This window comes from Protopterus annectens, chromosome 1.part2 (assembly GCF_019279795.1).
Source record: "Protopterus annectens isolate FY-2018-M chromosome 1.part2, PAN1.0, whole genome shotgun sequence".
NCBI lineage: Eukaryota > Metazoa > Chordata > Ceratodontiformes > Protopteridae > Protopterus > Protopterus annectens.
Genome location: NC_056727.1, coordinates 239,631,875 through 239,703,963, shown reverse-complemented (window position 1 = coordinate 239,703,963; position 72,089 = coordinate 239,631,875).

Genomic DNA, 72,089 nt, shown 5'->3' with positions numbered 1-72,089 from the left:
AAATGTGATCCACAGAAGCCATACAATGCCGTACACATGTGCCCTGTATGGACCAATGCAACTGACACCAGGGAATACCTGTATCATGCTATCAATGCAGGTGCAGGGTCGACCTGCTGACTATAAGCAGGTTTTGCCACACCAGGCCAGTAATGGCATATCGGGGGATAACAGTCTGTGTACACAACATGTGCCTGCCAAACCGGGTACACCTGTACATTTCACTGTACAGTATTGTGGGACATGCACATCTCATGCAATGTCCATGTGAAGGACTATCAAACACAGACATGGCATGCATTGCAAAGCTATGGCCATACACATTGGTAACCAGGATGTCAGGGCAGATCATGCAGTACCCATCTATGTGGGACATTGCAGACACTACACCCCTGTACCGCACTGTACACCATTGTCAGGTGATGCAATGCCAAGGATTACCCCTCACCCAGCTTTGTGCAGCCATTTTGCACAGCCAACCACAACATACCCATGAAGAAATGCATACATGCATGTCAGTAGTGGCACCTTGTGTCTGCATTTGGGTTATGATGTTCCCAGCCACAGTCACTCCCAGTATAACCCTCACTGGCATACTAACAGATGTCAAACACTTTCACATGCCTTAGCCCATAGAACCTCCAGATATCCCCTGTGGTGCATGTAGTCCTGTGCATTACTTGCAGTGTGGCAAAATAAGTAGTTAGGGTGTGTATTTGTGGCCCTGGCAAAGAGTGTCAATGCGAGTCCATTAGAGAGTGTGGTTGTGGTGACAATGGCATCCATTCACGTGGACAGCCATGTGTGCTACACCTAATGTATGTCTACTATATCTTTGCTGCACATGACTCTCACCTACACACATATATGTTCTTACAGCACAGCAACATGTCAGCTTTGTGGCACATGTATTAACTTCATGCACATGTAATAGTAATGACTAGTCAGTCAGGGGTATGACCCCTGTACTGTTAGACGTGTGGCAGATGATGGTTAGGGTTTGGTCTCCAAGCCCTTCTCTGGTGTACTTTGTCTGTCCCTCCCACACACTCTCTGGTGGATGTGGAGGTGTTCACCTGCTCCGTAGCAGCATGTGTATTGTAAGTGATGGACATGATCAGGTGATGGCCTCTGCACCTATTGCAGTCCTCCTCTAGTTGATTGCATGTGGAACAGCTGTGATGATGTTCCCATAGCCATTTGCATGATAAACACAGTATACTATCTAGGAAAATAATGTTAGTATTTGGCCATGACAGTCGCTGTGAGTGGTACCTGGATGTGATGTTCTGAAACGGAATCACAGATGATATCTGGATGTACCTCAAACATCATACACAGTGGGAAATAGCCTAAAGACAGGAGGGTGATGTGCCACACATGACTACAGCATGTAAGTGTAGCTATGCTGCATTGAGACTACTGCCTGTTTAACATGTTGTGTGTGGTAATGGCTATTCTGCATGTTTTAATACAGACATGACAGTACTCTGTTCATGAGGGACCCCCATCTGTAGGGCCATCTGTGAATTGGTCAGTGTGTTGAATCATTTGTTTCCTGTGTTACACACTGAACACACATCTGTGCACAGCAGGAGCATAGTGTGAGGATTGCAGACATTACATGATGATAGGGATGTGTTACTGCTATCGCATCCCTGACTGGACATATGTCACATGAAACAGTGGCATGGCAGACACTGTCTAGGGTTCCCAGTGACAATTCAATGATGAGCAACTGTTCATAGCTGCGATCACACGTCTACTACACATTGTACAGATGTCATGCAGTATATATGCATGTGTTGTGCTCCCTCTGCAAATGTATACCATCTGTTGTGTTGGGTTGATGGTGATATCTATGCATACTGTTGTAGGTAATCCTGAATGCTGTTGTCTATCACTAAGCCATATGTGGGTTTAAACTGCAACACCATAAGCTGTATGGGTTGGGAGGTCCCCACAGAACCTCCTGTCCCACTTCAGCTGACGATGGCACTGGGCAGCAGCACATCTGGGGCCCAGCCTTGGATCTCAACCTCTGTTGGCTCTGCACCACCTACTGGTGGTACCACCACTGAGGATGGGGCATATCCCCCCTGGGAGCAGGACCAGACAGGAACATGTCTGCTGTCATGCGGTCTTGGATGTGTTGCGTTGGGGGCTCACTAAGGCATTTCGAAGAAAGATACGCAAGCTCAAGGGCAGAGTGTCAGATTTACAGGGTGATGCTGCCCCTCCTGGACAGCCCCCTGCACTGCCTCCTTTGCAGCTGTTTAGGTGCAGTGGTGGCTGCCCATGGCTGGAGACCTCCGTCCCACTGTTCCCATGGGCTTGTGAATGCCGAACACCCATTCCCGTCCGAGGTGTATCCCCCCACATGTGTCATATGCCGACCCTGTATGCTGTCTTGTCTGTGATCCTACACTACCTACCCTCCACAGCCATACCTACTCTCCTTCCCCCACATTCGACCCTCACCCTACAGAAACATAAGGCCAATCGGCTCCTAGGACAACATTTGCCCTATACATAGCTGTCCATTTCACACATGTGCATACTGGACACCTGTAACCCTTGTAATATGCATCACAGCATACTCCTGTTACCTCACCCCTGTCCCTCAGGCACACGATCCTGATATGCACATCACTCCTAAATGGTCCAGGTACACGTGATGAGGATTACCCCATTGTACACACAACACTACTGGTCCCTCTATGGTTTCCCCATTTACCTTTATCATGATGATGATGTTGCACACAGCACCTTGCATGAGTACTGTTCACACATAATGACTGGACAGTTACTGTTGTGTTAATGTACATTATATGCACAGAGTGATGTATACGACCAATGTACAACTCTTTGCGTGTATGAATGACTCATGTCTGTCTGAGGGAGTCTTGAGATTACATAGGAAAACACCACTATATAATACAGGCATTGCTGGTGTTTCCCATTTCATTCGTTTGTAATGCTTTGTTGCCACATGGTATGTTCCTGATATATCACTATATATGTATGTACCTATATGCTGGGCATAAACACTCACATATACATCTACATAATGGGGTACATTCCTATACTGTTGAATGACTTCGCTGTGTGATATGTTTGTGGTACTGTCCGTTGTCTGTATATCTGCCATGGCGTATTGGTAAATCACATTAGCTGCGTGTGCAGGGTCCTGGTTCCGAGCCTTGCAGAGGCCTTTTATTTTGTTGCAGGGCAGAACAAGGCCATTGGATACGGATGGAGTAAGGCACATTAAAGCAGTTGTGAGTGGGTGTGCATGGGTTTGCGTGATGTTAAGCAATGCTAACCTCTGGTTACAGCTTCTTACACTCGGTTAGCCTCTACATTGCTTTACCAGTGCAATACTCGCATACTGGTAGCCAAACAGGCTTACACCCACTCGTACCCGCACTTGCAAATGCACTGACATTGGTGCTTGCATCTGACACTCACACCCCTGGGTGGGAGCAAGGACCACAGTATTAACTTGTGATGTCTATTACATCGGATTACATGCCTACAGTATTGGGAATGGCTGCCCATTAGGCGACGGCATGCCATTCGACTGTACAAAATCAGCGGCCTGTCGACTGATTTATTCATATTATTTGTGTGTTCCTCTTACAATCTGCATCCATCTGGCTGATACATGAGAACCGAGACTCTTCAATACAGACAAGTAATTGGGTTTTGGGACCCACATCCGTCGGCCGAGTCATGATACTGCATACCTGTTATAGGGTTGCCACCTTTTCAATTGCCCACGGTGGGACCTTTATGTCGAAACGTCAGATTTTGCAGGGCAAAACATACCCACAGCCAGTACAAAAGAAATAACTTCACTGTTTTCCCTAAATAAAAGCTTATTCTTGTAGCATTATAGTTGCTTATAATGTTTCTTATAAAATGTAGGTGTTTCATATACAAAATAATTGTTTTATGCAACTACTACAGACAATATAGGAAAATCGTTGTCCTAAAATCTCAGGACATTTGCCATATTTTCAATTATTTTGCAGGACACAACTGCCCAAAGGGGAGTGTCCCTCGCAAAGATGGACAGGTGGTAACCCTAACCTATTATTCTATCATCTTTCTAAGGTAGTCAGTGGAATATGCGCTTTCTGTCACTATCAGACATCTCATACGGATGGAGAAAAATGAACACTGAATCAGGGACACTGCATAACAACATCAGGGACACATTTAGAAATTTGGTGCTATTAACCTGACACACTGACAGACCCAGAGAATATGTATTCATATACATTGTCTGAAGTACATGCTGTTTATGACTCATAAATGTTGTCGTTATTTGTTATCCACTATCTTTCCTCCTAATATCACTAGCTCTAGGAGGGTTTAGGTGGGACAGAGTTAGATTCTGAGTCGTAATCAGGGACGTCCCTGGTAATTGGGTCAGTTCAATGGTATGGTCCCTATGTATTCCCCCAATGGTTTACGGGCTATCCAGTGGATCTGCTCTTAGGGGTTGGGAGGTATGGGCGTCTGCTATGCCCACATCGGAATATTTCTTACATCCACGGGGCGGTCCTAATATGGATCTGCCAGCCAACACCTGCATGCCTAGGCCCATAATCGCATACCCATAGTTTCCCTACCTGCCGCTCCTCTACAGCACTCATCCTTACTGTGGGCGCAGGTGGGGTATAAACACACCACTACACACTCTCCACTCTCCCCATGTTGTGTCGACCCATGTGTTATCAGGCTTGCACAACCTACTGGTCCGTGTACATGTACAGCCTGATTGGAGAAATCATTCCCGGGACCGGCTCCGATCATTAATTTTTGGTGTCCCACAAGGGACATCAATGCCTATGTTTCAAGTGTAGACCGTGCAGATCTCTCCCACTGGTAGTATCCTGCCGGTGGTCTGGGAAGCAGTGGTGTGTTTACCTTTATTGTGTGTCTGTATGCCTCACCGACCTAGCTGGGGGGTGGGGGGGTGATGCTATGTGTTACCCGTTTGTTTATTGGACCTCCCACCAACATATGCCCGGCCTGTGAACATATGTTACTCGCAACTGCTGTATCATATCCTAGCTATATACATGTGTATATTTACTGTAACTTATATATATCTATTTACATTAATATATATATATCTGCACATGTATGCATACATGTATATTTATATCTTGCTGTCTATATGTATATATATATATATATATATATATATATATATATATATATATATATCTATATATACATATATATGTGTGCATATATAATCAAACGACATATGGGTCTATGGTTGTCTGCATATGTATTTATTCATATGTGGGTATGTATCTCTATTCTTTCTCTGTATGTATACATTCGTACTACGGCGAGGGAGAAGCATATCTCTATCTTGCTATGAGTAGATATACACACACATAGCTCTACATATATACGTCTACATCTGGTTATTCCATTCCTTGCCATATAGATTACACTTTGCTTTAGTGGGTCTCGCAGTGGGTGCAGCTGCTCATTGGGCGATGCCTCTGCCCAATGAACACATTCGCTTTCATCCCTAGGGCTGTCCATATTGGCCAACATCAGCCAATACCTGCACACCTAGACCCATAAGTAGCTACCCATAGTTCCCCCACCCTCTCTTCCTCAACAGCACCCATCCTTACTCTAGGACCTGGTTAGTTCTGGACACACAACTACACGCTGACCACTCTCCACTTTACGGGACCCATTTCATAAAATTGTCTCAGCCCATGGGTCATCAGGGTTACCCACCCTTGTATTCCGAGACTGTATATACCGCGGACAAAATGGACGATTTATCACATTCATATGGTTTGGCCAATTTTTGGGGTGTCCCACAATGGATGCTGCAGTATGTGTTCCATGATTAGAATACATGGGTGCACTGTGTACCCCCCGGTTGTATCCTGCCTGTTGTCTGGGGAGCAGTGGACACATTACATTGATTGCGTGTATATTTCCCATGTCCAGCTGGGGGGGGGGGCATTCTACATGTGTCATGTTTCTTGCCTGGGCTCCTCACTTCCATTGCCACAGCCTATGAACATATGTCATTCCTGTGTGCTGTTTCCTATCATAGCTGTATATCTCTGTATATCTACGCACACACATATTTAGATAGATATATGTATTTATGTATGTATATATGTACGTATATGTGTGTATATACGTACATATATACATGTACGTATATGTGTGTATAAATATATATATATATATATATATATATATATATATATATATATTTTAGTATGTTTGCAACCATATATATATATATGTGTGTGTATACATATATATGTATATATATATATACATATATATATATATATATATATATATATATATATATATATATATATATATATATATATATATATATATATATATATATATATATAAAATATGTCTATACATATATATATATATATGTGTGTGTGTGTGTGTGTGTGTGTGTGTGTCTGTAAACCAATACATTACCCACGCATACGCACTTACACATGCGTAATGGTGTTTATATATGCTTCACCTGCAGACTAGTGCCATATTCATTATGACACTGACATTCACACCAGTTATCTTGTAATCGGTATTTAGCACGTTATACAGCAGACAGATGTCTCAATATGTTCATGTACAGATTACCAACGGTAATTGGAATGTGATACAGTGTGATTCGGTACGAGAATGTCTGTTCGGAAGGGGGTTGCTCTAACGATTGCACTATTGCTGTGCTGCTCCATATGCATATACACCCATATACCCATGGCTCCTGGTTCCCCAAACACAGCCCAACGCCTCCCTAACACTGCTGTCATCCATTCTCCTGGCGGATTCACGGTGTATCGACACCACTACACACTGGCCACACCCTACTCCTATAGAGCCATCCCATCGGTTTACTCACTCCACGTATGCTCAGACCTCCCATATGTTTAGTCCATAAACATTGCTGACGTGAGCGACCAAAGAATACTGTTTGCAATTATTCGGTTGCCCCACATGGAGCACGCATGTGTTTATGGCAAGATTAGACACTATACTTTGTTATATCCTTACTCCTGTTAACATGACACTACAATTCATTAATATGTATGACTATGTGGTATCGCACACGTTACACATGGGAGCTTAGTTATGTACGTGTTCAGCGTATTTCTTTTACAGTTAGACTGGTTAAGTACTTGGCGTTGCCATACCGGGCAGATCACAAGAAGGAATCCATATGTGTGGAAGCCCTCACATTTGATTATCGTCAGCACAGCACTGACTTTGGACACTGTACACACCTCTGCGTTCTAGCAGTTTCGTCCCATCCCTCTTCTGCACAGCCTATTATTCCATCTACTGTCGATGTTTGCATGTACACATTCCTATTATTTATGTCTACAAATGGAATGCATGTGTTACGGAGAATATACTTCGACATATTGTTGTCTGCATGTGTGTATGCATATATACCTATTACTAACTCGCTGACCTCCACAGGGTGGTCCAATTAGAACCAGGCCATCCAACCCTGGCATGCCTGGATCCATAATTTCATACCCATAGTTCCTCCACCCCACCTGTGTTCAACTTATACACGTAACTTCCATTATACACTTGTTATCGCAGCCATGACACACCTCTAAACATTGCCCTCTCCAGAGCATTAGGGGCCCTACACATACGTTGTCCCACCTCGTGTATTCACAGGCTCTCCCGCCATTTAATCTTTGAACATACCTGCCTTTGCTAGGGTTATAGATTACAGCCTTTTGAACTTTACAATTTTTAGTAGTCCCAGCAGGGACTACTGTCTGTCTGTGTGTAAAGTAGACTTAGCAATTCAGCGATGTTACTCCCACTGGTAAAACTCTGCCTGTGGTGAGAGTAGCAGTGTTCGGCTCAATCCTGGGCAGCTTTTTATTACATATGCTGACAGCACTATATAATACCATAGTTGCTCTTGATTCCTTTCACATCCCTTGTCTATGCTTTATTGTTACGACATTTATTCTTCATATAAATATATATATATATATATATATATATATATATATACATACACACACACACACACACACACACACACACACACACACACACACACACACACACACACACACACACACACACACACACACACACACACACACACAAATATATGTGTGTGTGTGTGTGTGTGTATATATATATATATATATATATATATATATATATATATATATATATATATATATATATATATATATATATATATATATATATATATATATGCTGGTGGTGCTGCGGTAGCATTGTCGGCTCACAGTTAGACGTTGCCCGTTCGATTCTCATTTAGAGCGTCTTCTGTGTGGCGACATGTGTGAATGGGCATTCCTTCATTGAAGGTTGTGCGTTAGGCCTGGCAAGCCAGCATGTAAAACTCTACTGCCAATCGTTAGCGGACCAGAGTTCCACTGTGGTGACTCCTAACCGGAAAAAGCCGAAAGACACAAACAATATATATATATATATATATATATATATATATATATATATATAAATATATATATATATATATATATATATATATATATATATGTATGTATATTACATCTGTACATATGTATATACATTTCCTATGCTGGCCACTGCTTACATCCGCACAAGAGCACTCGCATATGCTTACTGTGTATTACATAGGTTTACTGCCACTTATTTGTGCTTACTTGTGCCTTATTCATTATGACAGTACAACTTTGATTGAAGGGATCTGGCTAATAGTCCCATGCGATACTCACATTCACTTTTACATGTTATAATGTCATTTTTACAGCAGAACGACATTCATTCCGCAAGGAAAATGATATTTGCTATAGTCAAACTTGAACTGTGAATGCCTGTTCATTAGGCGAATACTCTAACTACTACACTATTGGTGTTGTGCTTCATTTATATGTATACCCATGGTTCATAGTTACCCGAACACATGCCTCAACACTTCACTAACACAGCAGGCATACATTTTCCTGTTGGGAAAACCACACTACTACACTTGCACCATTCCCTACTGCTCTGGACCCGTGCCGCATGTTGACTTGCTCAAAGTATACTCAGACCGCCCAATCATATAGTCCTGGTACATACATTTGTATGATTGTCCGGGTGTTCATTTGGTCATCCGGGTTTAGGTTTGCCTGACTGGGGACCGAGACTACCTGTACCCGTTAGAAAGTCATATTTAGCACATGGACAAGGTTACTCCCACTGTTACCATCCTACCTGTAGTTAGAGATGCAGTGATTTTGCCTACCTCAGGCCAGCTTGATATTTCAGCACTAGATAATACGGGTGTTCCGCTGCTGTTTTCCTTCGCATTCATTATGAATGCTTTCTTGTGCCAATGTCCGTTCTGTAGATATATATATATATATATATATATATATATATATATATATATATATATATACACACATACACATAAATACACACATACATACACACACACACACACACACACACACACACACACACACACACACACACACACACATATATATATGTGTGTGTGTGTGTGTGTGTGTGTGTGTGTATATATATATATATATATATATATATATATGTAAGTACGCATGCATATACAGCTATATGATTTAATTACTTTGATCATACTGTTGAATGACTGTGCTGTCTCTATGTTTGCGATAACATCAGAGTTAGGTATAACTCCCGTGGCTTAGTGGTAAATCACATTGATTGTGATGTGTAAGGTCTTGACAATGGGCCTGGTCGATGTGGTTTATAGTGTTGCAGGGCAAAACAAGGGCTGTTGGACAAAGGGTGAGTACAACACTTTTCAGCTTTGGTTTTCCATTTAACAGCTGATTCACATCACACAAAAACCTTCTGCATTCTTACTGTGATACATCACCCCAGTTCACATTTCAATGGTATTATATCATTATACAGCATAAAATTAGCAAGATATGCTCGTATACGGATTACGGGTCATAAATGGTGTTTGCTGCAGACGAACCGGCAACGTCTGCTCGATAGGCGGATGCTCTAACCACTACACTATTGGTGTTCTGCTGCATTTATATGTATACCCATGGTTCATAGTTACCTGAACACATGCCTCAACACTTCACTAACACAGCAGGCATCCATTTTCCTGTTGGGAAAACCGCACTACTACACATGTGCCATTCCCTACTGCTCTAGACACTTCCAGTATGTTGGCTCACTCCAAGTATATTCAGACGTCCCAAGCTTATATCCCTGGGACATACATTCATATAATGGTCAGGGTGTTCAATTAGTCTTCTGGTTTTCGGCTTATCTGACTGGTGACTGGAACTGCCCTCTACCTGTTTGAAAGTCACACTTAGCACGTGGACATAGTTAGTTCCACTGTTAGCATATTACCTGTTGTTGGAAATGCAGGAAGTTTGCTCACCTCTGGGCAGCTTGATATGACAGCACTAAATATTACGGGGGGTTCCGCTGCTGTTTCTCTTCACATTCGTTATGACTGCTTTACTGTGACCATGTTCATTCTTCATGGATATATATATATATATATATATATATATATATATATATATATATATATATATACATATACATATACATATATGGAGTGGTGTGCTGTGGAGGGGTTGATGGTTATTCAATTATGTATCCAGGTGTGTTGGGGTTGGATGGCTCAGTTCAGGCCGGACCATTATGTGGGTGTGAGCCGGTAACGTTTCTATACATGTGTATCGCACATTTTAATGTTCACATATATATATATATATATATATATATATATATATATATATATATATATATATATGTATATATATATATGTGTATATATATATATATATATATATATATATATATATGTATATGTATATATATATATATATATATATATATGTATATACTTGTCTGTACATAAACATGCATATACACCTACATACTTATTTACATTTCCCATACTGTTGAATGACCGCCACTTACCGTCGCGCATACCCACTTATGTCTGCTTTAAAGTGCCTTAATCACCCTATGTCCGACTGCCATTATTGTGGCCATGATGTAAAATTAGCCCTTGCATGGCTTGGACCCGGAAACAGGAACACCATAGTCCCTTGTTTTACCACTAAACCATCCGTGATACATTCTGTATGGATGATAATTAGGATATATGACTTTACTACAGCCATTCCACAGTACTGGCAACAAATGTGACAGTCGGGTGGTGTACATATGTATAGTACATGTTACTATTCATGTTTCTGAGAGGCATATGTATACATTTGCAAGTATACATATTTATGAAATGGATACATACTTGACATCTACTTATATGCATGTATGTATGATGTGTAGCTATGTGAATATAAGTATGTACATTTATAGATATATGACTATATATTTGGAGTTATACATGGCCATGTATATGAACAACTACATACGGGAGGTACCTGTACCATTTGTATACAGGGGTTGCGTGCGTCATTACGACAAGGAACCTGGACAGGGTATACAATTTGTGGACATGTACTATTTGGGAGATGGCTATGGGGAAGCTTCATGGGAACATGTGAATGGTATAAATTCCCCATAATGCACGTGGGGAGACGTGCATCACGGTTAGGTGTTTAATCCCGGGTCGTACGTTCTGCAGGACCGGCTGGAGGCTGAGCAGGGTTATGGACAACTACTGCTAATGCAACTTGTGTCCGGTTGTCTACGGGGTTGGACATTGTATCGTGTCACCAAGTCTAATCTTTAGAACAGACACTTGTCCCATGAGGGATGGCCAACAATTTTGGACACCAATGACTTCAATTCTTCTGGCTTTATGAAAATGAGGGAGGGTTATACATGCATGGGATACCTAGTTTGCAAGTCTGAGACTGCCTAGGGTGAGACTGCCTACTAGATATGGGTAGGGGGCACTATATGCAGATATGGCTGCGCCAAGCTAGCAGCCCGAGTATGGGTGTTTTTTGTGGACTTTCAGCAAGGTGGGGGTGGTGTGCTGTGGAGGGGTTGATGAGTATTTGATTATGTATCCAGGTGTGTTGGGGATGAATGGCTCAGTTCAGGCCAGACCATTATGTGGGTGTGAGCCGGTAATGTTTCTATACATGTGTATCGCACATTTTAATGTTCATATGTTTGTGGGATTATGTTCTGCAGTATGGCCTGTCAGGGTGTATTGTGGATGTGAATGTATGTTCTTTGGTTTCCTTTCTGATTCATCCACTGCTCCCTCGTACACCTCCAGTTCACCTATTGTACATCTGACCCAGTCTCCCCTTGGTGAATTATTACATTACCCATCACCCCCCCATATTCCACACACACCGTCCATCCCTTCTCTGGTTGATGGCCCATGGCACAGACAACAGAACACATTGCATACTCTACATATCTCTGGTACCACTATGGTTGTGAGGACAACCCTGGCATATCTGATCTTCCACATGCTGTACTTCACGCACATAGGTACACGCAAATACTTATCTTTCATGACATGGTAGGTAGACCCGGGTAATACCCCTTCATCTTTGGGCCGTCCAGACAGGGACAACTTTTACCATGAATGGGCAGATATTGGGTGAATGGGTTGCCACTTTTCAAATGGCCAGAGTGGGACATTTTTGGGACACACATCAGATTTTACAGGCTGACACACACCCGCGGTCAGTACAAAGGATAGTGATTTACTTTTATGCCTAAGCGAAAGCTTATTCTTGTAGCAGTTTAGTTGCTTATTCTGTTTCTTGTAACATTTAGATACAGAAATAACTATTTTATGGAACTATTACAATACATATGGGACATAATTATGTCCTACAATTGCATGACATTTGCCATTTTTAATATTTTTGATAAGGACACAACTGCCCAGAGAGGGACTGTCCCTCACAAAGTGGGACAGGTGGTAACCCTAACTATTGGGCTAGGCTTAGCAAAGGGTAGTGGCATGCAAACACGCTGCGCATAACAATCAACACTACAATGGAATATGGGCACAGGGTTTTAAATGTCATTTGTTTGAGGGACGGGGGCTAAATATTCAGCTACGTGCCTTTGAATTTACTTTTTATTTTGGGTGTTCACGAAACTGTCCTGTATGCTTTGCATACATTTCAGTATCGACGGACACTGACAGGAGTGATTACTATTAGAGGCAGGCTGTACTAGTCAGCATTTTAGGTTGCGAGTCTGCAGCCGACATGTTCACGCCTCTGTGCAGAGTGTAGATACGTCTGCTGCACTCACGCATGTTTCCTATGCACGTGGATGTTGCTGCAGCGCGCCTTCATTAATATGCATGGGGTGCTGCTGCGCAATCTCTACACCGCACGGTCGGTGCAAGGCTAACACCTTCCTTTGGCCAAGCTTCATGAATTCCAGTGACAGTGTTATATTCTTAAGTGTCCAAACAGAATGGTGGAAATGCACTAAAACACCAAAAATAAATCCAAAGTGCAAAGGAGAGGTTGGATAAAATCAAATACCGAAGTTTAATGTCCAAAAAAAGTTAAATTCATAAGGCACACCAAAGAAATAACATTAACGCCTTAAAAGTTTCCCTCAGCGTTTTCGTCATATTATGTAGACTTCATTCAGGCACGTTGTCTGTTTCACCACTGTGATAAAACGATGAAGTCTACATAATATGACGAAAACTCTGAGGGAAACTTTTAAGGCGTTTCTTTGGTGTGCCTTGTGAATTTAACTTTTTTTGGACGTTAAACTTTGGTATTTGATTTTATCCGACCTCTCCTTTGCACTTTGGATTTATTATATTATATTCTTAAGTGTGCTATATGATAGAAATGATGCAAAACAAAAGGTGTAATATGTTTGCAGATTTAAATGTAAATATGTTGCTGCTTCTTGACTTTTATTTTAATTTACAACAAAAAAGATGGAATGTTTACTTAAATATATATCAACAAAAAAGCTTCACTTATCAACGATGGATATTAAAATCTCATTATATATAGCAGATGTTTAGGGGAAATGAATAACTGATTATCGGTAAATGGCTTTTTTGATCATTTAACAATCAAGTCAAAGCTTGGGAATAATATTAACTGCATTAAGGATGATGGAGGAATAAAATGATTGATGGGGTGATGTAATGCACTACAACTTTCATAAAAGGAAAGACATTTAAGGACCATGCTACCATGAATGAATGGCTGTTCTACATGGATTGCTTGGTGGGTTAATAATAAACAGAAATGCAGACCACTGTATGTGAATGTTGATAAAAAATGACATTAATATAAACAGAAAGTGATTAAAGGACCCTTATCAACAGTAGGAACAAGATGTTTTACAGAAGATGTACAACAATTTAGGAAGGAGAAGTCTAACAGTACAAGATGTTTTAAGGCAAGTATATTTAACTCATAGGAAAAAGAAGTCAAAACATATTGGGACAAAAAAGTGAAATGTAATGAAATTTGATATGGGAAGTCCAAAATGGGAAATGAGAACTAGTGTGGCAAAATGATAAGGCTGTGAAACTGTTAAAGCAATATCATGCAAAAATATATAATGAAGATAGAATTATAAAATCTATAAAATGGGAAGTTGCATGTATTTCAAAGAGGACTAAAAACAAATTGCAGAAAGAATGGAAAGAAGGAAACAGCACATTTGCTAAGGGGGTGTAGATACAGTTCCTGGACTTGATGGCATAAGTTATGACTTTTATAAAAAATGATAAGTGTACAAGAAAGATATTTGTTTAGGTATCACAAAACTGTTACGGAAAAAGAATGACAGGACTTATTTACAAAACTGGAGACCTATTACACTGGGTAATGTTGATTATAAAACGATCATGGGTCAGATTCATTAACAGCTCTACAAAGTGTAGCTGTTGTGTTGGTGGAGCACACTATTTAGTATTCATTAAACGACACAGTGCATAGAGCTGCCAAACACTGATAAACAACAAAATATGCTAATGACAGCAGAAAGGCCTGAAGTACATGCTAATTAACCAATCAAATATGGCAGAGCTATTCAGGAAGCTATAAAGCAATTTTGTACACTCAATATAGTCTTTTTCCCTGTACACCAAAACTCTTTGGGATACTTCATGATTACACTTAGAAAACAATGTTAGAGTTGATGCTGCTGTTGTTATGCTGTATGTGCAACAGGCTTAAAAACAGGGTGCTGCTGCCAGACCTCAGGCAAGAAGACGAGTGTTTAGACCCCATTTGACTTATGGTGGACTGCATGACACAGACATTGCTGAGAGATGCTGGGTTGACAGGGAAACACTGGAGGAAATATGCAGTCTCTGCCACGCCCACCTCAGGCTCCAGGGAAATCATGGAGAACCCAACTTACTAGAAAGAAAGATATGTTTAGCTTTATGTATACTAGATACTGCTACTTTCCAGAGAATATTTAAGGGGTGTCATAGGCACAAGAATATGTATCAATTTTTAAATGCTATGCTACTACATGCAAGGAATCACATCTGTATCCTATGCACCTCATGGTACAGAGCAAGAACCATGCAGGAATTCTATGCAGTAGCCCACTACCTTGAAGGGTTGGGGGCCATAGATTGCACATGCATATAGAAATAAAAGCCTCACCTTTGGAACAATGAAAGAACTACATCGACAAAAAAAGTTTCCACTCTATAAACTGTCAGGTTGTTGGCTATGCCCAAGGCATCATCTACAATGCCTGTGCAGGTAACCCATGCAGTTTCCACGTCAAACACGTATGGCCTTTCTGAGCTGTACACCAAGTTTGCTGGGGTGATATTCCTCAAGGACGTTTAGTGGGAGATGCAAGTTTTGCACTAGAGTCCTGTCTCATGACACCCATGAGAAACCCACATAACTCCATTGAGCAACCATAAAATGAGGCTCAAGCTCAGAATATGAATATTATAGAATGTGTGATTGGATTGCTTTAATCAAGTTTCCATTGTCTAGACACATCAGGAGGTGTGCTGCTGTATGACCCAGCCACCTCTGTCAAAATACTTACAATCTGTGCCATGTTACACATATAATTCTCAGGAAACAGCTTTGACAAGGGCAGCATGGTACAGGAAGACAGTTTCAAGGACCCCAGGCAGGGCTTCCAGCAGCAGGTACAGATGAGATTTTGACAGACAGAGGTGTGCACAGTATGCCTTGGCTCTGTTTAAGAGCAAAGGACAGCCGACACAATCACGACATAGGACAAAGCTTAAGATCCCCACACAAATATAAATAGGAGAAATGATGCCTGATGCCTGTCAGACTCCACAACTTTACTTAACTACATAATGGCTATATTCTCATGGCATCAGCTAAGGAGAACCCCAAGGACACAATTTGTTCCTGCAGTAATGACAAGGCCACTGTGGTGCAGAGGTTAGCGTTGTCACCTCACAGCAAGAGGTTCTCCCATTCGATTCTCGGTTGGAGCGCCTTCTGTGTGGAGTCTGCATGTCCTCTCTGGTTGAATAACGCTAAAGACATGCAGGTAGGTACAAGCGTCAATGGGCGTGCCTTCGTTGAAGGTTGGGCATCAGGCTGGCAACTAGGCACCATAAAAATCCACTGCCAATCATGAGCAGACTGGAGTTCTGCTGTGGCGACTCCTAATCGAGAAAAGCCAAAAGACTAAGAAGAAGTAATGACAAGGTAAAGTGTGGCACCTGTAAAGAAAGTAAATTAACTCTCATATGGAAATATGCATATGCCCCGAAGTACACCATTTGTCTGAGGTGTACTGTTATGTTTCCTGTGTCAGATTTTTGCAATGTAGAGTTATGTTTTAGAATCAATACTGTGCATCAAGCATTTCATTTGACCATTGTCTATAAAACAATTGGAACAGGTCAATTATGCCCTCATTTATACAACTATACCAAGAAGCAAGCCTGAAGTACCTAATGCTTTCACTGCTTTAATAACAATGCTTACTGATAACCAGCAAAAGTATTTTATTTATTTATTTATTTATTTTACATTTGTTGACCAGGCTAGTCTAACTGGATAAATGTCCATTTTCAGTAGAGGCCCGGGGAGAAAAGCTCCAAGCATGAACACTAACAAAGTTAACAATATATAACAAAGACATGTATAATAACAGTACAGAGGTACAGTTGACTAAAGACATTATGTTAAAAGATTAAACTAAGTAAAAAATAACAAGTACACTAAGCACAAGCTGGGTATGGGCAAACAGAGTCAGGTCCTTACATTTATCATATTACTATGAGAAAAAAAAGAGAAATCAGTAGATTTGGAGGTATAGGTTAGGGGCGAGGGGAAGGGGTGTGAGCAGGAGGGGAAAAGTTTCAGTCTGGGTTAGCACAAGGTAGGCACTTTGGAAAGACTGCCCAACACATGACAGAGTGAAATCAAACTTGAATGTCCCAAAACAGAAGCACACATAGAAACACACATTAACACATTAACACATCAGCGCGCTTTTGTTCCAGTAATGACTTCTTCAGATGTGAAACAACAGTAACAAGTATAACCTTTTTATACACAAAATACCCATGAACTACCAATAAACCTCCTACCTTAATTAATTAATAAAAACCAGATAAAATCAAAAGCTAAATACAATGTTTGCTTTTCTATTACAAATATCAAGTCACTTACAACACTTATTACCACTTAATCACTAAATAAGAATAATAAAAAGGAATGCAAATATGATGTAAGGAGATACATGATTACATGCACACACTAGCACTGTAAGGACAAGCATTGAGAATTGCTCCATACTAATGGATTCCAAGTGTCCATGATTACTGTGACTGCAAGAACAATCAGGGTTTCACAGTCTCCCCTCTTTAATGTACACTTACTAAGACTGTGTCAGGATGAAGAGAATTACCAAAAAGTCTGAAAGTACATTGACTGATTTAGAAATGCAACATTCCTAATATTCAAATGCTGGCTATAATATCCACAGTTATTCCCCTGTAGTAAGAAATGTTGACCATATTCAATGGAATTCTTTAAGCATTAACATATGCAGTAAAACAGCAATAAAGTTGTCATAAAGAAAGCATAAATATGGGAATGAGCCACCATAAAAAAAGAGAGGAATATACCTGCAGTGTTTGCAATATTTGTTTAGTATTGTGTGAGTACATGGGTATCGAAACTGTTGGTAATATCACAATCATCTGGACATTTATTGACAAATGAGATCATAAGATCACAGGAAGTAGGACAACTTTCATAACATGTTTCTCTTGCACTTTAAATGTGACTTGATACAATGTCACATTATCAGTACATCTGAACACTTATTTGCTTGCAAATATAAGTATTTGTTTGTGGCAAACATGGGAAATACTCTTTAATGATTACTCTTACTATCCTTGTTTGACGGTTCAAATCCATACAGGTTTATGTTACAAGATAACAATAATGCTGATTAAACACTAGAAATGTTCATTTAAATTAATTGTTTGCACACTATTTGTCATTATGCTTCTTTGTCTGGCAGTGGTCAACAGCTGTGAATTTCAGTTCACTGCCCAACGTAAATAATGACAATTTTTTACTCCATTAATAATAGAGTGTGGAAGAGAGGTGAAGAAGAGAATACAAGCAGGGTAGAATAGGTGGAGTGTCAGGAGTGATTTGTGACAGACGAGTACCAGTAAGAGTGAAAGGGAAGGTCTAGAAGAGGGTAGTGAGACCAGCTATGCTATATGGGTTGGAGACAGTGGCACTGATAAAAAGGCAGGAGTTTGAGCTGGATGTGGTAGAGTTAAAGATGTTAAGATTTGCACTGGATGTGACAAGAGTAGACAGGATTAGGAATAAGTATATTAGAGTGACAGTTCAGGTTGGAAGGTATGGAGACAAAGCCAGAGAGGCAAGATTACATTGGTTTGGACATGTACTGAGGAAGGATGCAGAGTATATTGGGAAAAAGATGCTAATGGTGAAACTGCCAGGTAACGGGAAAAGAGGAAGGCCTAAGATAAGGTTTATGGATGTGGTGAGAGAGGACATGCAGGTGGTTGGTGTGACAGAGCAAGATGCAGAGGACAGGAAGAAATGGAAATGGATGATCCACTGTAGTGACCCCTAATGGGAACAGCCGAAAGAAGAAGAAGGAGAAGCACAATTAAGACTGTCATTGTTCTGCTTTCCTCATCAGTCTGATCTGCACTGAGTGAAGAAATGCAAGTTGTCACACTCCTGTCTCTCCAGCATAATGTGTAAATGTATTGAGCTTAGAGAAACAGTACAGGTGATGTAGGGTCTGAAACCTGTTCACAGGTCATTTTACTGATGGAGGCCATCCTAATTCTTGGCACTCATTTTGTTGTATGACTGCACTGATGTGGGAAACTAAGGTCAGTAATGATTAAAAGTGGAAAACAGGTAAGTCATTTGAAATTAAGAAAATATTAATTGCATGTGCTGTCTGAGCAATTAAATCATTTGTTATGCTCCCTGTGCCCTTCTCCTCCCCATGGTGTTAGTTAAAGTTCTGATATTGTGAGACATACATGATAACACTGATGTGGCAAGGAGGCGTGATAAGGCTGAATGTAGCAGCGTAATGCAGTACTAGTTTTGCTCATTGTTTTATTTATATATGTATATATATATATATATATATATATATATATATATATATATATATATATATGTATATACATATGGGTTCCCTTCACATGGTTGGCATTTCAGAATGTTGATGGCCAAGACTGTATGATCAACATTCAAAATGTCAACCATGTGGAACTGGCATCTCCATACAGTGCGGAATGGAAACATTTCCATCTTCCGCACTGTAGTGCGATCTCAGAGCTGGTATATTTAAGTTCTGGGGGGTGGAGGTGCAGGGGTGTAGCATGAAGGTAAGTTTTTTTGTTTTTTATTTTTTTATTCTATGGTCAACATTTCAAATGTCGATCATATAGTCTCGGCCATATGAATGTCAACATTCTGAAATGTCGACCATATGAAGTAGATCCATATATATATATATATATATATATATATATATATATATATATATATATATATATATATATGTTTACTATCAAAACACAGAACAACACTTCATTTGTTTAATATGGAATTTTTTCTACACAATATCAAACAGCAGGTGTCTGATGCCTGCATTCAATGTTATTCGAAATAGCTGTATGTGACGTCAGATACCAAGGCTATTCAGCCTAACTTGCCACTAGACGCTCACTTAAACAACACAAGTTGCACACCTCATTGCTGGTTGTAACACACTAATAGCAGGAGGACTGTATACTGAAAGGCATAATAATGTGGCGAGACTGTTGCACTGGGGGTTGTGCAAATATTATGGTACTGAAGTGGCTGAAAAACACTGGAAACATAAGCCACAAAGCATCATAGAAAATGAAGAAGTTTACATCTCATGGAATCATCCATTGTCAACATTTCAAAAGATAGATGCTAGAAAACCAGATATAGTGGTCCAGGAAAAGAAGACAAGAGTAGCATTGATAATTCAAATTGCCACACCCAGTGACTACAGTGTCCTGCGTACAGAGAGACACAAAGTCATAAAATATCAAGACCTGCAAGCAGAAATGAGAGCAATGTGGAATAAAGATGCCCAGACAGTTCCAATAGCAATGGGTCTTATAAAAAAGAATTTACAATCATATTTAGATATGTTACCAATGCATGTAATTCCATACGAACTGCAGAAGGTGTCATTACTGGCACTTTGTGGGTGCTGGGAAGAGCACTACTGGCTGAAATCAAAGATTGAAACAATATTAATTTCATGAACTTTAATCGTACTTTGACATAGGAATGGGGTAATCCCATCATGGTAGGAAAAACCCAAAAGACTTGGAGAAATAAAAAAAAACAAATCACACTTTTCATTTATCATGGGTCCGTACTATTCCAGTTTGGGATTGTACACTTTTGAAAATGTACTTTCCTAGAACTGACATTCAATTAAATGTTATTCCAGCTTTAAATAGTAAGTTATATATATATATATATATATATATATATATATATATATATATATGTATGTAGTGTTTCAAATCATGTTTCATCAAGTTGTTATTCCAAAAAAGTTGTGTGAATGCTTATGATAAATATTGTTTTCTGCGTCTGCATGCCACTTGGCAGTGTGAAAGTAACTTTCCTGGCTTAAGGAACAAAGTGAAAATTTTAGTTTAGGCTGCCTTATGTAGCACAAATCACCCTGGTGGCATTGAATGGGCATCATTACTCTCAATAGTACTCAACGAGGAAAATATACACGTCAGGTAACCTTCTCTGTAGCATAAGGTCTAAGCACACTGAGCTTAGAAACAAAGGACAGCTAATACATGGCTCATACCCACTTAAATCATAATTTTACATAGTGTGGTCTGAATACATATTTTATCACATTTTCTGATACCATTGTGTTGCTGTTTAAAACTCAAATATTGTTACTATTACTAACAACATGTGAGATGCTGCGTGTCCACTTTTGCATTAATTGTCATTAACTACAAGTGTAACAATGTGTTCCACAAAGTAAATTTTTGATGTTGTAAAGAGATGTGAGAAGGATTAATGTGTCACTTGAATGCACTTCTTGCTGCGGTCATTGCTACATATATCCATTGATTGCAATTAAATTGCACTCAGCATTTTACTCTATCATATATTTTCTCTAATGCCTTTTCCATCTGCTATCCACTCAGTAATACGCAAAAACAGTTCACTGCTAAGGAAAAAGGTTAACAATTTAGTTTAGTCTGTCTTGTGTATAACAAATATGCCTGATGTCATTGCCCAGTCCTCCACACCACGGACTGCATTTACAGCAGCGAATGTAGCTGACAGATCTCCAGTTCTGTGGCGCAATGTATAATCTTTGAAGTAACACCTCTCTACCCTATGGCAATACTCATGTCTTAACTCTCGTCCACCCACAACCTGACTGCCTACACTGTTAAGTTTGCTCACACCTTAATCTGTACCTCTCCCCTTTTAACTTTTATTCATCTCTACTCAAAACAAAAAATGTAAATTTAGTTCTAGTCTCCATTTTGACACTCTGTCTGTCTACACCCTCTATTCACTCTGTTGCCTCCACCCTCTAAACATCTTGAGAATACTTCTAATTTATTGTTTTTTTTTCAGCATAGTACCTCTAGTGTATAATAACACAATCACCTACTAATTTGTAACCTTACACATAAAAATCTGTACATATTGTATATTCGCACATTTGTCAACTATTGTAAATTGCTGTCTGTTCTGCAAATATTGCTCTTCATATTCCTATTGTTTTTACTTTTGTGTGCTTTGTACTATTAATAAACTATGATTACATTTAATGTACTAATGTGGCGCTTACCTGCAAAAATCTGTACATATTATATGTTGCACATTTTTCAACTATTGTATATTGCTGCCTGTTCTGCAAATATTGCTCAACATCTCGCTGTTTTTACTTGTATGTACTTTGTGTGCTTTTTTATGTACTGTGGTTACATTTTATGCACTGTTCTATTGTGGAGCTTTTCTCCTCAGGCTTCCACTGAAAATGGGTTTCTCGGCCCAGCTGACCTTCCTGGTAAACAAATGGCAATAAATAAATAAATGCATAATTAAATACAATTAAGCAAATTGAGTGAAATAAATAAGAGGAGGCATTGTTTGAATCCTGTGTCAAGATTACATTGCACTTATTCTCTCTCTCTCTCTCTCTCTCTCTCTCTCTCCCTATATAAATAAATAAATATATATATATATATATATATATATATATATATATATATATATATATATATATATATATATAAGTCACTGGCTCTGTTCCTGCACTAAACCTGACTAAATAATTCTACCCCTTCTCTTATCTCTTTACTTCCCCTGCATCTCTCTCCCTCTTCCATGAACAACTATCTCAATTTCTAACTTATCTCTTTTCCTCTTCGCTGAAAGTTTGTTTAATCCTTTCTTGTCTTTTCTTTTTTACTTTACTCTCCTCTTCTTACTTTCCTCCCACTTCTCCTCCCTACTATATATTTGTTTTTTTTTTCTTTCCTTCCCTTTTTTTTTTCAAAAATATCTTCTTCTTACTTCCTAACTCACCTTTCCCTGATTTTTGCTTCTCATTATTTAGTTTGTTTATAGGTAATGATATTAGTTCCTATTTGTAAATTGTTTCTGCCTGCTAACTTTTCTTTATTGTCTTTACATTTATCCTGCTGTTTTTGTTGTATTGACTTTCATATGTTGTATGTTTTTTTTTTCTGTATATTCTGTGGAGCTTTTCTCCCCGGGCCTCTACTGAAAATGGAAATATATCCAGCTAGACTAGCCCGGTCAACAAATGCAAAATAAATAAATATATATATATATATATATATATATATATATATATATATATATATATATAAAACATGTACTTTTTTATTTTTTAATCTGCCTTTGCTCTTCATTTTGCAGCATGCAAACATTGTTTACTATGTAAGACATCAGTGAAGATTTGAGTTAAGTTGCCATATGTAGTGCAAACATGCCTGGAAGAATTGCACAGCTGTTAGCCCTCTAGTTAGTAGTCAGAGAAGAAAGTGCACCTTTCATGTGACTTAATCTTTGCCACAAGGTATAACTGAAATGAATTCAGAGGAAAAAGGCAGATAAGGCACTTGATGTACTGTTTAAATCCTGACTAGAGATCACATTGCAGTTATGTACAATATGTATTTTTTTTTTTTTAATTAAATTTAATTTTGATCTCCTTTTGGCAGTAAGCAAACATGGTTCCCTACCTAAGGAAAAATGTGAAAAATTTAATTTAGGCTGCCTTATGTAGGAGAAATATGCCTGGCAATAGTGTGCATTCATCAGCAGTCTGGACAGTACCGAGTGGAGAAATGTCACCTGTGACGTATCTATCTCTGTGCCCCAAGGTGTAAGTGCAGGGAGTTTAGATAAAGTACACAGCTGATTAAGGATTCAAATCCAGCTAAAAGATACTTCACAGAAAAATATGCAAGAATCCAGTTTCTCACAATTTGGATAAGAACTATAACACTTAAGAAAAATTATAATGTTAAACATGTTTCTTGCAAGCAGTATACCAGTAACATTTGCATAAGTAAACTTTTGTATATAGCATATATCATTACTGTTTCACATATATTCTCAAGCTAATGTGTGTCCAGTTTCCTAAACATGATAATAATGATAATATTTTATTTAAAATGTTCTTGCATATGTATGATGAGTACAATGCTTTTGTTATAATCATCATGATTCATCACATATCACAACTACGTGTTTAGGACACTTATGTCTTGTGAAGTATGTCTGCAACATACCCCAATCTGTATTAATCAGTTCATTCAACTGCATCCATCTGAAAAATATTTACAAATGGAAATATTGACTTTTACATAGGAATGCATTCCCAAGACTACTTAAAGTCACACACAGACAGGCCTCTTTGAAATGTATCACTATTAATTCTGAAATTAATATATGTCTAATTTCCATGCCTGAAATGCAGTACTCCTATGGTAACATGAATTAATAAGCTGAGTTAATTTTTTTGCATGCTTTATCTGATGAAACCATGTTTGCACACTGCCAAGTGCAGAGCAAATTAAAATTACCAAAAAATTACATATTGCGAATAATTGCAATGTGATCTATAAACAGGATTTGAACAATATTTCATGTGCCTTACTTCCCTCACTTCACATCAGGTTCATCTTGTGCCACACAGATAGTTATGTGATAGGTAGAATTCTCCACTCATGACTGTCCATAGTTCTGAGGAAAGCATACCATTGCCAAGTATGTTTGCACTACATAAGGCAGCCTAAATTAGATTTTTCACTTTTTTCTTTAGGTAAGGAAAAGTGTTTGTGTACTGCTAAGTGAAGAGCAAATGCAAATTTAAATGACAGAAAATATATTATATATTGCAAATGATTGCAATGGGATCTCTCAACAGGATTTGAGCAATGCTTCTTGTGCCTTATTTCTCTCAATTAACTTTAGTTATACCTTATACCACAATACCGGACATCTGTCAGGTGCATTCTCTGCAGTAAGCACTATCCATGTCGAGGAGAGCTGCACAACAAAGCCAGGCATAATTGCTTTACACAACGCAGCTTAAACTAAATTTTTCATGTTTTACTTTGACGGTGAACAGTTTTTGCAACCTGATGAGTGGACAGTAAATGGAAAAATAACTCTACAAATAAATAAATAAATGAGACAGAGATAAAAAGATGACAGTAAATTAAATGCATTGAATGGGTATATGTAGCAATGCCTAGGGCAAGAAGTACATTCAAGTGACGCATTCACCTTCTCACTTGTCATTGCAAAATCAAAATTGTAGCTAATGACAAGTAATGTGAAAGTAGACAGACAAAACCTCATATGTTGACAGCAATAGTGACAAGAACTGGTTTTAAACAACACAATGGAGCCACAAAATGTGATCAAATATGTATTAATACCCCCCCCCGCTGTAAAATTGTCATTCAGGGGGATTTGAACCATGCATCAGCTGTCCTTTTTGTTGGCTGACAGGTGTATTCTCTTCAATGAGTACTATCCAGAGTGATGACAGCTATGCAATGCCACCGGGATGGTTTGCGCTACATAAGGAAACCTATAATAAATTGTTTCATTTTTTTCCTTAAGTTGTGAAAGTTCATTTCATGTTGCCAAGCAGACTGCAAATGCACAAGGCAATATTTAACAAAAACATTCAAATAACTTTATGGGAATACCAACTTAAACACACATGAAATGAATCACAGTGTGTATGTAGCGCAGCTAGAATGGCACTACTCTGATACATTTAGCTGAATCAGATATCATTGCCACATCAGTACTATCATGTATGCATTACAATATCAGAACATTAGTTAATGCTACGGGAATGGAGAAGGGCACAGGGAACAGCAAACATGCTGTCATTGTTCACACGGTAGACACAATTGATATTGACATTATTTCAAATGACTTATCCGTCTGTTAGTTTTAATCAATACTGACTTTACTTGAGTTTCCAATATTAACACATTCATATAAGAAAAGAGTGCGAAGATTTAGTGTGAATTCCCTAAATAAAATGATCTGACAATCAGTTTTGATCCTTGCATCACACAAACTGTTCCCTAAGCTCAATATTTTTACACATTATGCCCCAGAGATAGGAGTGTCACAACTGTAATTTCTTCACTCAGTACTGTTCAGATTGCTGAATAAAGCACAACAATTCCAGTCAATATTGTGCTATTAATGTCAGCCCAAATATAATTTCAGGTTTTTACCTTGGGCAATGAAGTGCAATTTAATGCTATTTACCACTACCAGTCAACACAGCACAGTGCTAAATGGCATACAATGATACAAGGAAAAAATTGCAGACCAGATACTTTGAATGTATATTTCATATGTTTATGCAACTTTGTTAGCTTGCAACAGGAACCTATATGGATTTGAACACTCAAACAAGGTAGTGAGAAAAATCATGTAAGAGTATTTCCCATAGTTGCCACAGGCAAAGGAGTATATTAGCAAGGAGAAAAAGAGTTTAGATATAATGATAATGTGCCACACAGAAGACTAGAAGTTTTACTCTGAGAAGGCCTGTTGTCCATTCTTCTCCTAATGCTAGTGTATCATTAGGTGCCACCGGATGTATGTCTAGGGCTGTAGTTGGACTACAGACATGTTCCATGAGGCCTTGCAAGAAACAGTGTGACAACTAAACATTCTGCATTCTGGCATGGGTGACTCCCTGAATCATGTGGGCAAGTCCTTGGACAGGATGAACAAAACTCTGCACTAGGTAGAGTCTGTGGTGGAACATCTGTTGGGGGAGGTTGGGCACCCACATGGCTGTAGAGCAGCTTCATCTTCTGGTGTTAACAGGCATGGCCGTGCAAGACTCCACTCCCATAGTGACACTACATCCACTGCTCTGTCAGTAATTCTGGTGTTGAAATCCAGACATGGTAGGCCACAAAATCATGGTCATGGATGTAGTCATGACTAGAGCTCATCTAGCAGACATTGCTCACATTCAGGTAATACCTCGACTTCTAGCCAGGGCCATGGATGTAGCAGTGTAACTCTTGCTACAGGTGGTTCTCATGGTTGTGGGTGATAATATTGAACTGACTACTCTACCATGCTAGGGTGTAGTGCTAACACAGTACTTGATTGTGCTCATGTAGCTACACAAACAAAAAAAAATTCTCTTGCCTATACCACTTCACACATATGCACATACTCACACCTTTTGTGACAGCCTTACCCTTCTACCCCCACCCTATGCAAATGATGATCATTGTGCTCTACCCTTTGCACATGTCTTTGCAACAATATACCTTCATTCGTTAGAAAGGCATTTGTAAGATCGCACTATTGTGCAACTTTAAATGCTGAAACATGTTGCACAAAAAAAAAGTCGAAAATGGTAATCTGGAAAACCAGAGTCGACCATTTTAAAATTGCAGCACAACAGTAAATGTCAGGAGACATTTCCAAATGTCTCCAAACACCCTTATGCAGGGGGAAAACCCCCTGCACACACCATATGGGGGACAAGTCCCGCACACCCCCTGCTACTTTAATATACAAATTCTGAGATCACACTACAGTAAGGGAAAGGGCTCATTTCCCGATCCCTGCTATAGTGAGATCTGCACCTGGAATGCCAAATTCAAATGAGTGAATGCCAATGTGGATTCCTTCATTTGGATTTGCAACAATGGCAGTCAGTATTTGTCGGATCTGGAGGTCGTACTTTCACACTTTGGTACATTCTGCGGATCTATATTATATGAACGAAAGTTCATACAAGTGAACACTCTAATGAGCGAAACTCCCGGACATGGAGGTGCATGTTGTGGGATCGCAGTACAGTGAAGATTGGAGGGTTTTTTTGCCCTTTCCTCACTGTAGTGTGATCTCAGAGTTGGTGAAATATATATTTAGTGGGGGGGGGGGGGGTGCAGCCCACCACAATACTGTTTTTGATGTCCGGGATTTTCGCTCATTGAGCAGTCACTTATATGAACTTTTGTTCATATAATATAGGCCCGCATCGTGCAACTTCTTGACAATGAAATTAAGGTATACCCTTTGCGACTTATTGTTTGTAATACATAAGTGAATTAAAAAAAAATCTAACAGAGGAGATGACTTAACTATACAACTTAGACAAAATGCTAAGAGATATACACATATTTCCATATGAGAGTAATCAGGTCTATAACCTATTATTTTTTTCTTTACAGGTTTCACATTTACCTTGCCATTAGTACAGGTACAAACTGTGTCCTTGGGGGTTGTCCCTGTCTGATGCTATCAGAACACAGCCATTACATGGTTAAGAAAATGTTGTGCTGTTTGAAAGCCATCACTTTTCATATTTGTATGTAGGTGGCATCCTTGGCTTTGAGCTAGGTAGTGACTGTGTGTTCTATCCTTTGTCTTTTAGCCAGAGCCAGGGCATACTGGGTATGCCTCTGTCTGCCAGCACCAGCTGCAGCTTGTGGCTCTCCTTCAGAGTCCTTATCCATACCTGTTGCTGATGTTGGCCCTCTGTATGGTCCTTGTGACTCTAGTCTAACTCCCTGCTGTCCCTGATGAAGCTGTTTCCTGAGTTTGTGTAATATGGCACAGAATGTAAGTATTTTGGCAGAGATGCCTGGGTCGTACTGCACTGTGTCTAGACAATGGAACTTTGATTTGTGCAATCCAAAAACAAGTTCTATGATATTCGTAGTTTGACCCTAGGCATAATTGTATGTTTGCTCAGTGGGGTGGTGTGGGTTTCTGATGGCTGTCATGAGCCAGGGCTTCAATACATAAACTGTATCCTCACCAGATTCCCTTAAGAAGTGTCACTCCAGCAAACCTGGTGTGCAGCTCACAAGCATGCCATATGTGTGAGTCATGCAAACTGCCTGGGTACCTGCACAGATATTGTAACTGACTCCTTTGACATTACAAACAACCTGATAGTTTACAGAGTAGAAACTTTTTCTGGCGATGTACCTCTTTTTCTGATCCCCAGGTGGGGCTTGTATTTCTATGTGTTTGCAATTTATGGCCCTCAACATGTCAGAGAAGTGTGCTCCTGCATAGAATTCCTGCATGGTTCTTGCTATCTCCTGTGGGGTATATGGGAAACAGATGTGATCCCTTGAATGTAGCAGCACTGCATTTAAAAACTGATGTAATATTCTAGAGGCTGATAACTATGAAACCCCTAATGTATCCCCCAAATATTTCTGGAAAATACCAGTAGCTAGTATATGTAATGCTAAAAATACCTTTGTTTCCACTGGGATGGTGTCTCCATAATTTACCTGGGGTATGACATCTGGGGTTTAAAGGCTGCAGATTTCCTCCTCTGTTTTCCTGTCCACCCTGTATCTCTCCACAGTTTCTGTATCATGCAGTCCATGATAAGTCAAATGGGGCTAAACACCCTTCTTCTTCTTGCCTGAGGTCTGGCAGTTGCAGTAGTATCCTGATTTAAAGCCCCTTGCACATACAGCATAACAACAGCAGCAACAGCAGCCCTTAACAAGCCTTTTTTCTGAGTGTAATTGTGTTGTAGTCTAAACTTATTGGTTTTCAAAGCAAAAGCCTGTATTGAGTGTACATGATTACTTTATAGCTTCCTGAATAGCTCTGCCATGTTAGATTTGTTAACTAGAATGAACTTCAGCACTTAATGCTTTCATTAGCATATTTTGCTACTTTCCTTTGGTGGAGCTAATGAATACCAAATGGTGCACTACCATGTAGCTGTTACTTGATGGCCTAATGGTTAAGGTGTTTGCCTTACAAACGCAAGGTACAGGGCTTAAGTCTCACAAGGGATAATTGGCTAGGCTTAAAGTGGCTCGCAAGGGCACTTAGCTTAGTACTAACCTATACTCATATGTCTCATGCTTCATTGGAAGGCCCCAGAGTCCATACATTTTGGGATGAAAGGAAGCCTATAAGGAAGAAGGATGGTTTAGAAAAAATTAGCATGGATATGATACAGGCATTTTTATGTTTCCAGTAGCAATACTGCATCTGTTGACAATGTTGATAAGAGTTTTTTTCATGTTTTGTTGCTTATGGAAAACTAAATGTGTAGAATTATTATATAACACAAATGGAATTTGGTTAAAAAATTAAAAGAAATTAAATGTTGGTTACATTTAAAATGGCAGGGTGGGTGATAGATATGATTCTGGTACATTCAGATATAATCATCTTCTGTGTAACATACATATTGTAGATGTACAAAAATGTACCCATGTTGGTATGTAAATAAAGACCCCCACTCATTTTAGGAAGAGTCGGAGCAGACACTTGGCCTCCTTCGATGAAAGGAGGCCAAGTGTCTGCTCCGAACAAGAAGTGGATAAGGAATCATCGTGCACCAAGAACACTAAGCTTTCATTCAGCTAACTTCCAGGAATTCCACATCTGATGAAGTTACTCAAACGAAAACATGTTAATTCAGTCTTGGAGAATGTTAATGTATTGTCTCTGTCTGTGAATAAAATCTTGGAGTTGGATTTCAGCTGCTGATTTCAGTTTCCTTGGTACCTTAGACTTTTTCTGAGTTATATTTGGTGCCTTTGGCATCTTTATTAGTTAAAATTTTACATATATATTACATAGTAGTCATATTGGAGTGATACACTGCTTATAAAGAGTAACGCTATAACGTCAAGTTTTTCATTAGTATACTGGTGTGGCATAACGGTCATCTGATGGGGAGCTTATACCACCCCTTAAAAACATAAACTTTATAATTTCATTGTGAGTATTGTACTTTTGGTCTAAATGCTACTTTATGGCAAGGACCTTAGACTTTTAAATATCACTGTTATGAGTTTAGATATATGATGCTAAACAAATTTACATACTTAATATGTATCTTTTTATTACTTTCTGCCAAAGGTAGTCATTTCTAATATATTTGGAGATGTTTACTTATGACTCCACTGATTGTAGTAACTCTGGTGTGTTTTTCTTTAAACATGACTATTAGGTTTGGTAAATAAAACTTCCATCCAGCTTTCTGTGAACTTATAACTTTTCTATAAAACTCCTGGTAACATTATTTCTCATTCACCTGAAGATCCACTTTTTAAACCACAAGGGGGAGCAGAAAGACTGAAAGTCTTCTTATTTATTAGTTTATCTGTTACTGGTATTTTGATCTCCCATGACAAATTTATTTATTTATTTATTTAGGAAGTCTGATTAGTAAAAGCCCTTTTTCCAGAGGAGGCCCATAAAGAAAAGCTCCAAAGCACAATAAAAAAATAAACAAATAAATACAAACAAACCCTATTTACAATATGCAAGATTTTACAATATGGTAATGTTTAGAAGTAGTTGACATAATTTATAGTCAAGTGACTATTCAAGATTTTACAATCTGGTTATGTTAAGAAGTGGTTGCTGACAACTGAGTAGAAATAGTAAAGTAGATTATCTAATATAAGGTAACAGAGTAAGGGATATTTATAAAGAAGAAAGAAAAGAAAGGGAAGTTATTTAGCAGTCAGTGATATATATATATATATATATATATATATATATATATATATATATATATATATATATATATATATATGAGAGCAGAAGGAAGGGAAAACAAGTGTGGGATGGGAATTTCTAATAAGGGAGAAGGATTAGAAACAGAGATAGAACAAATGTTTTGAAAGGGTGAAGAAAAATAATAGGAAATTAAGGAGATTGGGGAGATTGGGCAAACTGGGTCAAAAGGAGCACTGACAAAAGAAATAAATATATGACATAAGAAAGAGGAGAGTTAGCCAGGAGTGGTACATGTGCAAAGTCATGAGTTATTCAAGAAAGTTTTAAAGAAGTCTTAAACGAAGATATATTTAGGGAGTTTGTAATATATATGGGAATTTGGTTCGGAGCTTTAGCTACACAAATAGAATAAAGACTTCGTCCAGATGCATTAAGTGCCTTGTTGATGGAGAGCATTTACTTGTTGTTGGAGCATAGTATGAGATTATGATGGTAGTTTTGTAGAAGGATACTGCGAGATTAGGTTCACAGGTTCATAGGTAGGTACTAGGCTATCTGCCCGAGGGCATTTATAAGCCTAATCAGAGTGTGTCGGAGTTCGCCACCCCATTGATTAATTAACTGATCCTCTGTCAAGCAGAGCCAATGAAGTGATCCCAGGGGTGTATTTTCTGTTACCCATCCACTCGTCAAGGTTTCTGTTGAAGAGTGTTAGTGAGGGGCTCTGCCTGATGTAATTTGGAATTTTGTTCCAAAGCATGGGGAGTCTCTGTGACAGGAATCTATCCCTCCAACATGTTCTATTTATTGTTGTGGTGAGGTTTAGCTCACTAGAGCACGTGGCTCGCAGTGACTTGGATTTCTTTAGGTGGAGCATGTCCATCAGTTCTGAGTTGGAAATGGCTTTGTAAGTCAGGCAGAGATCACCTCTGAGTAAGCAATATGCCACTGAGTACAGTTGCAGTTTTTTCAGTCAGGCTGCATAGGACATATGTTTGAGACCAGTAATCCTCTTAGTGAGGTACTTTTGTGGTCTTTTCAGCTGTTGGAAGTGTCTTGTGAGGTACATCCCAAATGGGGCATTGTAATCTATGATGGGTCTAATAAGTGACGAGTAGAGGGGCACTATAACCTCTTTATTTCTAGATGCAAACCCTTTAGTAATTAGATGGGCCACATAGAAGGATTTCCTAACTACTTTGGCAATATGATTGTCAAATGAGAGATTACTATCTACCTGGGTCCTCAGATCTCTTATTACCTCTTCTGTATTAAGGGTGCAGCCACCTATGTAATAATACGTGGGTGTTTTGTTTTTCCCAAATGGGATGACTATGCATTTTTTGGCATTTAGCTTGAGGCCATGACTTTGACACCAGGTGTCCGTCTCAGTAAGGCCCTTTTGAAGGATGTCCGTGTCAGCCAGAGAGTCAATTATGGCTCCCAGTTTGCAGTCATCGATGAACTTGCTTAGCCATAGTCCTCCTGTGTTTGCCTGTACTTCTGAGAAGTATATGCCGAACAGTAGGGGTCCCACGACCGAGCCTTGTGGGACACCACTTGTGACTGGTTTAGAGTCGGACCTGGAGCCCGCTATTCTTACCGTGTGAGTTCTGTCTGTAAGCCAGTTGGCAACCCAGCTCATGACGTAGGGGCTTATGTTCAGGCTGGTCAGTTTTCTGTAATACCCGAGTGGGAAATGGTGTTGAAAGCCTTGGCGAGGTCAAGGTTGGCTGTGTAAACCACCTTTCCCTCGTCTATGGCTTTGGTGACTGTCTCAAAGAAGTCCACCAGGTTTAGTAGACATGATCTACCCTTAACAAAGCCGAACTGGGTCGGGTGAAGTGTTTGGAGGTTCCCAATGTCTTTGTTAATGAGTTCCATGATGATGCGCTCCATAGCCTTGCAGACCAGGCTAGTCAGGCTTATAGTTACCAGGGTCAGTTGTGGCCCCTCCTTTGTGGACAGGAATAACCATTGCTGTGCGCCATTCTATGGGTGCATAGCCTGTGGAGAGGCTGAGGTTGAACAGCGTGTTTAGGTGGAGGTTAGTTCATTCTGTAGTCCGTGCAAGATGCAGCCTGGGACACCATCTGGTCTCATTAATGCTGTGTTTTTGGCTTTTGAAAGGACTGTTTTCACCTGTGCGCCTGTGATTTTTGGGACAATACACTTTTCTGGTATTGTTGTGGGCCCTTTTGGAGGTGAGAGAGGGGGTGAAGTTTGCACTGAATCTATCTGCCAGGATGTTGGCAATATCAGTAGGTTCAGTATATTTTGTGCTATTTTGCACTAGTTCAGTGCATATCTGCGAGTTGCTACTTAGATTCTTAACATAGCTAAAGAAGGCTTTGTGGTTATCTTTTGAATCCTTGGCTATTTTGTTTTCGAAGTTAGCCTTGGATGATTTCATGTGGAACCTCAGTTTCATACTGATACTGAGCAGGGATGTCTTCCCTTCTTGGGATTTGCTTTTTTCTGAACTAGTTTCCTCCTTCTATTGTATAGCCTGTTTATTGCAGGGGTCCACCAAACTGTTTTCCTTCTCTTGGAGGAGTGAGTCTTGGTTTTGCTAGAGATGACACAATCCATGCATCCTTGTAGGTGCTCATAGAGTGCATTTGTAAAGGTTTCTGCATCTTGGGCAGCGTTATCCTTTAGCGTGGGGGCTGCGAAACTTACCACCTCTGTCTTAAGTAAGGTGAAGTTTGCTTTGGAAAAGTTTTTTACTGTGGTTTCATTAGTTGGGGGTGGTGGGGGGGTGTGGACATCCAGAGTGATTAGTTTATGGTCTGATCTAACCAGTGACGGGTTGACCTCCAGTGTGGAGCACCTACCACCCATGTTGGTGATGACCAGGTCCAATATGTTTTCACCACTGGTAGGGGAGTTTACCAGCTGATCCAGGGCGTTTGAGATGATGAATTCCAGGAAGCACTGGGCCTGGGAATTTGTACTCGAGTAGTTTTCCCAGTGAATGGTAGGGTAATTGAAATCACCCAATATCAAGGTGTTTGGTAGGATCTTCATGTTTTCCAGTGTCTCCAGAAAGGTGGAGTGGTGGTCCTTGGTCATGAAGGGTGATCTGTAGCAGGTCACAATTTGCATTGCAGATTGGCACGATGTTAGTAGTACATGGATGATGTCAGAGGTATCATGCTGTGCCACTAGCCTGAAGGTGTAGGTATCCTTGCTGAATATGGATACACCCCCTCCTTTTGTGTTTCAGTCCGTGTTCTGTAGCCGAAACTTATGGTATGAGTTGTAGCCCAGTAGAGCTGGGGTGCTCTCTGGAGCCTTGAACCAGGTTTCAGTTACTGCACAGATGTCGACATTCTCCATACTGAGGAGTGCTTCAAGTGCATCCATTTTGAGATTTAAACTCTTGGCGTTGCGTAGCATAACCCTCAGTTTTTTGTTAATTGTGCTGTTTACGGATGTGGGTTTGACTTTTGAGCCTTGCCTAAAAAAGACACTATGGGGGCAGCAACAGCCTTGGCCAGTATTCGAAAGCCTAGGGGTGACAGTTGCAAGTCGTCTCTTGTGAAGCAACGTGGCTTGTCGAGCGTGTCTTCCCAGGCTGACAGACACTGGATCCCCTGTAATGACACCAGAAGCTTAGCCAATTATTGAAATTGATCATTTTTTCTTTATACTGAGGTATCATTCTTGGTGAGGGCAGGATGCTACTCAGGGTCAGGGTCATGCCAGCCTGGGCTACATGATCAGAGAGCTCTTCCATGTCTTTTTTCATGTAGTCTGGGGAGGTATGTCTCAAGTCATTCACACCAGCATGAACAATGATGGTCATATTTGTACTTGTTCTTGAGTGACTTGAGTGCTTGTGTTATGTGGCGGATTCTGGCTCCTGACAGACAGCTAACAGTAACCTTTTGCTTGTCCAGCCTAGTGAGTGGGACATCAGTGTGCCTGACTATAGAGTCACCTATTACTAGTGTGTTAGGTATGTTATTTCACCTTAAGGGCTGTGATTGTGCGGCACACTGATTTTGTGTTTTATGTGTTGTCTGGTTTGTGACGGGAAGTCCAGGTTTTTTGGGTGTCTGCTTTGGAGGTCACTGATGCTTTTGCAGGTTTTTATTTAGAGCCTCCAAGTATGATTTTGTGTATTTATGTGTATTTTTTGTCAGTGCTGTTTTAGTAGGTCTGTGTGCGGCTGGAGTTGTGATGCAAGTGTTAACCTTCTCCTCTTGACTGTCTGTTCCAGTCTTGGGTGGAGACAGCTTAGCTTCCAGTTTGGCTGTATAATTGCATCTCTCGCATATGTTAGTGTTTTGTCGTAGGAGGAGAGGATTGTCTGTGTACATGAGGCAGTTGTAACATTGCTTCAGGATACCCAGATTCACCAGCTGGACTGGAGAGTGCACCTGAAGTTGCCCTTTGGTCATGCCTGAATAGTAGGGTGAGCTGCTTAGTCGCTTGGTTGGTGAGGGGTAAATAAAGAGCCTTGCCCTGCTGGGCAATCAGTGTCAGGGTATATTAGTTCTTGCTATTAGGTCTGAGCAAGTGCTGGGCTGTAAGATGCTTTTTGAGTGCTTAGGTTGAGAGTTAGACTAGTTTCAAGGGAAAAACTGAAGAGGAGACTTAGTGGAGCCGGGAATAATTTAACTGTAGCTAACCGGCACTTCCCAGTGCGCAAAACCGTGCAATTGTGGTTTTTATAGTAGGGAAATGAAAGAGATAGAAATTTGCCCAAAATGGCCTATAAACTACTAACTTTTGGACTGAAACCACTCCTCCAGGGACAGACAGGTTGCTCAAAGCTCCCCTCTCTCACAGGTGAACAGAGAAACTTCCTTCTATCTAAGTAAGGTATGGGCAACTCAGAAACTAGTATCACAGCCCTGAATTCAGCACTAGCCTGAAAACTGGACTATACTAGCTTAGAATTTCATTTATTATTACCTGCACTTTAAATTGTTTCTTTGTTTGCTTTAACTGTTGAGGCTGCTCACTCAAGTGCGCTAGCCTGCGTAAAGTATTTACTGTGCATTTTCTGTTGTCTGCTTAGTTAAAAAAAAAGAAAAAAACAAAAAAATATCCTTGTTTCCCACCTTTCATGTGCTAGAATAGTCCCTAATACAGGTATTGCTGTATTCTGGACTTTTGAATAGTTCCTGTGTTGCCCATATCCTTACTTGGATAGAAGGAAGCTTCTTTGTTCACCAGTGGGAGTGGGGAGCTTTGAGCAGCCTATCTGTCCCTGGAGTAGTGATCTCAGCATTGAAACTTGTTGTTTATTGGCCGTTTTGGGCCAATTCCTAACTCTTTTAAGTCCCCTGTTTAAAAACCCACTTTGGCATGTTTTTTGCGCTTGTTCCGACTCAGCAAAGCTCCTCATGGTCCTGCAGAGTGGTTCTAGCAGCAGAGAGATGAAAAAGAGTGACTGCTACCAGATTTAAGTACCTTTTACTGCCTTAATCTTTGCGACTGTCTATTCTCGCTGAAAAGCGAGTTAAACCTGCTCTTTTCCTATAATTAAGCTTGTTTTTCTGCATTTATTATTACCTGCACTTTAAATTGTTTGTTTGTTTGCTTTAACTGTTGAGGCTGCTCACTCAAGTGCGCTAGCCTGTGTAAAGTATTTACTGTGCATTTTCTGTTGTCTGCTTAGTTAAAAAAAGAAAAAAACAAAAAAAATCCTTGTTTCCCGCCTTTCCTGTGCTAGAATAGTCCCTAATACAGGTATTGCTGTATTCTGGACTTTTGAATAGTTCCTGTGTTGCCCATATCCTTACTTGGATAGAAGGAAGCTTCTTTGTTCACCAGTGGGAGTGGGGAGCTTTGAACAGCTTATCTGCCCTGGAGGAGTGATCTCAGCACTGAAACTTGTTGTTTATTGGCCGTTTTGGGCCAATTCCTAACTCTTTTAAGTCCCCTGTTTAAAAACCCGCTTTGGCTCGGTTTTGCACGATTTTGCGCTAAGCGCAGCATTGGGCAGCGCCACTTAAACAGGTTTAAGCTATTACCAGCTCCATAGAGTCTGCTCTTCACTTTTTCCCTAGGAACTGATCTGTATTCCAAAGGAAACAATATATTTTCATTTTACAGCCTTGCACTTGCACTTAGAAGAAATCCTATAAGCACTAAATCTCTCTTCTACTCTTTTAAATACCTTACACCCTACTGATCCTCCTTGATCAGTCAAAGTATTAATCATAATATCCTGACATGTCCAAAGGTCAGTTTCATGTGTACTCTCCAGTACAGCTGGTGAATATGGGAATCTTAAGGCAATGTTACAACTAACTGCCTTATGTACACAGACAACCCTCTCCTCCTCCCAACAAACTCAAATATATGTGAGAGATGCAACTATATAGCCAAACTGGAGGCTGAGCTCTCTCGACCCATGACTGGCACAGCCAATTAGAAGGAAAAGGAAACCACACACACCACAAATCCAGTCTCACATAGACCTATAGCAACAGCAGACCAAACACATAAACACACAAAAACATAATCGGAGGCTCTAAATAAAAATCTGCAGAGACCTCCAAAGCAGATACCCAAACAACTGCTACCCCAAAACAACACCCACGTATCACATAGTACACAAAGTCAGTGTACCACACAGTCACAGCCCTTAAGGCTAAACAACACACCTAATACACTTGTAATAGGTGACTCTATTGTCAGACACACTGACGTCCCACTCACCAGGCTGAACAAGGAGAAGGTCACTGTAAGCTGTCTGTCTGGTGCCAGGATCCGCCACATAACACATGCACTCAGGTTACTCCAAAGCAAGTACAAATATGACTCCGTCATTGTCCATGCTGGTGTGAATGACCTGAGACGCACCTCCCTGGACTACATGAAAAGAGACAAAGAGGAGCTCTCCGATCATGTAGCCCAGGCTGGTATGACCCTGACCTTGAGTAGCATCTTACCCTCACCAAGAATGATGCCACAGTATAAAGACAAAATGACAGGTTTTAACAATTGGCTAAAGTATTGGTGTCATTCAAAGGGGATCCAGTGTCTGTCAGCCTGGGATGACATGCTCGACAAGCCACGCTGCTTCGCTAGGGATGGCTTGCACCTGTCACCTCTGTGCTTTCGAATATTGGCTAAGGCTCTTGTCACTCCCATAGTGCCTTTTTTAGGCAAGGCTCAAAAGACAAACCCACCTCCCTAGACAATACAAAGAAAAAGGAAACTAAGGGTAATGCTGCTCAACGCCATAAGTCTAAACCTCAAAATGCATGCACTCGAGGCTCTCCTCAGTATGGAGAACATCGATGTCTGTGCAGTAACAGAAACCTGGTTTAAGGCTCACGAAAGCACCCCAGCACTACCAGGGTATACTTCATACCATACTTTTCGGCCACAAAACTCGGACCGAACCACAAAAGCAGGGGGAGTATCCATATACATCAAAGATACCCACACCTCAAGGTTAGTAGCACTGCACAAAGCAATGGAAACCATCCATGTGCAGCTAACAGTGGGCAAAACTGCATTTCAGTTTGTAGCCTGCTACAGACCACCCTCCCAAACTCAGGACACCCACTCAGCTTTCCTGAGAACACTGGAGAATATGAAGGTCTCTCCAAACACCATTATGTTGGGTGACTTCAACTACCCAAACAGAGACTGGGTAAACTACTCAAGCTCACACACCCTCGCCCAACGGTTCCAAGAGTTTATAAACTCAAATGCTATGGAATAACTAGTCACCACCCCCACAAGAGAGGAAAACATACTGGACCTGGTCATCACCAACATAGGGACTCTATGTTCCACACCAGAGGTATACCCCTCACTGGTAAGGTCAGAACATAAATTAATCTCACTGGACATCCATATCCTGTCCCCACCCCCAGCTAAGGAAACCATGGTGAAGAACTTCTCAAAAGCAAACTTCACACTTCTCAAAACTGAGGTGGTATCCTTCAAAGCCCCCAGGCCAGTGGAAAATACAGCTCAAACCACTGAATCCTTTACAAACGCATTATATGGACACCTACAGGAATGTATGGATCATGCCATCCCAAATAAAACCAAGACTCACTCCTCCAAAGGCAAGAAACCTGTCTGGTGGACCCTGGCCATAAATAAGCTATACAACAAAAGGAGAAAGCTACTACATGATAGAGCAAAATCCCAAAAAGGGAAGGCATCTCTGATCAGTACTAGCAAGAAGCTACGATCCCTCATAAAATCATCTAAGGCCAGCTTCAAAAGAAAAATTGCACAAGACACTAAAGACAATCACAAGGCCTTCTTTAGTTATGTCAGGAATCTGGGAGGAAACTCCCAGATATGCTCTGAGTTAGTGCAAAATGATAAAAAATACACTGAACCCACAGACATTGCCAACATCCTGGCAGACAGGTTCAGTAAAAACTTCTCCCCCCATCCCCCCCAAAAGAGCAAATCACCATCCCAACAGAGTGTAGCCTCCCAGACATCACAGATAAACAGGTGAGAGCTGTCCTCTCCAAAGCAAAAAACACAGCAAAAATGGGACCGGACGCTGTATCGGGCTGCGTCTTACACAAGCTACAAGAAAAATTTAACCCTCACATAAAGTCACTGTTCAAACTCAGCCTTACTACAGGATATGTACCCATGGAATGGCGTACTGCAACAGTGGTCCCGCTGCACAAGGGAGATGCCACAACAGACCCCAGAAACTATCGCCCCATAAGCCTGACTAGCCTGGTCTGCAAGGCTATGGAGTGTGTCATCATGGAATTCATAAATAATGACATCAGAAACCTACAGACACTGGATCCTACCCAATTCGGCTTTGTTAAGGGCAGATCTTGCCTCTTAAACCTGGTCGACTTCTTTGAAACAGTTACCAGGGCTATAGACAAAGGGAAGGTAGTCCACACAGCCTACCTGGACCTCACAAAAGCCTTCGACACAATACCCCACTACGGCATCATAAATAAACTCACCAGCTTAAACATCAACCCCTGTGTCACAAGATGGGTTGCAAACTGACTCAGGGATAGAACCCACATGGTCAGAATTGCAGGTGTCTTGTCAGATTCCAAACCAGTCACAAGTGGCGTCCCACAAGGTTCAGTCCTGGGACCTCTCTTGTTCAATATTTATTTCTCTGAGGTACAGGCAAACATGGGAGGACTTTGGCTGACCAAGTTCGCAGATGACTGCAAACTGGGTGCCATAATAGACTCTCCGGCTGACACAAGCATCCTCCAAAAGGGTCTCACAGAGACAGAAAACTGGTGCCAGAGCCATGGCCTGAAGCTAAATGCCAAAAAATGCATAGTCATCCCCTTTGGGAAAAACAAAGTGCCCACAGATTATCACATAGGAGGTAATCCATTAAGTACGGAGGAAGTAATTAGGGATTTGGGGACCCAAGTAGATAGTAATCTCTCCTTTGACAATCACGTTGCCAAAGTGGTTAGAAAGACCTTCTATATAGCCCACCTTATCACGAAAGGTTTCACATCTAGATCAAGAGAGGTCATTGTGCCCCTCTACTCATCACTCATCAGGCCCATAATTGAATACAATGCCCCATTTGGGATGTACCTTACCCGACACCTGCTGCAACTGGAAAGACCCCAAAAGTACCTCACCAAGAGGATCAAGGGATTCAAACAGATGCCCTATGCAGCTAGGCTAAAGAAACTCCATCTTTACTCAGTTGCTTACCGCCTACTCAGAGGCGATCTGTGCCTGACGTATAAAGCCATGTCCAACCCAGAATTAATGGACATGCTCCACCTCAGGAAATCCAAATCCCTTAGAGCTACACGCTCCAGAGACTTAAACCTCAGCACATAAATAAACAGGACATGCTGGAGGGACAGATTCATATCCCAGAGACTCCCTTCACTCTGGAACAGAATCCCAATCCAGGTTAGGCAGAGCCCCTCGCTGACCCTCTTCAAGAGAAATCTTGATGAGTGGATGGGAGATTGTAAATTTACCCCTGGGATCTCTTCTGGGTCCCTGCTAGACAGAGGCACAATAAACTAACCATAAAAAGGCTATCTTCTGTGACCTACCATTCAAAGGCACAATCTACAAATCTAAAAGGGTGGCGAAAGCCAAACACCCTCTGGCTAGGCTTATAAATGCCCTAGGGCAGATAGCCTAGTATCAACCTATGAACCTATGAACCTATTAACCTATGAAAGGCAAGAAACAAGGAATTTGTTTGGTTGGACAGTCAATACATTTGTTTATAAACTTTTAGGTAATAAGTAATTGAATATAACTTAGATTATTATAATGGAGGATTTCTGCAAACTGAGTTCTCTTACAGCTGAGTAGTGATGGATGAAATGAACAAAGCAAACAATTTTATTTATAACATTGTTCAAGTTACCACTTTACTGATCATTAGAGGTTGGTGAATATTGGAGCACGATATAGGAGAAAAGGGTCCTTTGGTAGAGTTAGTCAAGTTCTGTTTACTTTTATAAATCATACCTAGATTTTGATAAGTTGTTTGATAGAATTTTGAAAGTTGAGGTCAAATTTAAACTTATCCTCTATAGTTAAGCCTAACAGTTTAAGTATGATAGACTGTTTTGATTATACTATTATAAAGAGAAGTGGTTCTGAAGTTGGACTTGTGTTGAGTGTGTTTTTTAGGGAAAAATAATAGTAGTAATAACTTGGTTTTATTTGAATTAATTTATAGTTGGGCCACTTTGAGTTAAACACTTCCTGTGTTATAAGATGTAGATGATTAAAGTTGTTGGAGGAACAAATAAATGTTGAGTCGTCAGTGTATTGTATCAATGATGCTTGTTTTGAGGAGTTATGGAGATTAGGTATGAATATATTATTAAAAAGAAAGGGTCCTAGTATGGATTTTTGGTGCAGTCCTGTAGGGACAGGTAGAAATGGAGATGGCATGTAGGGCCATTTTACTGATTGTAGTCTGACAGTCAGGTAGCTATTGGACCAGAGTAGGGTTGGTTCTTAGAGTCCTAGTACTGACATTTACAGCAGGAGTTTATTATATGTCACTGCATCAAAGGCTTTGGATAAACCAGGAAATAGTGCAGATATGAGTTTTCATTCATCCCTAGCTTATTGACTATTTCCAGAAATGAGAAACAGCAGTGATTGTGCTGTAGGAAGGACAAAAAAACTGTTTTGTAGAAGAGAGAAGCTGATGTTGAAGGAGGTATTGCATCTGTTTTTTTCTGATTTTTTTTAAGTATCATAGAAAGCAGCAAGAGGATGCCAATAGGATGAAAATTAGAAATGTCTGAATAATTCCCACCTTTGTGAAGAGGAGTGGCATAGGAATCCTTCCAAGGATTAGGGAAATGTGATTTGGTGATAGATTTGTTGATTAGATTTGATACTGGGTATGCATTTACATCTACAGCCATTTTTATGTATTTTGAAGGTAGCTTGCCTGATGAGGGGGGCAAGGTTTAAGTTTATAAAGTAGTTTCCCGATGGTAGACGTGGATACTGTTTGTAAAGAAAAGCTGTTTGGAGACCCTGTAAGGATAGAAGAAGTAGTTTGCATGGTAGGGAGGTCTTTGGGAGGGGTATGAGTATAAAGTGGTATATGGGTTATTTCAGGTGGAGTATGATTGTTTAGGACAGCTATACTTTCAATAAAGTATGTATTAAATTGTAAAGCAGCTTGCAAGTCAGATTTATTGTGATTAGGTTTACTGCCAGGGTAAAGTAGGCCATTGGCAGAAGTCCAGAATTTTTTTGAGGGTGCATTTATTTCAGTTTTGGAGATTATTATAATTATGCATTGTTGTCCATCTTGATTTTTTTGTAGGTTTCTCAGTTTCCTATAATTTTGCTGGAGTTTAGGTGTTTTATTACTAATCCAAGATTTCCAGATATTGTCTATTTTTTGGATAAGAGTTCTAGTATTATTAGACAACAAGGGAGTGTAGATGGATTTTGTTCTTTTGTCTCTGTTAGGTGCAAAGCTATTTAGAATATCCAGAAAATTTTGGGCAAGGTAGAGGCAGCTTTGTCTAGTGGGAAGCATTTTAGGAGAGACCAATTGATAGACTGCAGTGCAGTTAAAAGTGATTGCAGGTTACATTTAGAGAGATTATGAGAAAAGTTACATTTATTTTGTTTGGGTTGAGTGATACAGATCCTGTGAGTATAGATGGAGCAGAGGTTAATGAGCTGGCTTAGGCAAAAAGATTAATGCTGGATTTTTGAAACTTAGGAGAGAATGTCTAAAGGACTCTTAGGAGATATTGCCTAAACTATCATGGCCCGTATAGCCTATAACTTATTATTAGATTTAGGTGGCTATAAAGCACTAGCCATGAAAACCAGCAGCTTTACTCCCTCCCCACTCTGTAACCAGTCTAATCTACTTTTTCCACCATTTAAATGCACTCGGAACCACTACTCCTTTCCTTGCATTAGGAACCTAAACTATCTCCTTTTTACCATACTTACAATAAATTAATTTGGGCCACCAGACTTGTCCCTTCCAGGCCTTGAAGCTTTCTCCTGACCTGTACTACACCTTTGCTATATACTGTTTATCCACAGACTTGCTATTAAACTGTAGCCCATAACATCTATGTATCTTTATGGTTAGCTCTCACACACCCTCCAAATAGCTCTATTATCTACTCTTTTAACTTTATTCCAGTATTTAGGGTTACCTACCTACTGTAATCCCTGCTTCAACTGATTGTTCTTTTCAGCGCCTTACCTCTCTTGTCTCTACCAGCTCCGTTCTCCCTGCAGGCTCACTCCACTCCCCTACCCTACCCCCAATTCCCACCCACCCCTACTCTTATACTTCCTCAGCACACCCTCTTCCTCTCCAATCCAATCACAATAGTAATCTTGTTAACATTCTACATACACCTCTCTCTAATCAGCCCCTAGTATAACTCCTCCCCTTTAAAGAACACCAGTAAGCTTATTAGTCACTATGCAAGCACGACCTTTCCAAATCCAACTAAGGCTCCTAATCATTGTCTTTCTCCTACTTTCTCTAACAGCAGCCTACCTGCTAACCTCATATGAACAGTCAAAATATTTACAGCTGAACGTCCCTAATGCACAAACAAGTACTATACCTCTAATTAACTCCCCAGAGCACATAAATATAACATCTTTACCTAGCTATTTACCTGCTAAATATCACAGACTGACCCATACCAAATACAACTATCTAAAACCTAAAAAAACCTCCTCACCATTACTATCCCTTAAACAAACTATCACACCTCTCCTTACTAGACGGGGACATTCATCCCATCCCAGGACCAGGGCAAAAGACAAGCACAGAACCACAAATTCATGTTCCCTCTACCCCAAATATCCCATCTAAATCTCCCAACTCATTCTATATAGCTCACCTCAATATTCGCAGCATAAATAATAAAATTGACCACCTCCATGCTCTCCTGGATGTTCATTCCTTTGATATACTTTGATTAACAGAAACATGGCTAAAACCCACTACACAAGATGTTGAAATTATTCCATCTGGGTACAACATCTTGAGACAAGACAGCAAAGTAAAAAAAGGAGGGGGTGTTGCTGTCCGCTATAAAGAAGGGCTACAAATATCTATACTAGATCTTGGTTCCTCTTCTGAAAACAATGCAGAAATCATTAACACCAAACTTCAACTTAATCCTAGCAAATCCCTAAATATAATATGTATCTACTTGCCCCCTGGTAACAACATCACCACTCTGGAAGGTATCCTTGCTGAACTCTCCACAAAAATTCCCCAAGAGACAATAATTCTTGGAGACTTTAATATAGACTGGAAGGACTGCTCTACTGAATCACCAACCTACCATATTAACCTTAATGGCTTCTCACAAACGATTAACTCCCCAACCAGAATTAATAAACCCAATAACAAAGAATCCATCCTAGATTGGATTCTAATCAATAATCACCAACAACTCTATAATGTAGGGACCCTCCCTGATGATGTAAGTGACCATTCTCTCACTTACATAATCAGGCAAAGGTAGAGCTCACACAACCCAACTATATATAAAACAATAAGAAGCAACGGAAACTTTAACCCGAATAACTTCCAAGCTGAACTAAAAGAATGTGATTGGTCACCTATAAAATTCCTCCCACTTGACGAAGCAACAAACTACTTTAACTCAAAATTCTTAAAAATCCTTAACCACCATGCACTAAAGCGTTCCATCAAAATTAAATCTAAACCCGCCCCATGGCTTACAAATAAAACCAGGCAGAAAATACAACAGAAAAATAAAGTTTGGGCACTATGGAGAACAACTAAAAACCCCATAGACCAACAACAATTCAGGCAAAAAAGAAATGAGACTAAGAAAGCTATACTCGAAGAAAAAAAAAACTTTTACTTCCACCTCCAACAGGCCAACCAAAATAATCCACAAAAGTTCTGGGCTAGCATAAACAGACTACTTCAACAAGGCCAATCCGCAATACCACCCCCTATAGGATCAAATTCCGACAATCCAAAGCAAACTGCTAAAGCTTTTAATACCTTCTTCACTGAGATCATCCAAACACTTGCTAACAGACTAACAGCCGATAGCTCTGCCCTTCCAACCAATCCTACTAACTCTCTCCCAACTCTAAATCTGCAACCTGTCCCAACTTCCCTCATCTGAAACCTCTTAAGTAAACTAAAACCTACTACCCCCTCAGCTGACCCGCTACCTGCTGAATACCTGCAAAAGACAGCCAAAGTCATAGCTTATTCTGTATCATTGCTGATAAATAGAACCATACAAGAAAGCACTATTCCCACCATCTGGAAAATCTCCTACATTATCCCCCTACACAAGGGTGGAAACTCCAGAGAATATTCTAACTATCGTCCCATTGCTCTTCTTTCCCCATTAGCTAAAACAATGGAAAAGTGCATCCACAGACAGTTACTAGACCACCTACTCCAGAACAATTTACTGGCCAAATCTCAACATGGCTTCAGGCCTTTCCACAGTACAACAACTGCACTCCTATCCTTCACTGACAGCATCAATAAAAATCGTAATAACAATCTTCTCTCTTCAGCACTTTTCATCAACCTTTCAAAAGCATTTGACATGGTCAACCACCACTTACTTCTCAATATTCTAAAATCCTTCTCTCTGGATACAAAGATAATAAAATGGTTCCAGTCCTACCTTGATAATAGACAGCAGGCAGTGCTATGGGACAACAACCTCTCATCCCATCTCCCAGTTACCCTAGGTGTTCCTCAGGGCTCTATATTGGGCCCCCTCCTTTTCTCAATATTTATCAATGACCTCAACCTAGCTATTCCTTTAACTAACTGTGTACAATATTCAGATTATTCAACAATAATCTGCTCAGCTAAATCTCAATCCCAACTACAGACACTAACTCAGACAATGTTCAATAAAACAGAAAATTGGTTTCTACAACGCTGCCTCCTCTTGAACCCCCAAAAAACAAACTCCTCCTCTTCACTCCTACCCATAAATCACTTCCAATGAACTTTTCAGTCTTATCCAATAATGGTACACTCATATCTCCCGATCCAACAACTAAACTTCTAGGGGTAACCATTGATAATAACCTGAACTTTGAAACCCATATCAACAATACCACACAAACTGTCAACAGGAAACTAGGCTCCCTCTATAGGATAAAACCCTTTCTCTCCCCACTAGTCAGAACCACTGTTGCCTATTCCCACCTTATCTCTACACTTCTCTATGCTTCTTCCATATATACTAACTTGACAAAAAATAACCTTAACACTTACAATAGCATTGCCAGATTTGCTACTGCTTCCTCCTTTAGGACCCATCACTGCCATAAACTGAAACAATTAGGCTGATTAGAGCTTCTGAATCAGATTCACTTTAAACAACTCACCATTGCACACAAAACCCTTTTCCAACCTACCAATACCCCAATACTTGCTAGTCTCATTACCCAATATAAGAACCTTTCAACCTTACGCTCATCTAATAAACTACTTGCATCAACATGTAAATCTAATAACATGGCAGGAGATGCTCTGTTCTCAAATGCAGTTGGAAAGTATTGGAACCAACTCCCCCATGAACTTACATCACTGTCTTCATTTACACTTTTTAAACACAATCTGAAACTCTATCTTAATACCCATTGGTTATATCCCTGTACAAATCCAAACTAATCTCGTACTATATCCCAAATACCCTCACTTAAGACCTAATTCCTGCTCTATCTGTGTCTTTTTAAATCAAGGCCTATCCTTGGCAAAAACATATCTTATCCTAATAGAGATAATTTAAAACACCTAGATAAATTCTTCTGCATATAATTCTAAAGCATCCTACCTAAGGCAGGCAACAAGTATTGTTTAAACTGTGAGCATTGCTGAACTGTTGAAACTTGAAGTATGTATTTGTTTAACAATTACTTTCTAGTTACTAATGAAGTCTTGTACATAAAGTCTAAAATATCTTTTCTAATGCTTGTAACATGTTTTTTGTATAAACTATGAAGATTCCTGAACTGTTTAAAATTTTCAGTATTTAACTGTATAACAACTAGTACCTATATGTTAGTCCCCTTCCTTCTAAATAAGCTACATATTTAAAAGAATAACTCTCCTTTCTTCTCTCTGTCTTCTTTTATAGCTAAACCAAGCATAATACTAAAATGCAAAGCATAGACAGAATCACGCTCTCGATCTTGAGAACAGGCTGTACACTAGTCGGAAAATGAGGCGAATCACTGTCACTAGAAATCCAATTGGCTGAGCAATTGTAGGGTTGAATCATCTAAAATAGCATATTCTGGTAATGATTTTCCTTATCTTATGTGCCGAACACCATTTGTCTTAAAATCTTAGTACTAGCAAGACTGAAAGTACCCTCAGCCTGTGTCTCACACCTTGCTTCTGCAATCGGTCCCTACTTATCCTAATAAACAGAGAACAGTAGGCAGCACTTCATTTGTCTCTTTTTAGTTTCTATCCTTCTGCGTCTTCTCCAGTAACTACTTAATGTAGCATAAGTGTGCCTTTTCCATATTCACTCTCTGACTATACTCAACGCTGAAGTTTCTTTGCAGTTACTATCTTTTCTTTTATAGAATTGCTAATGAACATTTGATTATTTCTGGTGCTCCTGTTACTGATCTGAGTATGGGCCCCACTAGCCTACCTCCAGTTCCCATGCTATCAGTACATACAGTGTCTAAATGTCATTCACTGTACCTCTATACATACTTCTATCCTACTACTAACCAGGTGATATAGCAACCCTGTTAGTGGACAAATTCAGTTCCAACTGTATCCGCTTCTCGCACACAACCATTGCCTAAAATATATCTTCAAACATAACCCTCCAGCTATAAATACGTAGCAAGTACTGGCTGCACTCACTAAAGCCAAGAACATGATCTCAATGGGCTGGGCCCCAGTAACAACCCAGGATTCTTCCTGAATAGTCTAAACTATGACTTATCAGAACCTGAAGTAATTCTTTAACTATAGTCTTGAAACAGACTTTGTGCAATATGAATGGAGGACTGCAATGGTCATCCTCTTCATAGGGAAGGACCTTTAATAGATCCTGGAAACTACAGACACATTAGTCTGATTGGTATTATTTGCAAAGCCATGGAAACAATTATCTTGGAAATTATCAACAATGACATATGAGACCTCTTGACAGTGTCTCCATCCCAGTTTGGATTTGTCAAAGGAAGGTCATACTTACTTAATCTGGTAGTAAAGTTTTTTTCAAAAAGACACTAAAGCAATGTGTGAGGAAAAGATGGTGCATACTGCCTACCTAGATCTGGCTAAAGCATTTGATACAATATTTCATTTGGGCATTGTCAACAAACACATGATAATAGATATATCCCCTTTATAACATGCTGGATAGCTAGTTGGGTCACTAATAAGATAGGTAGCTGTCGCACTGATAATACCCAGGAGGTTAGAATCAGAAACGCCAGCTCCACAAAGAGGCTGGTCACTAGTGGAGTCCCTCAGGGCTCTGTGTTGGGCACAGTCCTCTTTGGTATCTGTTTCTTAGGTGTCAAAATCAATGTTAAAGGATTTTGACTGACCAAGTTTGCAGATGATTTTAAACTGGGAGTAGTGATTCACTAGTCAGGGATATGAGAACTCATGGAAAGGGTTACCTAGCCTTCAGCCAGCATGCGTCCATGCTAGTTGCTCAATGGTTTACTATCAAATAGTCAACATTCAAAATAAATTCCTACCTGAAATATCGATGCACATGTTCAAAACGGAATGTTGAAAAGGTCAGAATTTTGCAAACACACCTCTTTAAATGAATTCGACCTTTTTCAACATCCATAGACTGCAGTTGGACATTGAACATCATGTGATATATCTATTATGCAGGGGGGCACCCCCCTGCATATTACATATTCCAACTCTGAGATCGTACTATGGTGGGGAAAAGGGCAAATTTCCTGCTCTGCACTGTACCGTAATCTCTTCTCATAAGGTCGACCACATATGTGTGAATGAACAATGCATTCACTAAACCAGGACTCGCACAAATGAATGGTACGACAACACAGATTCAGCCAATCAAATTTCGACATCCCATGGTCATCAGATCTACACTTGCAATTTTGATAGTAAACCTTGCTCAACCTATAAGCAAGGGCATGGCATCTAGGTACAAAGAAGTCATCACGTCACTGTACTCAGCCCTCATCAGACCCATCATAGAGTATAATGTCCCCTTCAGTATGTACCTGATCAGACATATGCAGCAACTGGAACATCCATAAAGGTTCGTTAGAAAAAGAATATAGGAAGTAAACATAATGTCTGGGTATACCACATATTCACTATTGCAGTCCGCTGTTAGGTTAAACTTAAACTCCATTCCAGAGTCTGGATGCCTAAACCTATTGATAGTATCAATGTATCTGCATTGATTACATCTAGTACATGGAAGGGTAGCTTTAGCTATGGTGATGGTCCGCTCATTATTACTATTGTAACAGAGAAATATCTTCAAAGATTTTTTTGTTTTTAAACAAAAACTTAGGTTTCTCTCCTACTATGTTCCTGAGCTCAGGATTATGTATCAGAACCGGCCAGTATTTTTTCACTATATTAATGATTGTACTAACATTGCTCAAATAATGTATTGGTATTTGTATCACGTCCTTCTTACTCCTACTGGGTTTGATCTGTTCTCTTTCATCTGTTGAAAAGTAAGGTTTGCTTATGGTGTCCCTTAATGTCATAGTTTCATCCAGTATATTGCCTGTAGTACTATTGGTGTATCCCCTTTCCATAAACTTCTCTTTAAGTCCAACTAACTCATTCTCAAAATCTCTTTCCTCTGCTGTTAGTCTGGATACTCTTAGAGCTTGACCTCTTACTACAGTCTTAAATACAAGCTTCAGGTGCATACTCTTCTTATGTAGAAGTGTGTTCCTATGGCAGTCCTTCCTATAAATCCTAGTGGAGAGACTTCCCTCAATGTTCTTAAACACCTTAATATCCAAGAACTCAATCTCATCCTTCGAGTATTTAAGATCAAACTTCAAGAATGCAGTGCTAGTATCTATCTCCCTAGGAAAACATTATAGTTCCTTCTGATTCCCTTGACACAGTAAAAGAGGTCATCTACAAAACATTTATAAAATATTACCTGATGCCAACTACTGCTAAGAATGTGGTCCTTCTCCCACAAGGCCATGATTAGATTGGCATAGCTGTCGGCACTCGACGTGCCTATGGCCACCCCATCTTTTTCTAAGTATAAATTATGATCAGACAGCATAATGTTGTTATCCAATACTAGTTCCATAAGCAAACATAATAACTCTATCTGTGCATGATCATAGGTCACTTCACTTAGTAAATACTGTCTAAGCATCTCTATACCTATCTCATTAGGTATGGAAGTAAAATGTGAGTGTTCATCTAACGTTACCAACAAAAAAGTGTCTGTAGGTAACTGACAGCCCATTAGAAAATTGTATAGGTCCTTCAATAATTGTTTGGAATCCTTATGGATATAGCAGTTCTTATTGACAACTAGCCTAAGTAACTTTTCTGTATATATGGATATGGGCTCTGTCACCCAATTCTGTCCTGAAACAATGGGTCTCAGAGGGGGGAGAAAGTGGGTTCTTATGGACTTTTGGAAGTCCTTGAATAATGGTAATCAGAGGTTTAGGTACTCTAAAATAGTTGTACAAATCCCCAGTAATATGATTTTTCAAGAAAACAATCATATAAAATATTTTCAAGTCTCGTTATCTTGGTATTCATTAATTGAACATCAGTAATCTCGTATGTCTGTACATCATTCAACATTTGCTTCATCTTACTATTATAATACCCAATGTTCATTACCATTATCGGTCCACCTTTATCAGCTGGTTTTATTACAATAGATTGGTCGTACTGTAGATTTTTAAGGGCCTCATATTCACCCTTAGACATGTTATTAAATTTAACATCCCTATCATTATTTAGCACATCAAATATTTCCTTCTCACATAGGCTGGTAAAAACATCAATAATAGGGTAATTAGGTGGAACAAATGTACTTGGCTTCCTAAACCTTCTAACATCCCCCTCTCATTTATTCCCAAACAAAGGTTTTAGCAACACATTTCTACTAAACATTTTTAAGTTCAAAACTGACTCTGTTACCTCAGTCTTTTGTGCAGGTATGAATGTTAAACCCTTGCTTAGTAGACTCAGCTCATCCGGTGACAACTTTCTTGAAGAAATATTCCAAATCAGGGATTTGTTGTCTCTTTGTTGTACCAGCTTCTCTTCATTGTCCGGTCATCTGGTGAATCCTGTAAACCCTTCCTCTTGATGCGACCTCTGCTGTGGGATTGCTCTCTCACTGTTCCTTGGTTTAAAGTTGTAAGTCTGATAGGTAGAGTCCGAAAAACCTATCCATGAGACCTCTGTCCCAAAACGGCCACAGATTCATCTGTTGGATTTCCAGGCGCTGATGCTGTTTCAATTACTCAACTTCTGGCCTTCTGTATGTTTCCACTAAGCATGGTGTTGATTACTAAGCATATTCTTCAAGTTCAATGTTGGAGCGCCCTCTAGTGTTCGTACAACAAAGTTTTTTGGTTTTGCTCCAAAAGATTCATTCTGCTGGTTACTTCCATTCATGTTCTTGTTTCTGCATAGGCAAGACCAATAGGAAAATGAGGTTTAGAATACGGGAACATCTTTTAAATATTAGGAATGCTATTTTGACAAATGCACTAACAAACCATTTGTCAACCGAAAGTCCTTCTCATACTTTTAGATTTTTAGTTATTGAAAATGTTAAGGAGAATGAAAGAGGGGGAGATATAGTAAATTGCACTGAGACCTCTGAAACCAGATGGAGCATCAGGTTAAGGGCAAATAGAGGCAGAGGTTTAAATGACAGAATTCCTATCAAACCTGTTTTGAAGAATAAAGCACTTTGTAAGTAGTTGTACTCATGAAAGGTTATATACTCTTAAGACCTGCATGTATATTTTAGGAAATGTTTTTATATACGTTTTTTGTTTTTAAAAAATTTTTAGTGTTGAACTATTATTTGCAAATGCATTGTTGGTATGTAATTTATTAATCATAGATTGTCGAATAGGCACTTGTTTTTGAGTGAAAGCAGAGTTTAGTGTAGGTTGATTGTTGTTGTTTTCTGTTCTTCGATCCATTTACAAGAGCTGTGACTTTGAGTGTGCTTGATGGAATTTATGAACTACATTAACTCAAGCACAGAATTTTTGAAATTTACAATAAATAAGGATAAGTTTAATTTTTCTTATCTAGATGTTTTTTGTCCAAGGACTCGAATACTGGTGGTTATGTTTCAAGGATTTATCGAAAGCCAACTTACTTCAACTCCTTCCTCCATTTTTCCAGTGCTCATCCCCTTGCCCAAAAGAAATCAGTAGAAAAGACAATTTGTGAAGGCCGGAAGAATGGTCACCCTGGAACAGCACTTCTGGGAAGAGTGTGCTATCTTGGAAAATGTGTTTCTGACAAGAGGTTACCTAAACGAGTTTGTTACTGACATCATGGAGGAAGTAGCAATGAAAAGGAAAAGGAATTACTACATCTCGATACTCAATAATAATGATGCTGTTATAACTGAAACTGGCAAAGAAGTTAACTATGGAACCAGTGATCTGGGGAGTGCCTTTATTACCGACTTTAACCAAGACCATCAGACTATTAGATGGATACTTAAGAAGAATTCAGATTTATTTAAAGAAAACGGGGAACTTTTACAACTACTTCCAGAGCACCCTTCTGTGGTTTTTAGAAGAGGGAAGAACATAAAGATGTTAGAAGGTACAATGCTTAACATCAGTGCAACCAGTAACATTGGCAGAATGACCAAATATGGTTGATGTTTGTTCTGTAAGTGGATCTAAGTGGGTGAATCTTTTTGGATAAAAAACAACATGTTCGGGTTAGAGGAAAATTTGATTGTAACAGCAATGGTGTGGTCTATGCTTCCCTCTGTCAGGTATGTATATCATTTTACATTGAAATGTGCCTTAAAAGAAAGGACATATGAACATCTTTATGATATACGAAAAGGCAAAATTATGAATGCCCTGGCTAAACATGTAACGAAATTTCATGACCATTACTTTTATTTTGCAGTTGTTAAGCAGATCTACCAAAGGGCTACAGAAGGCCTGTGCCACTTATTTCTAGAAAGAGAGGAATTATTTTGGCAGCTGGTGTTTCAAGCTGACGTTTGATCAGGTATTAATGAATGTATCTCCATTTAAGGTGTTGCTTGTTCATTTTTGACACTTTGATTGGCTGACGAGAAGTGATGTCTTATATAAATTCTTGGCCCTACTTCCTTGGATTTATCTGATGAAGTTTTGTGGTGAAACAAAACAAAAGTGCTTATCTTATTTTAAATAGTTTTGATTAAAAAGTTTTTTTAATGGTCCTATCCATTACACAGCATTTTCTGGAGATTTGCATCTTGCTGTTCTAAACAGACCAGGTTTTGTAAGCTGTTGAACTTTTGTGGCTTTTACTTCAGTTTGTAGTTTTTTTTTTGCTTTTTCAGTTTCGCAACAGATATGATCAAGATGCTGAGTTAATTAGGGGAGAAATGGTTTCATACAGTACTTATAGTAGTATGGAGGGAAAGGCATATCCCAGATGACTGTAGAATAAGTATTCTAGTACCACTGACCTAGAACAAAGGGGTCATTCACAATTCTATGCAGAATAAAGTTATCAAACTCCTGTCACACTGTACAAACATGCTGGAGAGGGTGATTGATAATTGAACATGCAGAATAGTAGAAAGTGAGATGGGAATTGAGCAATTCAGATTCAGATCAGGATGCAGCACAACTGACCCGATGTTTGTAGAGAGACAGATGGTTGAGGAGATGCTAGATATCAGGAAAGAGACTGAGTGGGTATTCCTAAACTTGGAGAAAACACATAATACTGTCCCAAGAAAGCTGGTTTGCACAGTTCTGCAATGGTTTGAAGTTCCAGAAACATTGATATAATTAATGCAGGTTTTATTAAAAAGACCCAATTACACAAGTACAACCTGTATTCTGATTCAGACAATGGTTCCTAGTGAGAGTGGGTGTGCAACAGTGTTCCACTTTGAGCCCATTGCTGTTCATATTGGTAATGGGTCACATTAGCAAGCAGGTTGGAGGGGATAGCTCAACAAACCTATTGCATGCAGACAATGTGACATTACAAGCAGACTCTTAAGGAAAAACTTCAGCAAATGATAGGATGCTGGAATGTAACACTGAGGGAACAAGGGATGAAACTAAATATAGACAAATGGCAGCAAGTTGGGAAAATTAGAAAAAGTTGAGAATTGAGATTGAAGGAAAAATAGTTTTACTTGTTAACAACTTCAAGTATCTGGAGGGTTGGTTGAGGATAGGGAAGTCTGAATGAGGAGGTAAAAGCTAGAATCAGAAGGGCTATAGAAAACTGACACAGAGTGTCAGGGGTAGTGTGTGACAGAAGGATTCCAGATAAGCTGAAAAGTAAGGTGTACAAAATACTGGTGTGACTAGTACTATTGTATGGTACAGAAACCTGGGTAGTAAATGCAGAGCAGTTCAGGAAGATAGAGGTGATGGAGATGAAGTGCCTTAGATCAGTGGTAGGATGCACATTGTGGGCAGATGAAAGAAATAACGATATCAGAGCAGTAGCCCAAATAGCTTCAATTGCAGAGAAGGCAAGAAAATGAGGGTGTGCAGCCGAGAGGTAGACGGTCTATATTAGGGAAGACCTTTGAAAATAAGGTCTGAATGTTAATGATGGAAGGGCAATGATTGAATTGAGGGAGATGGTGAGAGATGATGCAGCATGCCATCCCTATGTAGAAAATGGGAAAAGGGGGTTGGTAATGAGGATGATGATGATGATGATGTGTTTATGAAGGAATGAAGTAGAATAAAAGGGGAGGAATTTATTGCTGGAATTAAAATGTCCAGGTTACAAAAATTACATGAAAACTTTTATCTTTAATCATGACTTTATGTAACCATTGCATTCAAGCAAATAATCAGGACACCAGATGAGAGAAATCAATCAAGAAAAACACTGAGTGTTGTAGGACGTCATAAATGCCCATGCTGAGAAGAGGGGGATGCTCACTGCTTTTCCCCATGCTGAAGTAGGCAGCACTGCCAAACCTCTCAACTGTACAGATTTTTGCAGAATGTCCAGATTTTTGCCTTATATTTTTGGTCTGTTCCTCATAAAATTTGCTATTTTCTGGCAAATCACTGGGATGCTCTGAGGACTGAAGTCGCTAAATAGTTGCATACATTTATGTTTCAGACTTCATATACTTCAGGAAAATGCACGCTAAGACAAATTATGTTATTCTAGCAACGTTTACATTTATAAGATCAATATTTAATATCTATCCCTATTTTTGGGCCTCTGTCCCCCATTTTTTGAGGCTTTGCCCAGATTTTTTGCACAGATTGAGAGGTATGACTAGGACCCAACAAAGTGTTGAAAAGAAACTACTGTGAAAGTATGCCTTGCTTGGCAGTGCATAGAGAGGAAATCTAAAAAAACGAAAGACCACTTGAAGTGAGAGAAAAGCAAAAAATAAAATGTATTTGCTATTTATTTGTCATTCTTGACTGGGAAAGTCTAACTGGGCATAACCTATTTTCAGTGAAGACTCAAAGAGAAAAGCTGCTTTACAGTACAGATATATATTAATAAGTGCATTTCAGACAGTTCTCAGGAAAACAACAGTTACATTTTACAGAAAAAATAGCATATGAAGCTGAAGTTATACTTTTACACATATTACTTTAACATAGCTGAATACCTTTCTGAATGCTGCTGTCTAACATGCATATTCTGTCTCTAAGAACTGTTAAGACAATGCACGTTTTTGCTAAAACCTGTAAAGTCTATAACAGAAAAAAATCTAGAATAAAGCTTAAATGTGCCTAAGAAAATTCAATGTATTATTATCCACTTAAACCAGTTCAGGGTCATGGGGGAGCAAAGTCAAATATCAGCACTCACTGGAGCAAGGTAAAGCCACATGGTGTTATAGCCCATTTCTGGACTCATGCACACACATACACAAACACACACACACACACACACACACACACACACACACACACACACACACACACACACACACATGCACACCTACAGACAATTGAATTGAGCCTCCACTCAGAAGGCACCACAAATAAGAACCCAGTGGAAAGGTAAGTGCTGTGAGGAAGTGATGCTAACCATTGTGATTCTGTGCCACCCATATCTCATAAAATGGATTCCACAGTCAGGTCTTATGGTGCATAGGGATAAAGCCCTTGCAGCATCCAAGATGATCCTTGTTTGAGTAGCACCACTGGCATTGGAGGGGATCAGAAAGAGGTCTTGGGAAATTGGAGTGGGCAGCCAATGCTAGTTCATCCATCCAGTTGGGAGGGAGGCACTTACGTTCACTGCAGTAGTTAACAGCTGGGCAGGCTCCATGTTGTAAGTGTTATACAGCTTGGTCAGCAGGTTGTACATGCACTAAAGCATGCATGCATCTTCTGAAGGCAGTGATTACAAAGTCTGCAAGGCTATCAGAAGGTGGAAGGGGAATAAGGCACTCTCCCTAGCAGCAATATGATCACCAGAGTCTTCAGTGTCCTCACCCACCTTGGATACGGCCTGGGGGAAGCTAAGGTGGGTCCAGTAGACATGGTGAATGAGGAGAAAAGGTGGTGGCAGCTGGTGATCAGTTGTGGGGATGGAAAACACACATGCACACACATACACACACACACACACAGACAAAAAAGAAAAAACAATAAAATCCACAAATAAATTTTTGCATTACCTTGCATACAATTACATATATATATATATATATATATATATATATATATATATATATAGTGATGGAATAATGAAGAATGCAAAATATTTCCATTCCTTGGAGTTTAAAATCATTCTTCAGAGGAAAGAAGTCTCCCACGAGTTAACATTTCATGACAGACATCAGTTTTCTAAACATAGCAGCAAACTAGCAGAGGACAGTCGAATTAGAACTGCACTGAGATATAAGCTTATATATAAGGTGTAATTAAAGTTTAAAATGATACACATCACTCTTCATAATATGGCACATAAAAATTATACATTATATCTTGCTAATTATTTAAAATGAAAAGAAACTCAGACACTGTTTAATTATCAGATAGCTCATGTGAATTATATAGAGCTCACCAGTTTATGCTGAAATAGAAATAGGCAGCATTTTGCTAAAATCTATACTGACCCTGTTCTCACTGTTCAAAATCATCATTTACAATCTGTTAAAGTGATTATATTTGATATTGTTTGCCCAGATTCTTGACACTATTACATATGCATTGTTTTGAACAGCATCCTCAGATTACTCAGTGATGAGCTTATAGTACATAAAGATTTAAGGAAAAGGAAGCAATTAATTTTGTTTGGGAGCAGAGATGTATACATATTTTTTCTGCACACAACAAAAAAGTAGGATCATGTGTTATGATGTGCTCATAGAAAAGTTTACTGTTTAACCTGTTTTTCTTTTTAATTTCTTAACTTGTTAACTGTGTCTGTGAACTGGTCATCATACGGCCTTGTCAGTCTCAGCCTAGGCCACAAAAGTCAAGATACACACTGCATATTTTCATAGCTCAGAGTAGCTAGTCAACCTGCAGGTTTTCTGGGTTGTGTAAGCAAATCAAAGTATTCAGGGAAATTCCACAGTGACGCAGAGACAACATGCAAATTCCACACATATTAAGACAAGAGGTCAGTCCTTTATCATGGATTCTGAAATTTCAGGAAGAAATCTTAACCACTGAAAAACACCTTCACTGTTTCCATGGTTTAATTTTATTTTGGAAGGTGTCACTTTTACACTGCATTCTTTTCATAGGATCATAGGAAGTCACTAAGCTATTGCCCCTGAAACCCTTATAAGTTTATCCAAGAGTTTAGTCCATGTTTAGACAAATCAGCATCCGATGCCCCTATTCAGCAGGGACATGGGTAGAATCTCAGGGGTATATTTTCTGTTTCCCATCTAGTTGTCTAGTTTGCACTTAAAAAGGGGTAAAGAGGTACTCTGTTTGATGTGGAGAGGGAGTCTATGCCATAGTTGGGGGAGTCTCTGAGACACAAATCTGTCCCGGCAACAAGTCTTGTTGATGTCACAGACCAGATTGAGGCCAAGCGTGTGGGTTACTCAACTGGAGCTTGCAGATATGCAGCAGTCCCATCAAGGTGGGGTCTGTGAACACCTTGTATGCAAGAGAGAGGTCTCTTTTGAGGAGTCTGTATGAAACCAAGTAGAGGGATAGGACTTTTAGCCTATCTGTGTATGGTAGATGTTTGAGGCCCTGGATTCTCCTGGTGAGGAACCTCTGTGGTCTCTCCAGCTGCTGCATGTGCTTTGCAAGGTGCATGCAGAAAGGGGTGTTGTACTCAATAATGGGCCTTATAAGGGAAGAACACTGGGATGTTATGACCTCTTTGTCCCTTGATGAGATACCCTTACTTCTGAGGTGGGCCATGTAAAAGGCTTTCCGTTAAATGGAAGCAACATGGTGGGCAAAAATGAGGTTGCTATCAACCTGGGTACCCAAATCCCTCACGACTGATTGAGTGCTTAGGAGCTGTTATTAATGTGATAATTTGTGGGGACGTCACACTCCCCAAAGGGGATGATGATGCATTTTTTGGTATTCAGCTTGAGGCCATGTTTCTGGCACCAGTCATTTGTCTGAGTGAAACCCTCTTGGAGGATGTCTACATCACTAGGGGAATTGATGACAGCACTCAGCTTGCAGTCATCTGCAAACTTGGTCAGCCATAACCCACTGAGTTTGGCCTGCACCTCAGAAAATAACAGAGGCCCCAAGACCGAACAGGTACACTGCTTGTTACAGGTCTACTGCTTGAGGTGGCTTCCCCTATTTTGTCTACATGGGTTCCATCAATGAGCCAGTTTGCTACCCATCTGGTAACATATGGATTGATGCCTAGTTGATAAAGTTTATCTATTATACCCAAGTGGGGAATAGTGTCAAAGGCTTTGGCCAGGTCAAGGTAAGTGGTATGCACCATCTTCCCCTCATCCATGGCTTTGGTCACTGTCTCAAAGAAGTCGACCAGATTTAGCAGACATGACCTCCCCTTGACGAAGCCAAACTGTGTGGGATCAAGTGTTTGGAGGTTTCCAATGTCCTTGTTAAAGAGGTCCATGATAATCAATTCCATTGCCTTGCAGATCAGGCTAGTTAGGCTGATGGATCTATAATTTCCCAGATCGGTGGACACTCCACCTTTTTGTAAAGGGATGACAGTGGCTGTCTTCCACTCATCTGGGATGAAGCCAGTACTCAAGCTTTGGTTGAATAGGGTGCCTAATGGTGCTGCAAGTTCCTGTCTGAGTTCACGTAGGATGCAGCCTGGAATGTTATTGGGTCCCATTGAGGATGTATTTTTTGCCTTTGAGAGAGCAGTGATGACCTGTTCCCTAGATATAAGGGGAAAGGGGCAGGTACTGGGGATGTCCTGATTTACTGATGGGGGAACAGAGAGGTAAAGTTTTCACTGAATCTGTCAGCCTACAAGTATGCTATATCTACGGCATTTGTAGGACAAGTTGATACTGCTGACCCAACACATGCACCAAGTTGTTCTGGACCATAGCTGGTGATTTGGACATATGTAACTGCAAATAGGAAAATGTATTCACTACAAACCTCTTTAGTGTATTTGTACTGTAAAGAGCATATGTCTTTATTTTAACAGAGCTGCTTTATGTTATGATTTCAATGATTTTAAAGGAAACCGAATGTAACTTAGGAGAATGTTAGTGCTAGAGAAGGTTACAGCACATATAAGCAGAGAACACACAAGCGCAGGCACAGACACATGCAAACACAAGTGGATGATTAAGACAGAAAACAAGTGGTTTAGAATGAATTAATCAAATTTAAAATGAAGATAATGGTGTTTCATGGCTAACAGAACTCTTACACTTATACGTATGTAAATATGACATTTTTTTGCCAAATCTGTGGCCACAATTTTCTAAATCTAATTTTACATGAAACAGAAGACAATGTAGAAACATGAGGGGTTGGGAAGGTGGCTTAATGGCTAAGGTGTTTGCCTTACAAACACAAGGTACAGGGTTTGAGTCTCACAAGGGATAATTGGCTAGGCTTAAAATGGCTCGCAAGAGCAGTTAGCTTAGTACTAAACTATTTACAATGAACGTATGAAATACCTCAGACCTGGTTTAGCTACAGTTCTCAAAGTCTTTGGTTGTTGTGTAGACGTCTTGAGGCTTTGGTTAACTGGTTGTTATGAACAATTTTAGGTACAGATTCTGACTGTTGATAATCACTATACAACAGGAAGTTCAACTGTGAAAACTGCATTACTATATTAGGCTAGTCGAGTTAACATCTTGCACTTTGAAACAATTTTACAGAACATCCATTTTCATACAGTTTGCATGGCTTATTCATTTACTTGTCAGTTTATATAAATCTGTATACGTACAATTAGATAAGAAACTTAACTAAAACAATTATTATAAGTATTCAGCCGCCAAAAGTAAATAATGGTACATTTTATGTTTGTTGTCTTAAACTTACATTTCTCAAACTATTCAGATAACCACTTTGAAAATCATTTCTTTGCTAAAATAGATCATGTTATGCCGTTTTCTTTGCATATAAAAATTCACGCTAGCTCTACATAGTTTTGCATGTGTAAAAAGCCTTCATTTTACATGCTATCTTCTTAACATACAAAGCTAAGTTGGACTGATCATACTCTTTTAGTTAGTGAAGTTATCATCCTGGATGATAATCATGGACAAAGGCTGCAAGTGAGTGAGCAGAACTCAGCAATAACTGTCATTGCTGAACAAAAAGCAATAATCAATCAAGTGTGTAGTGACAATAACAAAGAAGTTGCCATAGTTTTCTAGTGCCATTTAAGTAACAGAATTAAATTGACAGAATTTATTTTGTTACAAAGTGGCTCCTTTGGGATTAATGGAACAGTTCAAATGCTAAACAGAGTTATGCATTAAACAAATGGATGCTGTAGCCTGGAAACATGTGGATACAGCTGCTGTGTCATGTGTTACAATATCATCCAGTGCCAGTTGGCACTCAAACAAAGTCAAGCTGAGCCAAAGAATTATTGTTATTCATAATGCTGGATATGTATTGCAAACACAGTGTAGGCTTCAGAAAAATAACACTGTATTCAAGAGTATTCAGGCAGAAGCAATGTTTAAGCCACATGTCAGTCTGTGCCAGTAAATGTGCAAAAACAATCTGAGCACGTCTGACCTTTCTGTATCTCACCTGATACATATATCAACATGTTGGGATGAGTGTTCACTGTCTGTAGCAGCTTATCGAGATCCTTAGACTGACAGACACATCCAGATTTAATAACTTAATTAAACAAGGCTTTCAAAGTGAGGTGATGCATACTTATTGACAGGCACTTAGGAGAACTAAACACAATGAGAATATTTGCTCATTCAATTTCTGTGGAGAAGAAATATTCTCAGTGCTCTGTATAATTAACTACCTATAACAATTTTACTGAGTAAAAAAAAATAACAAAAAATAAAACTCAGTTTTACATGACTGATAAAGCCATTACTTGGATATTTACTCCAAAACAGATGTCTTCAATGTCCATGTCACTTAACTCTTAATTTAACAACAGTCAGAAGTGACATCCAGGGAGTGAGGAATGTTCTTCTCAAGGGAAGTGATATATTTTGAACTGGTCCTATGTAAAAGCTATACATGTGAGCAACAGCCTATTGGGATTTGCTTATTGTGCAAGAACCCATGGGCATCAGATTCTGTCCTCTGTCACTCAAACAGCAGGATCTCTGTTGCACTTCAGACCGCTGAGATCTGGCCCTGTACAAAAGTTGTAGCTGTGAGTGGTAGCCTAGTGGGATTATTTACTGTGCAATAGCAAGTGGTCATCAGATTATGTCTTCTGTAACGCATACAGCAGGTTCTTTGCTGCATATTACACCACTGAGAACTGGCCCTGTGCAAAAGCTGTACCTGTGAATAGCAGTCTAATGAGATTATTTATTTAAGAAAAAACAAAGGTGGATATGCTCCAAAAACCAAAGGACCACTCTGTAGATGAAAAATAATCACTAGAACGATAAGAATCCAATAACGTATATTTAATTTAAGCTCAACACACAGACTTTTCGTCAGTATCACTACCGACTTCTTGAAACAGAAACAGCGTCACACAATTAAAACTTCATTAAATACTGAAAACAAAGATGTCACATGTTCTCTAAGTTCTGCGAGACCGCATAAAAACCCTCATAGAACATACTTGATAAATAAACTGGTACATTCCTTGTCAAATAGAGGGCTATAACTAAAAACTGTAGACTTGAAACCCCCCCCAATAATACAAAAGTAAAAACTGATATTATACAAGTATCTGATGAATGATCGGAATAAGTATTTTAACACATGATCATGAAAATGAAAAAATATGAAAAAAATAGAGCCACATCGGCTAGAAAAACCGACCAACCCTGATACAGGTTAAAAGTAAATGCGGAGCTTGTCTCTTTTTCTATCCTGTGTAAATCCTAAACATACTGAAATATTCCTAAGCAGCACATGTTAAACAAATAAAACAATAAAAAATATATATATTAAAATGCATGACATGCCGTACCCGGCTATAATAGTGCTGACACACTTTAAGAATAGACTCGCTGTGCAATGTATGTTACTGTCCAAAATCAGTAACAAACAATCACCTGTACAATCAATAAACATATACAGACAAGAAAAGTCACTATTAATTACTCTAATAACAAGTATTTCAGAAAGAACTTTAATATAATATTATAAATAAAGTCCCAAAACTGTACAGAATAAATTAAATTAAAATAAAATAGTAAGGAACTACTACCTGTCGGGAGTAGGTTGGGAATATCTAGATTTGTGCATCTTCAGTGGGATATGAGAGAGAAGGAGTCGCTCAAGTCTTGGCCGCACATAGTTCCTTACTATTTTATTTTAATTTAATTTATTCTGTATAGGTTTGGGACTTTACTTATAATATTATATTAACGTTCTTTCTGAAATACATGTTATTAGAGTAATTAATAGTGACTTTTCTTGTCTGTATATGTTTATTGATTGTGCAGGTGATTGTTTGTAACTGATTTTGGACAGCAACATACATCACACAGCGAATCTATTTTTAAAGTCAGTCGGCACTATTATAGCAGTACAATATCATTCATTTTAATATATATATATATATATATATATATATATATATATATATATATATATATATATATATATATGTATTTATATATATATATATATATATTTTATATATATATATATATATTTTTTTTTTTTATTGTTTTATTTGTTTAACATGTGCTGCTTAGAAATATTTCAGTATGTTTAGGATTTACACAGGATAGAAAAAGAGACAAGCTCCGCATTTACTTTTGACATGTATCAGGGTTAGTCGATTTTTCTAGCTGATGCGGCTCTATTTTTTCATATTTTTTCATTTTTCATGATCATGTGTTAAAATGCTTATTCCGATCATTCATCAGATACTTGTATAATATAAGTTTTTACTTTTGTATTATTGGGGGTTTTTTCAAGTCTACAGTTTTTAGTTATAGCCCACTATTTGACAAGGAATGTACCCATTTATTTATCAAATATGTTCTATGAGGGTTTTTATGCGGTCTCGCAGAACTTAGAGAACATGTGACATCTTTGTTTTCAGTATTTAATATAGTTTTAATTGTGTGACGCTGTTTCCATTTCTGAAGAAGTTGGTAGTGATACTGATGAAAAGCCTGTGTGTTGAGCTTAAATTAAATATATGTTATTGGATTCTTATCGTTTCTAGTGATTATTTTTCATCTACAAAGTGGTCCTTTGGTTTTTGGAGGGTATCCACCTTTGGTTTTTCTTTTACAGTTTTTTATTCAGTTTAGTTTGTCAAGAGATTATTTATTTAGAATTTTAAGCAACATAAAAGCATGAAGACCCCAGATATTCCCTGCTCTTTTCTAGGCAGTGGCTGTGGCACTCCCCAGGGGACTAGTCCTTACAGACTAAGGACTGCTTACCTAATTGGTCACTATTCATTCACATGACCATTAACACATACTGTCTAAACCAGCTGCTTCCTCCCCCAGCACCTTTCTTTTTTCTTTCAGTAACTGAAAGCAAACCTGTTTCACTTTGTCCTTTCATACTAATGACTCAGCACCAGCTACAAACACATTGTTTTCTGAAGTGAATGGCCTCCCTGGTTGAGTTATAAAACAGCTCAGGTTTGAAGCACGTGCTGAATCGTGGGCAAATTCACACCTCTATCTCCCATTCAGCTCTGAATCACTGAATTAAATGTACTCAATTCTAATCCTCAATTAGGTCTCCACATGCACTCTGTTACTGCCTTCCTCAATAGGGCAGGGATGTGTCATATGATATAACATTTCTGTTTATGCTATTAATGTGTTGAATACTGAGAAAGACTTGGTAGTGTGTTATATGCAGTCAATGTAGATACCTTCTCTACTCCTCCTCTGTCGACCTTGACCAAACTAGTCCTTGCTAATACACTGCATAGTCTGCATGGGAACTATCAATGTCCACAACTATCTCCCAAGCCTGAAGTCCTTCCTTGAAAGGACTGACAATGTACAGTCAAAGTAGAGATGTATGGATAATCTAGTAAAGTTAACATAAACTAAGGCTTGCAACTTGTAGCATCAGATGATAGGGACAGCTGAGTGTCCATACACTCTCACCTGAAATAGGTAGCTGTACTGGCACGTACTCTGTACTAGAGGATGTGGCGCCATAGAACCCCCCAACAGCACCTGTATACTATAGTCCATAATAATGGGCAATCAGTTTAACAGGTTTGTGTGTAGTCCAAACTAACCACCAATGCATATCTTGTTATTACCTCCACCCTCATCCACACCCCCACCAGGACAGGACAAAGTATTTGCTTTCCATTCATTTTCAGACTACTTCCTCTGCCTCCTTTTCTTTCATTACTACAGTATCTTATAGCTAACTCTCTTAATACTTGGCCACAGATGTAAATCTCTGCTTAGTCTTCCTGGGCTTGTGTATTGCTCCCTGTAATTCTCTTTTTCCCCCTTTCACCTTCTGCTTTACACTGTTCAGCTCACACAGTTAACTATCTCTAGAAAACGTCTTACCTTTTGATATACCCAAAGCTTACTGACTGTTTTTGTCAACACTGTTACTTTGCTGATTCAGTGGTTGGACCCCACTTCCATTCTCCCTCCCCTCCCCTCCCCTACCCCCAACTCCCATCAACCTCCTCCTTCTACTCTACATTTAAAATATCCCAGCTCTACCCTTACACCTCCTCCAACCTCTCATAACATAGCCCAATCACAGTTGTCCTATAATTGCTATCTCTGACTCATTTACTTAAAGGGCTGCTACCCAGCTTGTCCTTTTGGAAGTCATACTGCTACAACTACAAGTACTTCTGCCCAGCAGCAGTTTACATTACAAACTAACATCTTCAGCAAAATCTAACTTACATGTCATAAAAATGACTCTAACTCAAACCCTGCTAATCCTCAGCATATTACCACTCTTTACCAACTACCACACCTCCCAAATAAAAATAATTAATAGTCCTAAAAATCCATCACTACAACAACAGTTACCAAGTCTTATCAATCACCACAGCACCCACACTGTACCAGCAAGCATTCTTAGATTTTTTTTAAATTATAGGTATCTTAAATCTAAATATGTTACCATATGAAATCCAATAAAACTAGAGCATAAATGCATCTGGCTACATACTTTCCTTCATAAAATTTCCACCCAAAATATCAGTGGAGTCATTCACCCAAATCCTGGCCCCACACAACAGCAAAAGCCTCACACTAACAGCACATTTTTAAATGAACCATTCTCTTTTCCTCGCCCATCCCCCAATTCTAGCCTTCTCTTCCTAAATATCAATCTTAGAAGCATGTGCAATAAAATCCAAGACATGCATGCTTGTATTACCACATATTCCCCAGATGTAATTATTGACATAGAAACATGGCTGAAAAAAGACATAAGTGACAAGGAAGTGATCCCACATGGTTTCAGTATAACTAAGCTTGACACGAAAAATAAGCAGGCAGGTGGAATAGCCATCATCTGCAAGAATTCCCTAAATATAAACAAATAAGAAAGTCATATGGAACAAAGGAGTATTTGTTGTTAAAGTTATAACAGAGAATTGTAAAAAGGGGATAATCTAAGTATGGTATGGATAGACTGCAAAAAAGCATTTGAAAGCATCTTACACTCATGGATAAAAGAATGCTAAAAATTGAAATACCCTACATTGATTGATTACATTACAGTGACTATGAAACAGCGGAAAACCAATCTACAGCTAAGCTATGATAAAGGACAAATTATTATCCCAGGGTCAAAAATTCAAAGAGGGATACTCCAAGGTGACTTGTTACCACTGCTCTTTTGTTTTGCCCTTAACCATTAAGCTGTCTACGTAATAAATTGGGTCATGGTTACAAATTGGCTCCCAGAAAACAGTGAAGTATAAAGACTTCTTATCTTCTCTTTGTGGATGAATTAAAGCTTTATAGTTAATCAGAAGAGGAACTGGAAGCCTAACTGCAAGTTGCCAAAACTTTTTCAGATTATATAAGAATGTCATTTGGTCTTGATAAATGTGCAAAAGTAACCTTTAAAGCAGGAAAATTGCAGCACCAAGAAAACATCAGTTTGGGACAAGAATGTGATATAAAAGAACCTGAGCAAGAGGGGGTGTATAAATATTTGGAAACTGATGAAGAATCAACAATAAAACATGAACAGATATGAATAAAACTTAGTAAGGAACAGATTAGAAGATTTAAATTAATCCTGAAAACAGCATTGACATCTAGGAACACAATTCAAGCTATAAACCAATTTGCTCTTCCTGTCCTAACTTATTTGGAGTGATTGACTGACCCCAAAATGTGTTGGATAGATTATACAGGAAACCAGGAAGGATGCTTCATGCTCACCAAATGATTTATAAAAATCAGTGCATACCAAGATTATATATTCCCGGTTCCAAAGGAGGGATGGGCATTCTTGAAATTGACTACATGTATAGATCTGCAGTCGGGGACTGCACAAATATCTGCTGGCCTCACAAGACCCAAACATAGTGAAAGTTTTGAAATATAAGGAGAATAAATCTAAGATTACTTCCTGCTTAATCTAGCAGAAGCATAACGGCATCAAGCAGGAATGGAAATCAAACTAGTAGATAAAAATCAGGCAGCAACTGAATGTGCCAAAAACAAAAGAAAGAATATACGGTGAAGGATCAGATGAGAAGGCAAAAATGTGGAAAATGCATAAATATAGTTGCAAGTATAGAAAGCTTCTGGAAGAATGCCATGTTGATCAGGACTGAATGCAGGAATGGTTAAGGAGACGCAAATTCAAACCAAGAGATGAAAGGTTAATATTGGCAGCCCAAGATAGTGGGCTATGAATATGTTGGTTTAGAAAATCCAATGAACATGTAGGAGAAACAGACAAATGTGAGTTTTGTAAAACAGAACTGGAAAAAAAATGCACACCTCATTGCTGGTTGTGACATACAAATGGCAGAAGGACTGTATAGTTAAAGGCATAATAATGTCACAAGACAGTTGCACTGGGGATTGTGCAAACATTATGGCATTGAAGTGGCTGAAAAACACTGGAAATATGAGCCATAAAGCATCACAGAAACTGATGAAGTCTACATGACATGGGATCACCCATTACCAGCAGTTCAAAAGATAAATGCTAGAAATCCAGATATAGTGGTCCATAAAAAGAAGGCAAAATAGCATTGATCACTGAAATCACCACACCCATTGACTACAATGCCTTGCATACAGAAGACACAAAGTCATAAAATATCAGGATTTGCATGCAAAAATGAGACCAATATGGAAGAAAGATACCCAGACGGTTCCAATAGTAGTAGGAGCAATGGGTTTTATATAAATGAATATACAGTCGTATTTAGATATGTTACCAATACATGTAAATCCATATGAATTGCAGAAGGAGTCATTACTGGGCACATTGCGGGTGCTGTGACACTTTTGGCTGACATCAAAGATTGAAGCAATACTAATGTCATGAACTTTAATCATGCTTTGACTTAGATATGGGGTTCATTCCCATCATGGTATTAGAAACCCAAAAGACTTGGAGAAATTGAAAAAGTCAGAATTTAGAGTATGCAAGATAAACATATAATTTGCAACCAAGTTTGTAACTCAAAAGACTTTGATAAACACACTTTTATCATATCCTTAAGAAAATATAACTGGAATGCTATTAGACTGTCTCACACTTCAATGAAATATTCCAAATAATTCTCAGTAACCTTGCGCTAGTACATACTAAGACGGTGAAATCCAATCCTGCAATGTGGCTACCAAAAAAAAAAAAATACTCAAAAACTTAATGATGCAGTGTGACAAAGCCTGGAAAAGTTGGCTCAAAAATAGAATATAAAACACATTTCAACTTTTCAAGCATCTAAGCAATAGGACAACATACCAAATAAAACATGGCAAGCAAACATATTATAATGTCCTCCAAAATAAACATCAAAACAACCCAAAACTATTTTGGACATGCATAAATAAACCTTTACATCCAGGCCAAATTATCCCACCCACCCCTACATCCAACAATAATACTGATTCAATTCTCACACAGCAACTATTGTATGCAGACTATATGTTTCTCACAAACATTAATACCTCAACTACCTTCGCTGTACCTGCAGCCCCTACTAAATATTCTCAGCTATTTGACTTCAGTCCAGTACCTACCTCCTCCATTAAAAAAAGCTTATACATAAGCTAAAATCAACCACCCTAGCTGCTAATCAGATGCAATTGCTTTCCCAGTCTCTATATCAATTAACAGATCTATATCCAAAAAATATGTTCCTTACAGCTGGAAAAAAAATCCATTATTATACATTTTCACAAAGGTGGTACAGCTACAAAGTTAAATAACTGCAGGTGCATTGCAATCCTCTCCCCTATATCAAAATACTTGAAAAATGTACTTATGCACAGCTTCTACATAACCTAAATTCAATTAATCTGATATCTACAGCATGGTTTCAAACCACACCACAACACAACCACTGCCTTCCTTTACTTCACCAATGCTATAAACCAGCATAGGAACAATGATAATTTAGTATCAGTTGTTCCTAGACTTATCCAAAGCATCCAATACTGTATCACACTAGCATTTACTTGCTAAACTCTCTCCCATAGTCTATCTCAATCCTTCCTTAAATGGTTCCTTAGTTATCTATTTAGAAGACAGCAATCAGCCAGATGTTAACAGGACCTCTTTTCCTCTCTTCCAGTTACCATAGGTGTCCCTCAGGGTCCTATACTGGGAGCCCTTCTTTTTAATATTTCTACAAATTAGCTTCACATTGCCATATACCCAGCAAATATAGTATAATATACAGATGATTTGACTTTAATATGTACAGACCCCACAATATCTAGACTACAAAAAATCACCCAAATTTCTTTCTCTTCAATTGAAACCTGGCTTAAAAATTCAAACCTACTCTTAATCTCAATAAAACAAAACTGATGCTCTTCACCCCAAAACATCATCTCCATCAAAAACAATCTTTCTGGTTATAGCTTCAAATAATAGTAAACTTGAGGTAGTACCACAGGCTAATTTACTGGACTTTGTAATGGATGACAGTCTTAAATGTGATCAACACATTCTTCAAACAATTGAAAAGAACCACAAGAAACTTGTCTCCCTTTACAAAGCAAAACAGCACCTTACAGAGTCAGCAAGAAAATCCCCAGCCTCATCATATTTGCTTCCAAACCTCTTATATGCCTCAGCTATGCTTAGAAACCTAAGCTCCATACTAAAATCCAAACTAGCCTCTTGTTACAACAAAGTAGCTAAATTAATTATCAAGACTGCACAGTGAGATGACCACTACCAAGCCTTAAAGCAGCTAAACTGGCTAGATCTTAACAACTATGTAACATACTCTCAGCTAGCTATAGCATAAAAACTGATATATTTCCCTAAATGTTGCCCTGCATTAAACATATATATATTATTGCCCTACAGACCCACAAGGGACCTCTTTTCTGGTGATTTTTTGCTAAGCACAACTAAAGCAAATAAATAATTAGGGGACTCACTGTACTCATGTTACATCTCCAAGCACTGGAACATCATCCTGACACAAGTAAAAATGATTAACAAGCTCCCAAGCTAAGGGGTCATGGAGGTTTAAGGTATCACACAGTAAAAACTCTAGCTTGCCTAGGTTTTTCTTGCAGTTTTTACCAGTTCTGGTCATGCTAATGTTCATCACCAGATTAAGACATCTAGCGAAGGCACATGCTTCTTATTGTTTATCATTAACTTTTTGTGCTCCTCTACTCGAATTATTACACCCCTAACGAATTTCCCTGCTGCACTTGAATCAATATATCCCTCATTACCCCCTCTTAAATGATGCTCCTCATATTTCTTTTTCTAACTGCCCCCATCCACTGCTCTACCCTGTCATGCACCCCCTGCATACCTAAGTTCCATTCTAAATACATCAATCTGGAAAAGGCAGCCTAAACAGAACCAATACTATACCCTGCTCTCTCAGACATATCCTATTACAACTATCCTCTTATATAATCCTAATATTTCTCCTACCTTTCTATATAATTTTATAACTTTCCTCATTATATCTCTTAAACTTTTTACACATCTATACAATACTAAAATCTCCCTTCCTACATAATTTTATAACTTACTATGTTACATATCTTGAACTGCTTGTAGACCTTTCTTTACTGAAATGTAAGAACACTA